Genomic DNA, 72,089 nt, shown 5'->3' on the forward strand with positions numbered 1-72,089 from the left:
CTGCGACTTGGCCAAGATAAAGCAATAGCACAAACAACACAGTTACACATAGGATAAACAAACGTATGGTCAATAACACAATAGAACAATCTATATACAGTGTGTGCAAATGTTGTAAGAGTAAAAGTAACCATATAAGGAAAATGCATGTATGTGTGTGTACTGTATTGTCCAAGAGCATTTACTGCATTCAAAACAAAACAATTGGAAAAACTGTCCAAAAGTTTGAGAGTACAAAATACATTTAAATATACTCAAGAGGATGAAGCTGGGAGACATGGTTTTCAAGCTGGATGCATGTCCAAGAGGCATGCCAATGAATACTTCAAATGGCAGGTTTATGTTGTCTTGACAGTTAAACAAGAAAGAGAAGGAGAAAGGAGCCATCTATATCTTAAAAAACAAGATCATGGATAAACCTCTCAAAATGTATTTACTCTAAAGTACCTACGGTATATGAAAGTGTCATAACATACAGACATACAGTGAAGTTTTATCTGGATATCCTTAATAAGATTTTAATCCAAGTTGTATTTCAGTCTTAGTCGTAAGCCCTGTTTATACCTTGTGCTAACATCAACTCAAATTTTATTTGTCACATGCTCCGAATACAACAGATACCTTACCGTTAAATGCTTACTTACAAGCCCTTAACCAACAATAAAGGTTCAAGAAAGAGTTAAGGAAATATATACTAAATAAACTAAAGTAAAAATAGTCAAATTAAAATGAAAGTAACAAAATAAAAGTAACAATGACGAGGCTATGTACAGGGGTTACCGATACCGAGTCAATGTGCGGTGGTCCAGGTTTGTCGAGTTATTTTGTACATGTAGGTAGGGGTAAAGCGATAATAAACAGTGAGTGGCAGCAGTGTCAAAACAAAGGGAGGGGTCCGGGTGGCCATATGATTAATTGTTCAGCAGTCTTATGGTTTGAGGGTAGAAGCTGTTAAAGGAGCCTGTTGGTCCTAGACTTGACACTCCGGTAAAGCTTGCCTTGCGGTAGCAGAGAGAATAGTCTATGACCTGGTTGACACGCGTCTTGTGTCCTGATCATGTCAACTTTCTGATTGTGCCCACATTTTCAGACAGGTGTAGACGATTAAAATACATATTGTGAACTGATTTTGATCAGATCTTTTAAGTGTAAACAGACAAGATCAGTATTAAGGACGCATGTTAGCGGCAAGTATAAAGAGAGCTTAAAAATCAGGGACTCAATCTAAAAATTATTTCTCTCTTTCTCTTTCTCTTTCTCTTTCTCTTTCTCTTTCTTTTCTCTCTCTTTCTCTTTCTCTTTCTCTTTCTCTTTCTCTCTCTCTGTCTCTTTCTCTCTCTTTCTCTCTCTCTGTCTCTTTCTCTCTTCTCTCTGTCTCTCTTCTCTCTCTCTCTCTCTCTCTCTCTCTCTCTTCTCTTTCTCTCTCTCTCTCTCTCTCTCTCTCTCTCTCTCTCTCTCTCTCTCTCTCTCTCTCTCTCTCTCTCTCTCTCTCTCTCTCTCGTGATTCTCATTCCATTGTTTGCAATAGCTTTTCCAAGAAGTTGTTTGTGAATTCTGCAGAGCCTTAGCTAAGGATCAGGGTTTCTTGTGTCATTGACTGGTGTGTTCTTGCAAATCTCACGGTTGCTTTATTTGAAGTCTGCTATCAATTAGTCACGACAAATAGTAGCCTGCACTCTGCTCCGAGACACTGGCACAGCTGTTGGGATGTCAGAGGTATAAATTACTGCAGTGAACCCAATGGAGGAGGAGGGAGGTTAAGAGGTTGGAGGTCTTTGTGGAGCAAGAGGCTAAAGAAGTGGAAGGAGACCTTGTTGATTTGAAGTCACAGTTCGGGCCATGCTGTTGAAATATAGGAATAGTCTTCACATGGTATTGGGATATTGTACCCTAATGCCATGCCCTGGTTAAGTTTGAATCTGTTCCGCATCTCTCTATCTTTGCATGAGCTCTAAACTTTAGGTTATCAAGAGAGATATTTCCAAGGACGGTTCCATATGTTGGTTTCAGCAGGCAGAGACTAGACACATTAACACACAAACTCAGTGCTCACACTTGCTCCTATCTAGGATCACTTTGAATGAGATTGCAGATGGATCAGAGTGCAGCAGATCCTCCTATGGTTAAGGAAGGATCCCTGGTGTTAGACAGGGTACATGGAAAGTATATTTCTAGCCAGTAAACGGTCCAGGCAGGTTGGGGGTCTGGGTCCAAGTCCATCTCCTCTCCTCCTCCCCCCACCTGCCCTGTCAGTGACTAATTAGAATTTGCTGTGCTCAGCCCCTCGTGCTCTGGGCCCAGGCCTCCCCAAATGGCTCCCCTGAGACTCCCTCCGGCAGGAAGATGTCACAGAGGCACAGGAAGAAAAAACACGCACAGCTGACCTCTTGGAACTACTCTCTGTGCGGCAGGCCTTGGGTCAGCAGCAGTCTTGACATCATCCGGCAGTGGGACCCAGATGTACGGCTCCCTGCGGTAATGCCTGAATGAACGAAAAAGTGTGTTTTCAAACCAACAAATTCTGCAGGCTTTTCCAGGGATGACAGGGAGAAATTGATGATAACAGGAGAAAAACATAAGCAGCAGAATAAGAAAGTCCACTGTGGGTGTGGTTTAATTTGTATGAAAAACGGGCAAGGATGTACCTGCCTTGGGGACCTACAGAGGAAGTTTTATATTTTATTTTGTGTTGGGGCCTCAGATACTTGTATCTCTCCACTGCCCCCCCCCCCCCAAAAAAAAGATTTCCTACAGGAAGACTTTCAGCAGGGGTGAAATGGAGCTAGACAGCACTTCCACCTCCTCTCACTTTGACAACTGAGATGAAAAATGGCCTGCATATGTGTTCTATTGTTTGTGAAGGAGAGGGGAAAAAACTGTAGAAAAGCACTCAGTCACTTTCAGCAACATCTTTTTCAGTGATTTTACTGTAAGAAATGATTCTTTTTGCAGTTGATTTGTATAGATATAACTTATGTCAACTCAAACACTTTACTCATCATGCATAACTACAGTGGAATCTCCACAAAAGCAAGGGGCACAGAAAACTTGACTAAAACCAGACACAGCTTTCTCCTATTGGTGTAGCTTGGGTTCAAGCGTGTCATATGATCGTCAGTTAATCAACCTTTCTATGAAAGTTAATATGGCAGCAGTTTAGTGAAAAGGGACAGAATTGTATGGTTGGCACACATCATAGGGCTGGAATGGAGAGCTTTTACCTAACACTTATGAAGAGAGCAATTTTCATCATACTTCTGAACTAGGACTGAAGGACTGAAGGAGAATTGAGGAGGACATCGGAATACAGAGCATGCAATCAGCTACTATTATCATAAGGATGCACAATCAGGTGGATAAAGAGAGTTACCCCCCAAACAATGGTGTGTTATCAGTTCTCGTGAATACCATAATCCAGATGTAGGATCTTAATTTGAGCCAGTTTGCTACAGCAGTAAAATAATCCTGTAGCAACAGGAAATGTGAATTATTATGTGGATTATAATTCATGGTAATTTTTTTGTAAGGGTTGATACATTTTACGTTAAAGCAAATCAAGTCTGACATGGAAATTATGAAGTTTAGAAGGCTTTTTAAAGGCTTCTAAAACTTTACCTTGAATACACAAACATTTGCATTTCCTGCTAATCAGGAAAATTCTCAGCAACATCAGAGTGATCAAATTAAGATCTGTAGGAGTCCAGTATATTAAAAACAAAAATAACTTTTTGTGTATGGACCACTTTGATATATAATCATCTCCCCCACAAGAAAAACGAAAACATTTGATCCAGAAAAGGGTAGGAAGTGCAGGGTTATTTCAACACCATAAGGGAGCTTTGCCCCAATTCCCTGCCATGTGCTTACCTCCAGACATGTGTAATCCAGAGGGCCTTGCTAAAGAGCTCTAGCTGAATAAACAGTGAGCAGAGCTAATATTTTAATCACATCCTTTCCAAGCAGGCCCGCAGTGTGAAATAAACACTATTTCACAATATTTAAAATACCCATTGACAGGGGAGATGTCCCTTTGCTCAACCTGCATGTCAGAGATATTCATGGCTGTCAGACATGCGTTTTGGCTCTCCCATTCAGAGATTTGGATGTACCCCCTTCACTTCTAATCTTTCACGACAAACTTTTCCGGAGAAGAAGGAGGAATTCTGTCTGACCATGCAGATGAGGTTTTGCAGGAGATGGGCTGCCTGAATAACAGGTCATGTCTGTAGCAGTACCCTCCCATGAGCATATTTACACAGGAATCATTGTTTTCATTTGCTGCTGAGCTTGGCAGGTGGGGTTGTAGTGTGTGTGTGTGTGTGTGTGTGTGTGTGTGTGTGTGTGTGTGTGTGTGTGTGTGTGTGTGTGTGTGTGTGTGTGTGTGTGTGTGTGTGTGTGTGTGTGTGTGTGTGTGTGTGTGTGTGTGTGTGTGTGTGTGTGTGTGTGTGTGTGTGTGTGTGTGTGTGTGCGTGCGTGTGTGTGTGTGTGTGTTGAGGGGGTGGAGGGGAAAAGCAGAGGAATTCCCAGAGAAGGTTATTGCGGAACAATACAGGCTATCCTAGTGTTGCTTTACTCTGGCACGGGTTGCTGTGACCCACCCTCTGTATCCAGGCCCAGAGGCAGAGGTGAGAAGTTGGCAACAGCCACTCCAAGACAATGCTTTCTTGTAAAAACAATCATGCAATGTGAGACAGGCTTGTGTGTGCTCACACTGACCTGTTCAAAATATGAAGCAATTTAATCCTCATCAAATGAAATGATGAACTATTATGAAAGAGGCTGTTTCTTTTCCATGTCAGCGAAATGATGAGTCGGTGAGTTGGGAGTAGAACTTGGCTTAGACCAAGATGATGATGTCATACTGTCTGCCACGCAAGTAACATGGTTGGAGTATTTCATGAAACAATTTGTATCTTCTAATGTGAAAATGTAGTAAAAGTTTTGTATGAGCTGCAAGAAATGTGTGTCAGACAATGTTTACATGTCTTGTGAGACCAGGATGGTGTGTGTGTGTGTCACATGGGAAAGTGTCCCAGCTGTGTTAGGTGCTAGGCCTGCTGGAGACCTAGAGAGGAACCATTGGCTTATTTCATTGCAGCACAAAGGCAAACACTCAGAGGATATCCTCAATCAGGGGCCAGAGAGTGAGCAATGAACAACCTCGTTGACAGAAACATGGAGCCCTACACTTGCAGCTGGGCACCCTAACAACCTTGGGGATTAACTGTAGTTTGCAACACTCTGGAAGTAGTACAGTACAGAATATGGAGGATCAGGTTAAAACTTTCCACCCCCAAAAAAACACAGACACAGTCACTCCTTCTGGAAATTTAGCAATGACTGTTTTTAGACTACAGTATATGCAATTTACTACATCGATATTTTAAAAATCTTTGGGAATTCTCCTTTGCAGCAGTTGAGAGGATGTCCTCTGTTTTGCACACACTGAAATATTGTATCAGTTGCAGCACATTCCACAGCACTTGAATAAGATGCTTCCTACTGACCATAACATCAGAACACCTGGACGTTGGCATGGTCCAACGAGGGAAAGATTATTTTGACAGTGTTACTAGCCTCATCATCAAAATAATTGGGAACATATTTGTTAGACCAAGTGGATTGGAATATTCCTTTCTACTTTATAGCAGTACATCTTCTCAAGGCATTGAGCAATATGAAAGCAATTATAATATGACATAACTTTTAAATGACTTAAATCACAAAGAGCCCAATTCTGAATCAGGAAATGATGCCTTTCTTATGCACGCCTTTCCTACGCACTTCTCGGTAGTTGGTATTCATACTTACCTTATGAAGGTGCGTAAAGGGCTTTGCAGGTACGGTTCCCTTGTGCACGCCTTTCCTACGCACTTCTCAGTAGTTGGTATTCAGACTTACCTTATGAAGGTGCGTAAAGGGCTTTGCAGGTACGGTTCCCTTGTGCACGCTGAATATGTCATTGTAATGTAATTCAACCTCTGAAATCCCTCCCACTTCCTGGCCATGAGACTCATAAAGTTTTCATTCAATAGGGTTTTCAATACATTTATCTTAAGTCAATATGTTGTACCTTTAAGTTTTAGAATTTTGTTGACAGACTCAATATAATTTATTGAGAGAACGGGTTCAGAATATTAGGTATCAATGAAAGAAATCCATCTAAATATATGCATATTGTCTCTGTTTAAGCACCAATTGGTAGGTTAATGTAATGAGTATGATGGGAGACAGAGTGCTGGTTTCAAGCGCAGGGTGCAACAGGTGTTTATTTAGTGAAGGACCACAGGAGAAGGCAGGTAGCAGGGTCCAGGGATAGGCAGAAGGTCATACACAGGGAATCCAAAAAGGTAACAGTACTGTCAGGATTTGGCCAGGGTTGTTCCGGTTTTTGGTCACTAGATGCCCCCATTGTGCCTTTTGACCTTTTCTTTTCCCTTGATCCCCATTATTATTTGCACCTGTGCCTCGTTTCCCCTGATTGTATTTAAACCCTTTGTTTTCCTCAGTTCTTTGCTCTGTGTTTGTATGTTAGCACCCAGCCCTAGTACTCTGTGAACTCTTGTTGATCCCGGTGGACTCTCTTGTGGAATTCTGTTTTTTTGTTCTTGTTTGTTTGTTTTTGAGTATCTTTTGAGGCTTTTTGTGCTTTACCTTCCACCTTGTGGATTTACCTTTTTGTCTTGGAGGATTACCTTTGTTCTTGTGGAATTCCTTTTGAGGTTGTGGAGTTACATGTTTTCCTGAAGAACTTCACTTTTTACTTCATTAAATACACCGTCTCAAGTACTGCCGTGTCTGCCTCATCTTCTGGGTTCTGCCGACTATTCGTGGCTCAGTTGGTTAAGTGACTGTTTCTCACTCCGGAGACCCGGGTTCGTAACCGGGTCCTGACAAGTACAGGCAGGGAAAAAGCTAATAACGTAGTCTGGGAGATCAGGCAAGGGGTTAATGACAGGAAATCTGATAGGCAAAAGTACAGTCAGGGAATAGGTTAAAAAAACATTGTTAGTGTGAACAGCCAAAAACTATGATACACAGGAGGTCTAATATGGAAATGAATAGCAGTTAGGGTTAGGATGGTATTCATGAATCATCATTCTGAAAATTGCCACATTCAGTTCTTTAACCCATGGTAATGTTGGAAGATTAGTGTATTTACATTTATAATAGGGAGAATAGTTTACAATAGTAGGCTATACCCATGTCTATTTCCCGTACTAACCATAGAACTGTGTGATGACACAACCAAGTATTGCGGCATGTGTCGGGTTCAAATTGTTACAGATTACTAATTTACCTACTTCTTATCAATAACTCTTACCAAGTGGTAAATTACAGTGCATGGAGAATAGAAAATGTGATGTGATGTGTATAGAAAAATAATAAGTACATACTTTTTCCACTTGGAACCGGAAGGTTCGCTACACCTTATTAATGGTTTCCTCGCATGTAAAGGTGGTGGAATTATTAGGGAAATAAGTAATGGTCAGAATACGGTGTATCAGTAGACACACCTCCTCCACACCTTCATTTATTCCATCTCCACCTATAACGAATTGTGGGTGAATAGCATGCTATTCTCATGCTTAAATTCAAGGTCAGAATATGCATAAAGAGAAAAGTTTACATTCCTTTTACACATGCTGATGTCTAGTAGGAATGAGCCTAAAAATCCAAATGAACCTATCCAGCATTAAGCAATTATCTCCAAGATCACCACTTCTTACAAATGTATAAACACTCACAGCTGCCATGACCAGCTTTCAATAGGAAGCGGCCAAGCTTCCGTTGATCTTATTTGGTCCTCAGCAGCAGCTTGCTACACCTCCCTCCCTCCCTGTTGCTCATTGTGTCAGCATCTCCTGAAGAAGGCATTGTTTAATCCAGATGGTTGGAATCCAAAGACCTCACTCTTCCCTTTTCCATAAAGTCAGTTGCCTAATAATAACTCATATATCTCACTACCTCTTTCATCAACAAGAGTGACACATACCAAAAAGGAGAGACAATGGGGAGGTCCTCTGGATGAAAACAACAGGATGAGACAGTCTCTTACTGTATGTGTTTGAAGTGAGCCTGTTGACTGCTCTGTATCATGATAACTCCTGAGTGGAGGGAGTTGGGTTGCTTAGCTTTCTTTCTTGCTGGTTTATCAAAGCAAGTAATAAATCCATAGTCTGTATTTTAACTATTGTAAAAAGGATTTAATTGAATCAAACACCATTTACACATAACTGCCACATGATGGCATGATATAGCCACTTTTCTCTTTGGCTCTGTCTTTGCGTGTTTTTGTGTTTTTGTGTGTGTGTGTGTGTGTGTGTGTGTGTGTGTGTGTGTGTGTGTGTGTGTGTGTGTGTGTGTGTGTGTGTGTGTGTGTGTGTGTGTGTGTGTGTGTGTGTGTGTGTGTGTGTGTGTGTGTGTGTGTGTGTGTGTGTGTGTGTGCGCATGTATGGGCATCTGTGACATTTTAGAGAAGAGGAAGCTATTCTTTCGATTTAAACAGCTCTTTGGAAAAAAAAATATATAGGCCTAACCTTAGCCTACCTCTCACAACTTCCCACTAACTTTTTGCAATTGTATGATTACCTGCTACTGTAGAGCAGGTCTTCAAATCATAACTTCTACTGAAGATGCATAAGAGATATCACTATGCTGATTTGGGTTGGGGTAAGTGTGAATTTGCTACATTATTATCATATCGATGGTTTTGACAATGCCCTCATTAAACGCAGGCCTAGATGGTTGGAAGGTTATTTGTGTCAGAATGTACAAATAAATAGAATTTTCACGTGGGACATAATTGTGAAATAAAAATGTTACAGTTCAAAACAAACTCACTTGCTTCTCACTCGGATTTAAAAGTTGTCTTCTATGTGTTTTTTATTTGATTTGTTTGTTACAGCAGTGTATGTGATGGCCAGTTTAGCCCTATCCGATAGTCTACTAATAATCCAAGCAGAATGCAATGAAGATGTCTCTATGAAGTGTGAAGCTGTCCAGGATAAGAGCTACCGATCTGTTACATGGTATAAGGTAGGCTACAGTATTCCATGATAGGTACTGTATTATTAGCTTATCATCAGTGAATATCTCTATTTCAGAGACATTCATTTGGGTATTCATTGATGATGTGAGCAGGTTATTAGTTCATCTTTTAAATAAAAACATGTATACAATTTTGTACTGTAATGGCAAATATTATTTTTGTATTCGTTTTGACATATTACATATTAAATACAGTATTGTTATTAGGTTAGAGCATTTATATTCAGTGAGAGAAGGCTTAAACAACTCCCTCCTGTATGAGACATTAAATCTACCCATTGGTCACAGATGTCAGTTCCACTTTTAGTTTTGATTTACACTTGGTTGAGCTGTCAACTAACATGAATTCAACTTGAAATCAATAAAAAATGTGTTGAAATGACGTGGAAACAACGTTGATTGAACCAGTTTTTGCCCCGTGGGTAATTTGGATCCATTCCTCTGATACAATAACAGAATAGATCAATATAAATACATTATTTTTTTTCTCTATATTTAGCTGAACAACCAGACTGGTATTATCAGAAGAAGTAACGGTGAGAAGCCATATCCCTTTAGATTTCCCCGACCTGCTGGGTTTGGACCAATGGACAGTCTAGTTCTTCCCAGAGTCAGGCCGAGGATGCAGGGACATATCAGTGTCTCCTCAGGGCCAACATAGGACAGACTAACAGAGATTCAAAGGTCACCCTCAATGTATCTACAGGTAAACTGTTACTCACTATTTTGGTTTGACATAGAGTAGAATATGGAAATTGATAGTACTATAACCTAGGTTACAATGAGGGTTGATTCATTGATTGTTTGGATACATTGCTTTAATCACCATAAAAGCCACTGGGCCAGGCAAAAATCCAGGTTGCATGGGACAGTACAGGCCAGAGAATAACTTATGAAAGTGAGCATACTGTATATTTCCTGGTCTTCTTAACTCTTATCATATATCCACAGATTGTGTGATCCATACTACAGTGGCAGTGACAGCATGGCAGAACGTGACATACACTACCCCAATGTGTCCCATACAATTGGTTGAGGTCTCTGTCATATGGACTTCATGTGGATTCTTGATTCTGGGCCTTGTCAAAATCGCTCTGTGTCTCATCTCTATGGGGGTAAATCAATATTCTTCACATCCAAATATATTTTCTGTATAGGCTATTTGGTTTCATGGTAGTAGAATATATACAGTGGGGCAAAAAAGTATTTAGTCAGCCACTAATTGTGCAAGTTCTCCCACTTAAAAAGATGAGAGAGGCCTGTAATTTTCATCATAGGTACACTTCAACTATGACAGACAAAATGAGAAAACAAATCCAGAAAATCACATTGTAGGATTTTTAATGAATTTATTTGCAAATTATGGTGGAAAATAAGTATTGGGTCTTTGGGTCTTTAATATTGTAGGTGAGATGATTCAATCGACAGGAGATCCACTCTGTGAGGTGACATTTACTCTCAAAGCGGGACCTCTCAGCAGCTGCCACCACATCCTCTTGTTTTTTCTCCAAAGTGCGAACATTGTATTCACATATTTTTTTTCTCAACAGGTTGTTCGAAACATCAAGAGGAGTCATAGCAGGAGAAAAAAACAACAACAGTGGTAAAGAAAAGCTTGTCACAAACCCACGTTCTGAGCGCAGCGGTCTCAAGAACTGCTGGATTGTTAGGTCTCTGGACACATTTGTTAAGCTGCGTTAACACATGCAGACCAATTCTGATTTTTTTCCCCGATCACATCAGATCTTTTCACATCAGATATTTTTCAGCACTGATTGAATTGGTCAAAAATATCAGAATTGGGCTACCTGTGTAAACACAGCCCTAGAGAGTTCACTATGTCACCTGGATAAAATTTTACATTTGTGACAGATGTAATCACTTAAAGTAAAACCAAACAATGTAATGAAAGGTGTAAATATCTGCTTCAAATATATTTCTGCTTTGTTTTGCTAAAATCTTGCAGTAATACCCTGAGCAGCTTTCCAGCAAATGCAGTTCTGTATACTTATTGTAGACCCTACTTATCACAGACTACCGTATCGATTTTATTCTGCCAATACCAGAGTTGATGAGTGAAGATGCATTGTTTTGATTTTCCTTCCAACCACTTTGTGAAAACTTTGATGCTGATGAGGTATGATTCATGTCCAGAATAGCCAGTAGCCCCTGCTGATTGTGCCTTATTGAGTAAACTCAACGCTGTTCAAACAGCAGGATGCTGTGAGGACAACTTAGGGCAGGGGTTCTCAAACTTCTTTAGCCCACAACCTAATTTTCATATCTGAAAATTCTTGCAACCCCAATCATGTGAAAAAATATGTAAAATTATGTAATTAACAGCCAATGTTTACTTTTTGACTTTTTGACTTTGCTCTGGCAGTCAATTGAATAACATTCTAACAGTATTTGTCACGCCTTGGTCTTAGTATTTTGTGTTTTCTTTAATTATTTGTTCAGGCCAGGGTGTGACATGGGGTTATTGTATTGTCTTATTGGGGTGCTTTGTAGGCATTGGGATTGTGGTTGATTAGGGGTGTGTCTAGTTTAGGCTTGGCTGCCTGAGGCGGTTCTCAATCAGAGTCAGGTGATTCTTGTTGTCTCTGATGGGGAACCGTATTTAGGTAGCCTGGGTTTCACTGTGTATTTCGTGGGTGATTGTTCCTGTCTCTGTGTAGTTTCACCAGATAGGCTGTAATAGGTTTCACGTTCCGTTTGTTGTTTTTGTATATGTATGAGTTATTTCATGTATCACGATCTTTGTTCATTAAAGACATGAGTAACCACTACGCTGCATTTCGGTCTGAATCTCATTCTACAAACGAAGAACGCCGTTACAGTATTTCTGATTGTCTTCTCAACTCACCATCACATACTTTTAATGTGGGGCTAATGACAGTCAATTGCAAGTTAGTCTGACATAATGTATCTTATCTCACCACCACTAATGAGATGGATGTGTTTGATGCATGTCGAGTCGGAGCTTCTCAAAGTCAGGGGACGTGGTCAACAGCGTACACCTCATCTCTGCTGTCACATCCAACCTGGATCAATATTTGGTTTTAATGCAGGCGAGAGCACTGAAACCAGCTTCACACACATATTAGGTGGCGAAGAGTAGCCTACCATGAGTTTTATGGTGCTTTCAAGACAACTGGGAACTCAGAAAAGTACGAGGTCAAATCATGACGTCAGTGATTGTTAGGTCGGAAAGTTGGAGTTCTAGAAAATTGGAATTCCCCGTTGGAGCACTTTTCTTTCCAAGTTCCTAGTTGTCTTCAACGCACTGAAGTCTGAGATTTCCGAGTTCCCAGTTCCTAGTTCCCAGTTGTTTTGAACTTGACCATTAATGCTCAGAGGGAGACGGCAGGGAAATTCCCTTTGAGTCAGGAACCAAAACTCCTCTGTAGTGAACTTGAATGCATTGTCTTCAGCATTCGGTCACATGACAGTTCATCAGCGGTTCAATTTCACTTACCAGCATGACAACTGAGCCAGGGTCACAGTCAAACGAATTGGGAAATACAGTAGGTCCCAAAGTGCTCTTCAAAGCGTTGGAGGTAAGCAGTCATCACTCGTATGGGACACTTACTGATGCTGTTTTCTGTTATTTTCTTTTAATTACACAGAAAGTCAACCAAGTCTGTATTCTTTAGATCCATTGTGAATGACAGTACCTCTCTTAATATGATTTTTTTTCTCCAAAATTCCCCCTCAATAACCACCAAGCCTCGGTACACCAAGCCTCGGAACATTGTCATGCTCTGATCCAATAACTTCATGTAGTTTTGCGAACAGGTGTACAAGTACAAGGATCTGGTTTGATGTAGTTTACAATCAAAGTTACCTGCTGCAGTAAATTCTGTGCTCAGCTCTTTTGCCGCCAGTTGCTCTCAGTGTATCATACAATGGTCCATATGGCAGAGGGAGATCCATTCATAACTAGAGTTTAGAGGCCTGCATGCCGTCCCAACGTAGATGGAGCCCCATCTTTGCAAAAGCCCACCATTCAATCCCATATGGAATCTGTTTTCATCAATACAGCCATGCAGAACACTGAACATCCTCTATTCCATTTCATGCTCTGGAATCGTGAGAAAGAACAATATGTCCTCGTGAATAGCATCCCCCGAAATGTATAGCGAACAAAAGTCAATGCGTGGGCAACTCAGCCCTCACAGTTCAGTCAGAGTTTCCTCTTGATTGCTAGCAATAGCATAACTTCTTAATTTAACAGTGTTATCTTTGACAATGGTATTGATGTGTGTTTCTGTGCCTCTGCCTCTGCCTCCCCACACATTGTTTTCACCATATTCATTGCAGCCGGTAATATCAAAGTCTCTGCTATAGTGTGTGGTTTCACAGCATAGTGGGCCTAGCCATTCACCTTTGGAATTATTCAAGTGTGGCCTTTCCCATGGTCTAAGGGCACTCTCTGGCTCAATTTGATCGTTAGAATTGAATAATTTTAATTTAGGTTTTTAAGGTTAAGCACATTTCAATGATTTTGTGATACAAAGAAGATATTATAATATACACTATATACACAAAAGTATGTGGACACCCCTTCAAATTAGTGGATTTGGTTATTTCAGCCACCCCCGTTGCTGACAGGTGTATAAAATCGAGCACACAGCCATGCAATTTCATAGACAAAAATTGGCAATTGGCCTTACTGAAGAGCTCAGTGACATTCAACGTGCCAACGTTATAGGATTTCACCTCTCCAACAAGTCAGTTTGTCTAATTTCTGCGCTGCTAGAGCTGCCCCGGCCAACTGTAAGTGCTGTTACTGTGAAGTGGAAAGGTCTTGGAGCTACAAAAGCTCACCCATGAAGTGGTAGGCCACACAAGCTCACAGAACGGGACCGCCGAGTGCTGAAGCGCGTATTGCGTAAAAATCGTCTGTCCTTGGTTCTAATACTAACTACCGTGTTCCAAACTGCCTCTGGAAGCAATGTCAGCGCAAGAACTGTTCTTCGGGAGCTTTAAGAACGGGGTTTCCATGGCCGAGCAACCGCACACAAGCCTAAGATCACCATGCGCAATGCAAAAAGTTGGCTGGAGTGGTGTAAAGCTCTCATAGGACTCTGGAGCAGTGGAAATGCATTATCTGGAGTTATGAATCACGCTTCACCATCTGCCAGTCTTACAGACAAATCTGGGTTTGGTGGATGCCAGGAGAGCTCTACCTGCCCGAATGCATAGTGCCAACTGTAAAGTTTTGTGGAGGAGGAATAATAGTCTGGGGCTGTTTTCATTGTTCTGGCTAGGCCCCTTAGTTCCAGTGAAGGGAAATCTTAATGATACAGCATACAATGACACTCTTGATGATTCTGTGCTTCCAAATTTATGGCAACAGTTTGGGGAATGCCCATTCCTGTTTCAGCATGACATTGCCCCTGTGCACAAAGTGAGGTCTATACAGAAATGGTTTGTGCGCGTCAATGAGCGTCTGCGTAGAAAAATAGAAGTCATTTCTATTTCTGACGCAGATTGCGCTGCCAGTCCTGCCTCTCCCATCTACTCATTGGTTTATAGGAGCAGGTACCCACGTGCAATCTCTTCATTGGTTATACCCACGTGGGTGATTGAAAGATGAACTTTGTTGCTGGTCGTCGTGGTAATACTATGAAAGTTTAGATGCCAATCACCATATAAGTTCAAAGATGAAAAAGCCTGGAAGGAGGAGAGATAACTAGAAACAATTCGGTTGACCGTTTTGTGTGGATTAATTGTCGGTGTAGAGGACCTTGTGCATTTCAGGTAAAATAACAACTCATTGTTTATATTCCAGGACAAATTAGCTAGCAACAGCAAGCTAGCCAAATAGGACAAATTAGCTAGCAAGTGCAAGCTAGCTAGCTAAATTGCCATATGTGTTTAATGCTTTTCGACCTGTCCCCAAATTAATGTAATTGGTTCAGAGTTTGTTTTGATATTTTAACCTGCGTGTCGTGATCGCGTTTAGTGTGGGGGGACAAAATACATTTAAGCACGATGGCGCACGATGGTGCACGCGCGCAGCCGGTTTGGGTTCTGTGTTAGGGTCAGGCAGTGGGGATTTCTATTGTTATTGTACTTTCATGTTATTAACTATGTAGGCCAGAATATTAAATTCTTAGAAGGCTAAGGTGTTTTCTGTATTCAATTGTATTGTGCCTTGTGTTTTGTTGTTGTTTTTAATCTAATTCTCATTTTAGTATCTAGGCTTATTCAGGTAGTGAAGGGATTTTACCAGTTTGCACTTTTGTTCGCACAAGAAACACCTACAAATTTGTTCAATGTATTACCGTCCCCATTAACATCAAATCTACTCAATTGGTCACATGCACACGATACAGTGAAATGCTTGCTTGCTAACTCAACTCAACAATGCAGTACAATAACAATGTTAATCAAGAATCAATAACAATGTTAATCAAGAATCAAATGCCAAATACAAAAGTCCCAAAATAACAAGTAGTAATAAAAAGTAGAATAAAAAAATCTAGATCGTAACTGAGTGAACAGTCTGTGGCTCGGTTGCCTGGAGTCTGTGATGATCATCCAGGCCTTCCTCAGACACCGGCAGAGGTTGTTATGCTGGCACCACTCTGCCAGGGCTCCAACCTCCTCCCTGAAGGCTGTCTTGTCGCTGTCGGGGATCAGGCCTACCAGTATCGTGTCGTCAGCAAACGTAATTATGGTGTTGGAGTTGTGCGTGACCACGCAGTAATGGGTGAACAGAGAATACAGGAGGGTACTGAGCACACACCCCTGGGGGGCCCCCGCGTTGAGAGTCAGTGTGGCAGAGGTGTGGTCGCCTACCCTGTCAGGAAATCCAGGATTCAGTTGCAGAGGGAGGTGTTCACACCCAGTGATTGAGATGACTCAGAAAAGCTACATTTTTAATATATAGCACTGTTAATATAACCTATGTTAGTGAATTTATGTAACACCTGCGTTGGAGGAAAATTCTTAGCAACAACAGAGTGATCAGCTTGCATTTAAACCTCTGTCGTATCTCTGTCTGTCTGTTTGTCTGTGCTATGTTTCCCTGTTTAAAAACAACCCATCAAGAATGTATGTGTAACCAACAACTAAGAAAATGATTCTTTGTTTCATCATTGATAATCCTCCTACTGCCCATAAAAGGTTGTTGCTGTTTCAGTTCCTGTCCCTGCTTTCTTACCTAAAAATTAAAGGCAAAATTAAAGAGCTATAAATCACCCTCTCCTTATTGTTCTCCAGCCTGTATTGGCCTTAACCTGTGTGTGTGTGTTTGTGGGGGTGGGGTGGGGGGGGGGGGTGTCCTGCTAGGTGCATTGGCTGACAACATCTACTGAGTAGACAGAGGCTAACCCTGATTTGGCGTAAAGGGATTACACTGTCTGGTAGAATCAGATTAACGGAACATACTCTATGGATCACATACATATCATTGAAATGTACAGAGGTGTGTCTTCTCATTCAAATCAAAATCAAATCAAATCAAATTTTATTTGTCACATACACATGGTTAGCAGATGTTAATGCGAGTGTAGCGAAATGCTTGTGCTTCTAGTTCCGACAATGCAGTGATAACCAACAAGTAATCTAACTAACAATTCCAAAAAAAACTACTGTCTTATACACAGTGTAAGGGGATAAGGAACATGTACATAAGGATATATGAATGAGTGATGGTACAGAGCAGCATACAGTAGATGGTATCGAGTACAGTATATACATATGAGATGAGTGTGTAGACAAAGTAAACAAAGTGGCATAGTTAAAGTGGCTAGTGATACATGTGTTACATAAGGATGCAGTCGATGTTGTAGAGTACAGTATATACATATGCATATGAGATGAATAATGTAGGGTAAGTAACATTATATAAGGTAGCATTGTTTAAAGTGGCTAGTGATATATTTACATCATTTCCATCAATTCCCATTATTAAAATGGCTGGAGTTGGGTCAGTGTCAATGACAGTGTGTTGGCAGCAGCCACTCAATGTTAGTGGTGGCTATTTAACAGTCTGATGGCCTTGAGATAGAAGCTGTTTTTCAGTCTCTCGGTCCCAGCTTTGATGCACCTGTACTGACCTCGCCTTCTGGATGATAGCGGGGTGAACAGGCAGTGGTTCGGGTGGTTGATGTCCTTGATGATCTTTATGGCCTTCCTGTAACAACGGGTGGTGTAGGTGTCCTGGAGGGCAGGTAGTTTGCCCCCGGTGATGCGTTGTGCAGTCCTCACTACCCTCTGGAGTGCCTTACGGTTGAGGGCGGAGCAGTTGCCGTACCAGGCGGTGATACAGCCCGCCAGGATGCTCTCGATTGTGCATCTGTAGAAGTTTGTGAGTGCTTCATTGAGGGTCGATTGAATTAGACTAGGCACATAGACTACACAAATAAATAGACTGTGAAAAAATGAGTACTCCACCTGTTGGTGATTTTTTTTTCAACAACCAGAGCTGTGACGCAAACCATTTGGATATCACATTTTATATATATATATATATATATATATGAATCTCATTGCATGTATTTAAGAAAAAGTGATTCATAAAGGCTCAACATGATTTTTCACATGATAAATATTTATCATGTGAAAAATCATATAGGTTCATAGTACTATTCGTTGGTAGATGGCAAATCGTGCAGTGCACACACATGTTGAGCTTTTATGAATCCCTTTTTCTTAAATACATGCAATGAGATTCATTATCCCTGACTTGATACAGACAGGCTACAGCAGACCAGATTATATACAGCTCAGTGCTAAAGTATTCAGACCCCTTGGATTTCTTCACATTTTATTGTGTTACAAAGTGGGATTTAAATGGATTTAATTGTAATTTTCTGTCAACAATCTACACAAAATATTCTGTAATGTCAAAGTGGAGATAAAAAAAAATTTCATTGCATAAGTATTCAGCCCCTTTGTTTAGGCCGGCCTAAATGAGTTCAGGAGTCAAATGTAGCTTAACAAATCACATTATAAATGACATAGGACTCCCTCTGTGTTACAGAATAGGCGTTGACATGATTTTTGAATGACTAACCCTTCCTATGTCACACATACAAACAACATCTGTAAGACCCCTTAGTCAGGTATTGAATTTCAAGCACAGACTCAACTACAAAGACTAAGTAGCTTTTCGAAAGCCTCTTAAAGAAGGGTAGTGATATGTAGATGAGTAACAATAACAAATCAGACATTGAAAATGTCTTTATGTATGGGCAAGTTAATAATTATGCTGTGGATTATATATTAAACCACCCTGACACATCAAAGGTACAGTCCTCCTTCTGAACTGAGCTGCAGAACAGCTCAGGGATGTAACCATGAGGCCATTGGTGATTTTAAAACAGCTACAGAGTTCAATGTCTGTGATGGCAGAAAACTGAGGATGGATCAACAACACTGTAGTGACTCCACAATAATGACCTAAATGACAGGGTGAAAAGAAGAATACAAATATTCCACAACTTGCATCTTGTATGCAATAAGACACTATACTTCAACAAAACACAGCAAAAGAATACACTTTTTGGCCTAAATGCAAAGCCTTATGTTTAGGGAAAATCCAACACAACACATTGCTGAGTAACTGCCTCCTTATTTTCAAGCATGGAAGTAGCTGCATCATGGTATGGGTATGCTTGAAATAGGCAATTACTATGAAGTTTTTCACAATAAAAATAAACAGGATGGATCTAAGCACAGACAAAATCCTAGAGGAAAACCAGTTGATTTACACGAGAGACTGGGAGAGGAATTCACCTTTCAGCTGGATAATAACCTACAACATGAGTCCAAATCTACTCTGGAGTTGCTTACCAAGAAGACAGTGAATGTTACTGAGTGGCCAAGTTACAGTTTTTACTCAAATCTACTTGAAAATCTATAGTAATACTTGAAAATTGCTGTCTAGCAGCCAACATTCCCGACATCTTGACAGAGCTTGAAGAATGTTTTAAAGAATAATGGGCAAATGTTGCACAATCCAGGTGTGCAAAGCTGTTAGAGACTTACCCAGAAAGACTCACAGCTGTAATTAATGACTAAAGTGTTTCTAACATGTATTGATTGACTCAGGGAGCTGAATACATATGCAATGAAAAAATTAGATTTGTTTAATTTTTATGAATCTTTTAAAAATGTCTTTGACTTTGACATTACAAGAGCATTTTGTGTAGATTGTAAAAAAATGTTAACAATGAAATCCATTTTAATCCCACTTTGTAACACAATAGAATGTGAAGAAATCCAGGGGGAATGAATACTTTTGCAAGGCACTGTAAATCACCCTATTGTTTGTTTATTGATGTTTTTTATTAATCTATCTATATTCACATTCTGCTAATGTGTCTTCCTTGCAGTCAAGGTAAGAATATGAATATTTCTAATTCATAAAATTAGTCACTCATGGTCACTTTTAATCTTTCAATTTTTACTGTTTGCTTCTCACATTTTCACAAACACTATGTACACATGAAAACATCTTCCCAATAGCAAAGCCACTAAGCCAAACCTGCATGTCACAACAATGTCCATATACACAGTGTCCATATAACAATGTCCATATACACAGTGTCCATATAACAATGTCCATATACACAGTATCCATATAACAATGTCCATATACACAGTGTCCATATAACAATGTCCATATACACAGTGTCCATATAACAATGTCCATATACACAGTGTCCATATAACAATGTCCATATACACAGTGTCCATATAACAATGTCCATATATATAACAATGTCCATATACACAGTGTCCATATAACAATGTCCATATACACAGTGTCCATATAACAATGTCCATATACACAGTGTCCATATAACAATGTCCATATACACAGTGTCCATATAACAATGTCCATATACACAGTGTCCATATAACAATGTCCATATACACAGTGTCCATATAACAATGTCCATATACACAGTGTCCATATAACAATGTCCATATACACAGTGTCCATATAACAATGTCCATATACACAGTGTCCATATAACAATGTCCATATACACAGTGTCCATATAACAATGTCCATATACACAGTGTCCATATAACAATGTCCATATACACAGTGTCCATATAACAATGTCCATATACACAGTGTCCATATAACAATGTCCATATACACAGTGTCCATATAACAATGTCCATATACACAGTGTCCAATGTCCATATACACAGTGTCCATATAACAATGTCCATATACACAGTGTCCATATAACAATGTCCATATACACAGTGTCCATATAACAATGTCCATATACACAGTGTCCATATAACAATGTCCATATACACAGTGTCCATATAACAATGTCCATATACACAGTGTCCATATAACAATGTCCATATACACAGTGTCCATATAACAATGTCCATATACACAGTGTCCATATAACAATGTCCATATACACAGTGTCCATATAACAATGTCCATATACACAGTGTCCATATAACAATGTCCATATACACAGTGTCCACAGTGTCCATATAACAATGTCCATATACACAGTGTCCATATAACAATGTCCATATACACAGTGTCCATATAACAATGTCCATATACACAGTGTCCATATAACAATGTCCATATACACAGTGTCCATATAACAATGTCCATATACACAGTGTCCATATAACAATGTCCATATACACAGTGTCCATATAACAATGTCCATATACACAGTGTCCATATAACAATATCCATAAACACAGTATCCATATACACAGCGCATTGAACAACCACATTGAAAGCCTTTTCTGTGCCTTTTTAAAAATGACCAACAACTACAACACTTCAGTATTTACAGTGGAAAATACTACAAGTGCCACTGAAACAACAGAGGATCTCCTTGAAGGTTTTGCGCATCTCGAGACTGCGGAAGGCATAGATAACGGGGTCTATGACAGAGTTACACATGATGAGCACCAGGTAGGTGGTAAAGTGGGACATGTAGCAGACACAGAGCTGGTTCTTGGGACAGGTGATGAGGAGGATGAGGTGAAGGAAGAAAGGTGCCCAGCAGCATACGAACACCCCTAGGAGGATGGTGATGGTGATGGCTCCCTTCATGCAGGTCCTCTGGGGCACCACACCCTCCGCGGGAAGAACAGCGATGCGCTTGATGTGAAGCCTCGCCAGCAGGAACATGTGAACATACAGAGTGGCCATGAGCACCAGCATGGTGAAGAAGATGATGATCAGACACACAACGACTGCCTTGCTCTCTGAGTAGACGATGAAGACTATCCCACAGAACACACATGTCAGCCAGATGCCACCGATGGCCAGGACAGCCCGCCGCATCGTCACGATGCTGTGGTAGCGTAGGGCGTAGAAGATGGTCACGTAACGGTCAATGGTGATAGCTAAAAGGTTACAGATTGAGGCCACCAGGGAGATACAGATGATGGAGTCAAAGAAGTTGTCCATGAGTTGAATAAAGTGGTCATCTGCCACAATCAACCGACTGTTCAGCGCAGCGATAACCACCGTCTCTAGTGAGTTGGAGACACTCACAAGCATGTCAGCAGCAGCAAGACTACACAGGAGTACGTACATGGGTGAGTGGAGGTTCTTGTTCTTCACCACTGCCAAGATCACCAAGATATTCTCCAGAAGGCTGACGATCCCCAGTGTCAGGAACACCTCAGCTTGGATGTGGACTGCCTCACACAGACCAGGCTCGATGCCGGTCAGGTTCCCCTGTTCGTCCTCCCCAGCCAGAGACTCCCTGGTGGTTTCATTGAGCTGAAGGTCCAGCGGCAGCAGATGGCTATAAGTGTTGTTCATCAGGTGGGAATTTGGACAACAGTTCAATGGGGGAGATGCAGGAATGCAGGGATACAAGGTAGTGAGTGAGCCACCTGCCCCTTAAGAGCCTCTTCTGGAGCCCTGCTGCTGAACGTTTTTACTCCTCCTCTGAGATCAGAGCTAGAGAGAACTGTGGTTATCTGCTTTGCTCCTGAGCTCTGAGAGCACTGTAAGCCCCCCCCCCCCCCCCGGTCCAATTCAATGAACACACAGACAGCCTGAACATGGGTGTTTGTTTATACACACACATACACATAAGGACACTTGTGCGCAAACACACATTCAGTAGTTTGACATAGACTAAGTTGTTTCACGTTACGCAATTTTCACTTGACCTGATAATACTTAATCGATGACAGTAGCCCTTTCCTGCAGTCAAATGACCTAGTGGCCTCAGGGGTGGAATGTTATTAATATTTTCTTATGTACATGTCAAAACTAGTCATAAAATAATGCAATATATGTCACAACAGGTGTAAATATATGGGTCATGACAGTGTTACGAGATATTATGACAGGTTATGACAAGTTATGTCAGTTGTTATAAAATTTTATGACATGGTTATGACTGTGTCATAAAGTGTTATGACAATGGCTGTCAAGTAAAGTGTTAGCAATATTTTTCTAAATGTCATAATTAATAAACATTATTTCAATTTTGTTATATTTCAGTCTTTTGTGATGTATGTAAAGTGTAATATTGGAATGCAAACTCAAAATTGAATACATTTCAACTCAATATCTAACATGGTCCAGGAGTCTTCTTTATTGTAAGTCCCTTACCATGTGTGTGAGGTGTATACTTTTGTTTCAAAGTAGATTTGTTTAAAACTACCAAGAAACTAGCCCACTGCAGTAAAAGGTTCATTCTATTTGACTGCCTTCTTGAAAGTAAAAATAACCTAGCTAATTGAGAAACTTACAGTTCATTCAACTGACAAGACCGATGGTGCATGTAAAATCTAAATCGAGAAGAATCATTGTTTCAAAAGTAGCTCTTTTGCACAAAACTATTTAAAACAAAGAGATTTGGTTGTGCACACAAAAAAATGGCATTTTAGCATTTAGTTCTTATAGTAGCTACTAGCTAGAACCTGAGACATATGTCCTTATTCTCTCTATGAGACTTGTCAGAACATATAGCATAAGAACAGGTCTAACCTTTTCTGTCTGTTTGCATTTCATCCAAGATAGCATTACACAACTGGCATGGATTAAGACTTTTCTGTTGTTGTTGTTGTTGTTGTTGTTGTTGTTGTTGTTGTTGTTGTTGTTGTTGTGATATTTACAAATGAGGTGGGAAGACAGTTGATTTGCAGTCAAGCTGGAAATGCCAATATTCAGGGTCATAGCAGGTAAAAAGTAAACAGGGCCATTTTTTTCATCTACGAGCATAGTTGCTTAGTTGTACTGTTTGCTAAGCGTAAACCACAACGTCATGTCCTAATCTGGTTCAATAGACAAAGTTAGTCTGGGGATGAGGTTATTGTTATGACTCATGGCTTTCATAACCAATTCTTTATAACAATTCAATAATGATGAGATGGGAGACGGGAATCAGTTAAGCTATTGGCATCTCAACATATACAACTCCCATGAAGCTCTACGGCAAAACCCCAATACACAACAGTTATGGTTAGTCCATTGCCTGTAGCTATGGCTGACTGTCTGTCTTTAACCTTCTCCTCACCTAAACTGCATGCACCCTGTTATTCTGATTATGTTATTTAGCAGGAAGAATACCAAATAATATATTTATATGATTAAAACGTCACTTGTGCAGATCACAAACTCGTTATTACCGTTGCTGGGGGGTCTTTCTTCATTTAAGAAACTTTAATATTAATAGGTTTACACACATACTGTATTTTTCACACATACCACAAACCAGTTTGTATGTATGACACAAGTTATGACACTAGAGGGCACCTCTGCATCACAGATAATAGTTCAACTGTGGAAAGTATTGCTTATTCCTGTGACCAAGAGCAATGGAGGGTTGGCTCTGACCTCTAAGAGGCCACCAGAGTCGTGCCAGCAGTGAAGAGACTGTTTCTGGCCAGGGTAGTCATAAATGGCTTTAGAAAGCTGAATAGAGAGGCAGCTACTCCTGTGGGAGAGAAACAAACCTGCCATTGCCTTCTATTGAGTATTGCCAGATCAGACAGTTGGCTACCAAGTTTTTATCCTGCTTTTAACACCAAAGTCTTTTAAAGTAGCCTATGTCCTCACTTCACATTTGTAGATGGAGAATTTATGATTAGGCCTATTGCTTAAAGGAACATCTGCAATGGCGGGAGCCACCATTGAAATCACCAGTGAACTGAAGTCACCTTTTTATTAAACCAGCCACTAAAACAATATAATGTATCTATCAATTATCTACCAAAAACAACCTAAGGACTGCATTTACACAGGCTGCCCAATTCTTATATTTTTTGCAGTTATTGGTCTTTTGACCAATCAAATCAGCTCGGAATAAGAGCTGATGTGAAAATATCTGATATGATTGGTCAAAAGACCAATTAGTGAGAAAAATAACAGAATTGGGCTTCCAGATGTAAATGCTGCCTATTTAAACTGTGTATAGTCACGTGTTACAGATTACCATTGTAATCTCCATGTATTTTGTCTTCATTTGTTTCCAAACATATGACTTCTTCTAAATTTGGACCTTTATGGCACATGTCTGTGGTTCAAGTCCCTATCCTCTTAAAATGAAGTTTACATGGTTTACCTATGTGGCCCCCTGTGTGATCAACCATGGATGATGATGGAAGCAGTTTTTGATGACTGTTGACATGGCTTGCATCCATTTTTGCAGGGAGGAACCAGAAAGACAAGACTACTGGAATTGTTAACATGTTGGTTATTATCAGTAAAACACAAGAAATCACATACCAATTGTGCAACCACAGAGCAAGCTCAGCTTGCGCGCGCATCCCTAATAACTTGAACAATGCGTTATGAGTTAACCTGTAAACCAATAGTTAATCTTCTCCAAGAGTGCAAAAACAACGGAGTCAAAGTGATAAAACTGAGGCTTCAAAATTCCGCACTCCGGCATCACATACCAAGCGTTGGTGCACTTCAATAAAATAATATTCGGCATGGAAATGGAAAGAATATCAACGTTCGCTAAGAAGCTTTGGTGCGTCAAGAAACAACTTATTCTAGTCCTCACTCCGCTTATTCTCCTCCCGTTAATTTTTGGTCTACCGGAAAAGGTAAGTGGTTATTGGAAGAAACACAAATCTTGCTACACTAACCATTTATTTATCTAACTCACAAGAAAAACTAGTTTTATAACTGTATATAACTAAGCCAAATTGCTGAACTACATCAAATTGTCATGACCTACTACTGAAAGTCAGGCAATGGTTAAATATAGTATTGCCACATAGCCTAAAACTGATATGATTAATAATATCCACACCTGCCTTTAAATCTGAACACCCATTAAACCAATATCTGTTGGAATAAGACTTCACTGAAATTAGAATCAGGATCATTAAACATGCCATTAGAACAGGACATGGTCCCGCTTCATCACCGAGCTGACAAGGTACAAATCTGTCGTTCTGCCCCTGAACAGGCAGTTAACCCACTGTTCCTAGGCCGTCATTGAAAATAAGAATTTGTTCTTAACTGACTTGCCTAGTAAAATAAAGGTTAAAATATATATATATATATATATATAAATATAGCTAAAACATCAATCCTCACATTAATAACTTGACCCTAACTCCATTCACCCCTCTTAATCATAGCCATAACCCAATTGGAGACCTAACCAACCAATCTGAGACCTAACACAGCTATTAATAACTTCATGGGCTTATTTATTTACAATTCCCCCCTAATTTTGCAATTCCAGCCACAGAAAAAAGTACATTCCTTATACATTTGTCTTTCCACAGCGTGATACAAACATTAATGAAATAGATCACCTTTGGCATTTACTCTTAATGTTCACCAACATGTTTCTGTTATGTTTTGCAGGAGGGGAAATGCCTGTACGTGGTGCTGCTAATGGCTGTGTTCTGGTGCACAGAGGCTCTTCCCTTAGCTGTCACTGCCATGCTACCTGTTTGCCTCTTTCCAACCATGGGAATTCTTCCATCCAAAAAAGTCTGCCCTCAGTACTTCCTCGATACAAATTTTCTCTTTCTCAGTGGTCTTGTGATGGCGTCAGCTATCGAGGAATGGGGTCTGCATCGCAGAATAGCTCTGAAAGTTCTTAAGATTGTTGGAGTCAAACCAGCCTGGTGAGAAGTCTATATCGCCATATATACAACAGTAATACATTTATCAGAATTTATATTTTGGGATTATTTTCCATTATCTAATATGAATCCACTACATATGGCAAAACATAGATAATCATGTTATTTTATTTAAATGTACATTTTTATTGAACCTTTATTTAACTAGGCAAGTCAGTTAAGAACAAATTCTTATTTAATGACGGCCTACCAAAAGGCAAAATGTGTCCTGCAGGGACGGGGGACTGGGATTAAAAATGTAAAATAAATACGATATAAATATAGGACTTAACACACATCACAACAAGAGAGACAACACTACATAAAGAGAGACCTAAGACGACAACATAGCAAGGCAGCAACACAGCATGGTAGCAACACAACATAACATCGTAGCAGCACAAAACATGGCAAAAATTATTGGGCACAGACAACAGCAAGAAGGTAGAGATAACAAAATGACACAAAGCAGCCACAACTGTCAGTAAGAGTGTCCATGATTGAGTCTTTGAATGAAGATATTGAGATAAAACTGTCCAGTTTGAGTGTTTGTTGCAGCTCGTTCCAGTCGCTAGCTGCAGTGAACTGAAAAGAGAAGCGACCCAGGGATGTGTGTGCTTTGGGGACCTTTAACAGAATGTGACTGGCAGAACGGGTATTGTATGTGGAGGATGAGGGCTGCAGTAGATATCTCAGATAGGGGGGAGTGAGGCCTAAGAGGGTTTTATAAATAAGCATTGCAAATGGTATACAGAGATGACCAGTTTACAGAGGAGTAAAGAGTGTAGTGATGTGTCCTAACACATGGGGGGGGGGTATGCGAGAGGTCCCGGGTTCAAATCCCGGATGAGCCCCCATTATGTTACGCACGCCTCTATGAAGAGGGAACGCAACACCCTGCTACAACTAAACTCTCCGTGAAGTGAAAAAGGTATGGACTGTAGGTGCGAGTAAGGATGACAACAGACAGAATGTGGTACCGTTTACAAGGACTTTATTCCTTTACACGGTAATATGGGGAAAAGGGGCTGGACGGAACCAAAGCAAAGAAAGTAAATCTCAAAGCAACCCCCCTCTCCTATCTTACCTGCCTACCCACTACTTACCTAATTTAGCACCACCTGGTGCCCTAACCAAAATACAGGGGGTGGTCCGCCCAGGTCTTACCTAGTGTGCCTAGACAGCGAATATGCTACGGGTATATGTATGCCCGCGGGCCTCTTGCCTAAGTACTCCCTAGGTGCCTTCCCCTTCCCCCCTGGGAACAAATGAAACAGAATATTAAACAATTTCACAAACAAAGGACATCAAATAAGCTCTATCTGAGCAACAAACTCACAAAACATACCATCACTCAGCAATGAACTCCCAGCAAAATCTCTAGCAAAAACTCTAGCAAAATCTCTTTCCTACAAAATTCTCTAGCAAATCTACCTCTAACAAATCTACCTCCAGCAAAATCTCTCTAGCAAATCTACTTCCAGCAAAATTCTCTCCTCCTGCACAGAACACTGGCTTTTATATAGCTTCTGGTATAGGTAATTGGAGACAGCTGCGTCTTACATTTACATTTACATTTAAGTCATTTAGCAGACGCTCTTATCCTGACGAGGGGGCGGGGTCAGCTCTCCAATTAGCCCTGGAGTCGACCAATCAGCTGCTTGATGGATTTCAGGAAGCCATTTCCTGAAATAAACACATGCAAACATACAAACTACAACACAAGAGTCGCATTAGAAAGGGTGGGAGATGAGGAAATGTTGGATGGGCAAGCAGGCATGGCTGAGTCAAATAGGAATCCTGACTTAATGAAGTGGTGATTATAGAGCTCAGCCATGTGCTTCTTGTCAGTAACAACCACATCATCAACATTAAGGGACATGGGTAGCTGTGAGGAGGAGGGTTTATTCTCCATGTCATTAACCGTTTTCCAGAGCTTCTTGGGGTTAGACCCACAGAGAGAGAACTGCTCCTTACAGTAACTAACTTTGGCCTTCCAGACAGCCTGAGTGCACTTATTTCTCATTTTCCTGAATGACAGCCAGTCAGCCTGAGTATGCGTGTGCCGAGCCTTTCGCCAAATGCAATTCTTACGGTGGAGTAACTCGACAAGATCACGGTCGAACCAGGGGCTAAATCTGTTTTTAATTCTCATTTTCTTTATGGGGGTGTGTTTGTTAACAATCCCACTGAAAATTTCAAATAAGAAGGTCCAAGCGTCTTCGAGCTGATTCTCTACCATTTTACATAGGCCAGTTGTTATCAAAAATGTTATTGATAATCATAGTATTGATTTGTCACTCCACTTACACCTGAACCATGTGCCCATCTCTTTCCCCATACAGGTTGATTTTGGGCATGATGATCACATCTGCCTTCCTGTCCATGTGGCTCAGCAACACAGCAACAACGGCCATGATGCTTCCCATTGCTAACGCCATCCTGGAGAGCCTCTTTGGGGACCTGGCCACTCTGAAGGAGAACTGCAAGGTGAAAGATGAGACAGAGGGTGAGTTGCTGTGTAGGGTTTCTCCAACTGTCCCACATACATCTAGCGAAAATATTAAGACCTATACAGTAGCTAAGCCAGGACAAATTTAGTCTATCAACACTGAAGGGTAGAATTAATGCAAATTGTTTGTAGTGCTTACTCCAGGGTGTCAAACTCAATCCATGGAGGGACAAGTGTCTGCTGATTTAATTGTTTTCCTTTCAATTTGTATCCAGTTAAGACCTATACAAACAAGTGAGAGGAGTTCCTAACTATACTTTAATTTTCCACATTAAAACAGTTTTAATGTTTCCACATTAAAACTGTAATATGTAACTCAAGGTGTGAACTTCGTACAACTACTGTACCTTTTCTATCATATTGCCTTCAGAGCACGACATGTCAAGTTATTCAATATTAAAATGGTAATTTATTGATTATAGTAGCCACCTTTCAAGTCATTTATTAAATATCACAGAGGTCTACAGACAACCTAGTTAGAAAACTGGAACTCACAGGCTTTGATTACATATGAATTGTTAATATCTCTGTTATAGCTTGTCTCATTCATACTATAGCTATGTGTACCGTAGCATCAAACTAGTTGGTTTATGGGAAATGTATTGATTCTCCGTAGAGGCAGTTACACTTAGATAACCCCCTAATCTCCTTCAAATTGGTATTCAATATGGGATTATTATGTCTAAGCCTGTCCTTAAAAATATTTTGTCATTTGTCACTGCACAGTGAACAATGGAGAGAATAACTCTAACAACCTGTTAACTTCAACATCCATCAGGTCAATCACAAGTAAAGCTGCATTCACTGCCCTCTGAAAAACAGATCTTGTCTATAGATGGGTAAGAAAGGAAGCATAAACAAACTGAACAATTTTAGCTCTCGTGTTGGATTCATGGTTATCATGTAGCTATTTACTAGCATTGTTACAATCTGGTTACATTTCCCTATATTATATCTTAAGAACTGATGGGATGGTGCGGTCAAATGGGTGGACTGCACAGGAGATCAGGACAGAGTCTGAGTACCAGATGAAGGTGTGGAAAGGCTTCCTGATCTGTATCCCATACGCTGCCAGTATCGGAGGGACTGCCACCCTGACAGGCACGGCGCCAAACCTCATCCTCATTGGACAACTTAAGAGGTACCCAAGTTCAGGACTTGACTGATCTCTCTTTCTGCTACTGCATCTGTACATACCCTCTCATAGACCTCACAGGCCCATCAGATAGAGCAATGAAGGTATGTAAGGAGAAAAGGTATCCCTGAGAAGGTCTATGAAAGGGTTTTAACCATTATGAAAAAAGATGAGTACTGTTCTGTTTCAGACTTCAGAAGTCCCTCTGAAAGCCCCAGTGCAAAGTCCCTCTGAAAGCCCCAGTCAAAAACTTGATTTTCCTGTGCTTTATATATACACGGAGTATACCAAACATTAGGAACACCTCCCTAATATTGAGTTGCAGCCCCCTCCAAGTTGGCTGGATGTCGTTTGGGTGGTGAACCATTCTTGATACATGCGGGAAACTGTTGAGTGTGAAAAACTCAGCAGCATTGCAGTTTTAGAATAAGAGCTGTTTGAAAAGACCGCTGGAAATTTCAGCCGGTTTTGGTGGGATGGAGTTTTGGCCTGCTTGGTGACAACACCAGGCGGTAAATTAGTCAATAGACCAATAAGAAAGAGAGTTCTGAACCTCTCTGCCAACAGCTAGTTTTCAGTTTTCCCCTCCCCACTCAGACAGTCCTAGCTAAATTCTTTCTTGAGAAATTGTTCTTGCTAAGAGGCTATTTATTATTATTATTATTTTTACCATTTTAATTGAAAACAAATTACAGTAAGGTACTTAATTGTTACCCAGAAATGATATGATATTGAGGACCTTTAAAGGCATATGACACCAACCCGATAACCTGAGTTAGGATTTTACTGGCAAAATGTTACATTTTAGACCATAAAATACTACTTTTTTCATGTTTGCTGTACAGTTTTTGACAGTTGCTTATTTGTGTCCTAGTTACTTCCCAGAGTGCGACTTGATAAATTTTGGCTCTTGGTTTGCATTCGCCTTTCCTCTCATGGTGCTCTTCCTCATCTTGGCATGGCTGTGGATTTCTTTCCTCTACGGGGGCTTGAATACGCGGTATGGTGGTCAAATCAAATCTAAGTTCCTCAAACGTGTGTAATATAAAAACGTGACCATAGATGATCACATAGGCAGTCTGTGCTAGAGTTCTAGGACTTCTGCCTGTACACTTTTTAAAATAATATGAAGTAATACATTCTCCTACCTGTCAGATACATTCACACTATTTTAATACTATTTGTTGTGTTCAGGTTATGTGTGAAGAAACAGGACGAAAGAGCACAAGCAGAGAAAAAAGCAGAGGCTGTTATTGATGAAGACTACAGAAAACTAGGCCCCATAAAGTAAGGGACTCTAGCCTTATCTCTAGACTAAATCACAGGCAACATGCTCTAATCTTAAATCATGCCCTATACCAGGGTTGGCCAATTCTGGTTCAGGAGGGCCACATTGTTTGCATGCTTTAGATTGTTTATTTTAATCAGTTGGATGGAACAAAATCCTGCTAGAACCCTCCAGGACTAAGGATAACCCCTGTTCTAGACCCTCTGTACTTAGTCAGGAGTTATGTAGAATTCCTCAATGACAACAATTTCCATCTTCCATTTTAGTTTTGCAGAAGGATCCATCGCATTCTTTTTCATTTTGTTTGCCGTTCTCCTGTTCACAAGAGATCCCAAATTTGTAACTGGATGGTCCACATTTTTCAACAAAGGGTAAGACAGATAAGCTTGCTACAAGCTAACAAGGCACTGCCCGTTACCTCGGAAATGTCTGTATAATTCACCGGAGGCATGAGGAAACCAGCTGCATCATGACTTCCCCTTCTCTGATTCTCTTCCTACTGTAGGTATGTGTCAGATGCGACCACTGGAGTGATCATTGTGTCAATCCTATTTTTCTTCCCTTCCCAGAAGCCCTCTCTTAGCTGGTGGTTTGATTCTAGAGGTCAGTACTTGAAAGGACATGTCCCAAATAATAAGAAATATGTTTTCGGAATATGTAGATAAAAAATACCACTGCCTCTAGTCATATCACCTTTCTGTACTGATACAGAGGACACATGGGATGTTTTTTAATCAAAAGATTAGATGGAGTGAAGCAGCTGTATGCATATACTGTCGACCAAGGGTTTTAAACTCACATTATTTAAGCAATAAGCCCCGAAGATTGTGGTATATGGCCAATTTTCCACAGCTAAGGGCTGTTCTTATGCACAACGCAACGCAGAGTGCCTGGATACAGGCCTTAGCCGTGGTATATTGGCCATATACCACAAACCCAAGAAGGTGCCTTATTACTATTATAAACTGTTTACCAACATAATTAGAGCAGAAAAAATCAAAATCAAAATCATATCCATGGTATATGGTCTGATTTACCACGGTTGTCAGCCAATCAGCATTCAGGGCTTGAACCACCCAGTTTATAATATTAATTATACCATGGCATTGTTGAATACTTGTTCCTGATTGGCTTGAAGGGCATTCTAGAGTGTGCATTATTTCCCTATAACGCATGGTATATTTGGCTATAGTTCATTCAATGGCTATAGTTAATTATTCCATGTTCTATATTTGCTTTTGAAAACAAAAGTCAAATTGAAAACATTATTGGCATTGTTGAATTCGATTTTCATAATGGCAAGTTAGAACTCATGGTTTGATTAGCCAAACTAGCGAGCCTGTTTGGTTACCACGGCAATTACTAATGCACTTGCTAGCTACTTCCGTGGATGTTGAACACAATTCTACCAGCAAATGAACACGTCTTTAAATTATAGCCATGATATAAAAGGGATAATCAACTTAGGGCTCTATGCATTCTCTGGACAATAAAGAAACTGTCATGCAGGTGAAAGAGGACCCAAACGCGACTTAACAGAAACAGAGTTTATTAAAGTCCAAAACGGAATAACAGAAATCCTCTAGATTTGTAGAGGGGAAAACAACTGGAGAAGCGGCCACAGACTGCAGGTCGCTTCGGGTAGGCGCAGGCCGTAGTCGACTGAGACACCTGCTCACACGCAGCATCTGATGAAGGCACAAAACACGACAGGACAGGGTGATACACAATCACGGCAAAAACACGACAGGACAGGGCGAAACGCAATCACAGCATGGTGAATACAATACAAGGAACCGACGGAACAGGAACGGATCACAAAGGAATAAATAGGGACTCTAATCAGGGGAAAGGATCGGGAACAGGTGTGGGAAGACTAAATGATGATTAGGGGAATAGGAACAGCTGGGAGCAGGAACGGAACGACAGAGAGAAGAGAGAGCGAGAGAGTGAGAGAGGGAGGGGGAGAGAGAGGGATAGAACCAAACAAGACCAGCAGAGGGAAACGAATAGCATGGGGAGCACAGGGACAAGACATGACAATAAATGACAAACATGACAGTACCCCCACTCACCGAGCGCCTCCTGGCGCACTCGAGGAGGAATCCTGGCGGCAACGGAGGAAATCATCGATGAGCGAACGGTCCAGCACGTCCCGAGACGGAACCCAACTCCTCTCCTCAGGACCGTAACCCTCCCAATCCACTAGGTATTGGTGACCCCGTCCCCGAGAACGCATGTCCATAATCTTATGTACCTTGTAAATAGGTGCGCTCTCGACAAGGACGGGAGGGGGGAGGGAAGACGAACGGGGTGCGAAGAAAGGGCTTAACACAGGAGACATGGAAGACAGGATGGACGCGACGAAGATGTCGCGGAAGAAGCAGTCGCACAGCGACAGGATTGACGACCTGGGAGACACGGAACGGACCAATGAACCGCGGAGTCAACTTACGAGAAGCTGTCGTAAGAGGAAGGTTGCGAGTGGAAAGCCACACTCTCTGGCCGCAACAATACCTTGGACTCTTAATCCTGCGTTTATTGGCGGCTCTCACCGTCTGTGCCCTGTAACGGCAAAGTGCAGACCTCACCCTCCTCCAGGTGCGCTCACAACGTTGGACAAACGCTTGAGCGGAGGGAACGCTGGACTCGGCAAGCTGGGATGAGAACAGAGGAGGCTGGTAACCCAGACTACTCTGAAACGGAGATAACCCGGTAGCAGACGAAGGAAGCGAATTGTGAGCGTATTCTGCCCAGGGGAGCTGTTCTGCCCAAGACGCAGGGTTTCTGAAAGAAAGGCTGCGTAGTATGCGACCAATCGTCTGATTGGCCCTCTCTGCTTGACCGTTAGACTGGGGATGAAACCCGGAAGAGAGACTGACGGACGCACCAATCAAACGACAGAACTCCCTCCAAAACTGTGACGTGAATTGCGGGCCTCTGTCTGAAACGGCGTCTAACGGGAGGCCATGAATTCTGAATACATTCTCAATAATGATTTGTGCCGTCTCCTTAGCGGAAGGAAGTTTAGCGAGGGAATGAAATGTGCCGCCTTAGAGAACCTATCGACAACCGTCAGAATCACAGTCTTCCCCGCAGACAAAGGCAGACCGGTAATGAAGTCTAAGGCAATGTGAGACCATGGTCGAGAAGGAATGGGGAGCGGTCTGAGACGACCGGCAGGAGGAGAGTTACCCGACTTAGTCTGCGCGCAGTCCGAACAAGCAGCCACGAAACGGCGCGTGTCACGCTCCTGAGTCGGCCACCAAAAGCGCTGGCGAATAGACGCAAGAGTGCCTCGAACACCGGGATGACCAGCTAACTTGGCAGAGTGAGCCCACTGAAGAACAGCCAGACGAGTGGAAACAGGAACGAAAAGGAGGTTACTAGGACAAGCGCGCGGCGGCGCAGTGTGCGTGAGTGCTTGCTTAACCTGTCTTTCAATTCCCCAGACTGTTAACCCGACAACACGCCCATAAGGAAGAATCCCCTCGGGATCAGTAGAAGCCACAGAAGAACTAAACAGACGGGATAAGGCATCAGGCTTGGTGTTCTTGCTACCCGGACGGTAAGAAATCACAAACTCGAAACGAGCGAAAAACAACGCCCAACGAGCTTGACGGGCATTAAGTCGTTTGGCAGAACGGATGTACTCAAGGTTCTTATGGTCTGTCCAAACGACAAAAGGAACGGTCGCCCCCTCCAACCACTGTCGCCATTCGCCTAGGGCTAAGCGGATGGCGAGCAGTTCACGGTTACCCACATCGTAGTTGCGCTCAGATGGCGACAGGCGATGAGAAAAATAAGCGCAAGGATGAACCTTATCGTCAGACTGGAAGCGCTGGGATAGGATGGCTCCCACGCCTACCTCTGAAGCGTCAACCTCGACAATGAATTGTCTAGTGACGTCAGGAGTAACGAGGATAGGAGCGGACGTAAAACGTTCTTTTAGAAGATCAAAAGCTCCCTGGGCGGAACCGGACCACTTAAAACACGTCTTAACAGAAGTAAGAGCTGTGAGAGGGGCAGCAACTTGACCGAAATTACGAATGAAACGCCGATAGAAATTAGCGAAACCTAAAAAGCGCTGCAACTCGACACGTGACCTTGGAACGGGCCAATCACTGACAGCTTGGACCTTAGCGGAATCCATCTGAATGCCTTCAGCGGAAATTACGGAACCGAGAAAAGTAACGGAGGAGACATGAAAAGAGCACTTCTCAGCCTTTACGTAGAGACAATTCTCTAAAAGGCGCTGTAGAACACGTCGAACGTGCTGAACATGAATCTCGAGTGACGGAGAAAAAATCAGGATATCGTCAAGATAGACAAAAACAAAAATGTTCAGCATGTCTCTCAGAACATCATTAACTAATGCCTGAAAAACAGCTGGCGCATTGGCGAGACCGAACGGCAGAACCCGGTACTCAAAATGCCCTAACGGAGTGTTAAACGCCGTTTTCCACTCGTCCCCCTCTCTGATGCGCACGAGATGGTAAGCGTTACGAAGGTCCAACTTAGTAAAGCACCTGGCTCCCTGCAGAATCTCGAAGGCTGATGACATAAGGGGAAGCGGATAACGATTCTTAACCGTTATGTCATTCAGCCCTCGATAATCCACGCAGGGGCGCAGAGTACCGTCCTTCTTTTTAACAAAAAGAACCCCGCCCCGGCCGGAGAAGAAGAAGGCACTATGGTACCGGCGTCAAGAGACACAGACAAATAATCCTCGAGAGCCTTACGTTCGGGAGCCGACAGAGAGTATAGTCTACCTCGAGGAGGAGTGGTCCCCGGAAGGAGATCAATACTACAATCATACGACCGGTGAGGAGGAAGGGAGTTGGCTCGGGACCGACTGAAGACCGTGCGCAGATCATGATATTCCTCCGGCACTCCTGTCAAATCGCCAGGTTCCTCCTGAGAAGTAGGAACAGAAGAAACGGGAGGGATGGCAGACATTAAACACTTCACATGACAAGAAACGTTCCAGGATAGGATAGAATTACTAGACCAATTAATAGAAGGATTATGACATACTAGCCAGGGATGACCCAAAACAACAGGTGTAAACGGTGAACGGAAAATCAAAAAGAAATAGTCTCACTGTGGTTACCAGATACTGTGAGAGTTAAAGGTAGTGTCTCAAATTTGATACTGGGAAGATGACTACCATCTAAGGCAAACATGGGCGTAGGCCTGTCTAACGGTCTGAAAGGAATGTTATGTTTCCGAACCCATGCTTCGTCCATGAAACAACCCTCAGCCCCAGAGTCAATCAAAGCACTGCATGTAGCACCCGAACCGGTCCAGCGTAGATGGACCGACATAGTAGTACAAGATCTAGATGAAGGGACCTGAGTAGTAGCGCTCACCAGTAGCCCTCCGCTTACTGATGGACTCTGGCCTCTTACTGGACATGAATTAACAAAATGTCCAGCAACTCCGCAATAGAGGCACAGGCGGTTGGTGATCCTCCGTTCCCTCTCCTTATTCGAGATGCGAATCCCTCCCAGCTGCATGGGCTCAGTCTCAAAGCCAGAGGAGGGAGATGGTTGCGATGCGGAGCAGGGAAACACCGTTGATGCGAGCTCTCTTCCACGAGCCCGGTGACGAAGATCTACCCGTCGTTCTATGCGGATGGCGAGAGCAATCAAAGAATCCACATCTGATGGAACCTCCCGGGAGAGAATCTCATCCTTAACCACTGCGTGGAGTCCCTCCAGAAAACGAGCGAGCAGCGCCGGCTCGTTCCACTCACTAGAGGCAGCAAGAGTGCGAAACTCAATGGAATAATCCGTTATGGACCGTTCACCTTGGCATAAGGAAGCCAGGGCCCTAGAAGCCTCCTCACCAAAAACTGAACGGTCAAAAACCCGAATCATCTCCTCTTTAAAGTTATGGAATCTGTTAGAGCAATCAGCCCTTGCCTCCCAGATAGCTGTGCCCCATTCTCGAGCCCGGCCAGTAAGGAGTGAAATGACGTAAGCAACCCGAGCTCTCTCTCTAGAGTATGTGTGGGGTTGGAGAGAGAACACAATCTCACACTGCGTGAGAAAGGAGCGGCACTCAGTGGGCTGCCCGGAGTAGCAAGGTGGGTTATTAACCCTGGGTTCTGGAGGCTCGGCAGGCCAGGGAGTAACAGGTGGCACGAGACGTAGACTCTGGAACTGTCCAGAGAGGTCGGAAACCTGAGCGGCCAGGTTCTCCACGGCATGGCGAGCAGCAGACAATTCCTGCTCGTGTCTGCCGAGCATGGCACCTTGGATCTCGACGGCAGTGTAACGAGCGTCTGAAGTCGCTGGGTCCATTCCTTGGTCGGTTCCTTCTGTCATGCAGGTGAAAGAGGACCCAAACGCGACTTAACAGAAACAGAGTTTATTAAAGTCCAAAACGGAATAACAGAAATCCTCTAGATTTGTAGAGGGGAAAACAACTGGAGAAGCGGCCACAGACTGCAGGTCGCTTCGGGTAGGCGCAGGCCGTAGTCGACTGAGACACCTGCTCACACGCAGCATCTGATGAAGGCACAAAACACGACAGGACAGGGTGATACACAATCACGGCAAAAACACGACAGGACAGGGCGAAACGCAATCACAGCATGGTGAATACAATACAAGGAACCGACGGAACAGGAACGGATCACAAAGGAATAAATAGGGACTCTAATCAGGGGAAAGGATCGGGAACAGGTGTGGGAAGACTAAATGATGATTAGGGGAATAGGAACAGCTGGGAGCAGGAACGGAACGACAGAGAGAAGAGAGAGCGAGAGAGTGAGAGAGGGAGGGGGAGAGAGAGGGATAGAACCAAACAAGACCAGCAGAGGGAAACGAATAGCATGGGGAGCACAGGGACAAGACATGACAATAAATGACAAACATGACAGAAACTCCTTGGAAGGTCAGTTCCACTCTGCCAGCACGTTGTTGAACACAACTTCTGCATCGTTCATTCATTTCCATAGAATGTAGAGGCCTTTGTTGATTATCCCTTACATCATGCCTCACCAGAAATAAATTACAGTACAGATGCCGGATCTTAATTTGATCACGCTGTTGTCACAGGAATTTTCCTGCACAGCAGGAAATTCTAACTTGTAGTGTATTCAAGGTTTAAAAAGGCTTTTAAAGTTTGTAATTTATACTTTAAAATGTCAGACTTGATTTGCCATAATGAAAAATGTATCAACCTCTACAAAAAATGACAATTAATCATAATCCATATATTAACTCACATTTCCTGTTGCTGCAGGATTATTCTACTGCTGTAGCAAACTGGCTCCAATTAAGATCCTATATCTGTATCATTGACTACTATCAAAGTAGAATATTCTTTCTTTCTTTCATTAGTCCATTTCTGTAGTGCAAAACTTGTATTGGCTCTGTTGTTAGGTACTGTAAATCACCTGAGGAATGTTAATGATGCAGATTAGTCTGAGCAGCATTCTGTTGTGAGGTAAGACTGTAGCCCCTTTGTTTGTGTGATTATTATTAATCTCTCAAAAGTGTGTCGCCACACTTTGGTTTGCTCTGTTTACTCTGCTCTACAGTTGAAGTCGGAAGTTTACATACACCTTAGCCAAAGACATTTAAACTCAGTTTTTCACAATTCCTGACAATTAATCCTAGTAAAAATTCCCTGTTTTAAGTCAGTTAGGATCACCACTTTATTTTAAGAATGTGAAATGTCAGAATAATAGCAGAGAGAATGATTTATTTCAGCTTTTATTTATTTCATCACATTCCCAGTGGGTCAGACGTTTACATACACTCAATTAGTATTTGGTAGCATTGCCTTTAAATTGTTTAACTTGGGTCAAACGTTTCGGGTAGCCTTCCACAAGCTTCCCACAATAAGTTGGCCTATTCCTCCTGACAAAGCTGGTGTAACTGAGTCAGGTTTGTAGGCCTCCTTGCTCACACACGCTTTTTCAGTTCTCGCCACAAATTTTCTATGGGATTTAAATATTTCTGGCACAGCGGTATCTGAGAGAAAAACAAAATACCAGCCATGGCCATATTTTGACCCATAACCCTTATTTTAACCCCTAACCCCTACCTTCAGCCTTTTCTTTATTACTCCTTTTCAAGGCCCCTTGCAGGTTAGATATTCTGATATTTCGGTGGTTGACCTGGATTTGGCTGGTGGGCCGAGGTTGATTGTATACCTTGTCATGTTTTCCACAGCATCAAATACTCCATATGTTCCTCTCCTATCATGGAAGAAAGCACAGGAATGTGTCCCGTGGAATATCATTCTGTTGCTGGGTGGAGGCTTTGCCATGGCCAAGGGATGTGAGGTAAACCATAGAATTTACATATAGAATCAATTTGCCCTATGGATAAAACCTGTTGATGTTTAATGATGCACAAAGATATGAAATCCCTTTAACTCACATTCAAATATCTATTGTGTGGTGATATATATACTTTTGACCTATTTCTGCTACTACTGAGATGGGGGCTGTCTGTTGATGCTCTGTCCCTGTTGTATAATATAGGAGTCAGGACTGGCGGCGTGGATAGGAGCCTACCTCCAGCCTATTGCCCAGGTCCCCCCTGCTGTGGCCGTCATGTTCATCACAGCTTTCCTGGCCTGTTTCACAGAGTTTGCCAGCAACACCGCCACCATTATCATATTCCTGCCCGTCATCGCTGAACTGGTGAGCTGTCATCTATGACATGACCACAACATTCAACGTTTAGTTCGATGTTTCCATTATTGAGATTGACGTGCCCTGTGGGTATGAAAAGGACAGGCCTACTGTAGTAGGCAATCATTTTGAAGGAAGGCATGTATTTTGTGTCTAGTATTTGAATATCCCTTGTTATCTACCAAAAAGCCTTGAACTACATTGGATTACTAATTCATGGATTAGTGTTCCCCATGGGAAAAGATGATGGGGAGGAGCTCTCTTCTCTAATCTCCCACAGCAATTTACCTTTTTAGTGTTTTCCATGGGGTTAACAGATCTGTCAGTGTAGCACCATGGCTGTTGGGTCTATTTGTATGTCTGTTGGACATTAACTACAGTTATCAGTAGCCAGTTGTCTTTGGCGGGAAGTGACAATGTCCTGCAGTATCATTCAATCGAAGCAATAGTATCACCCACCCAGTATCATCCAGTATCACCACGACAAGTGCGCAATACTTACTTTTACTTATCTTCAGTAAAATTCCCAAGCCAAATAAATTACTACGAACAATTTGGAATATTGTTGCCAGTTATTGAATGAGAGATGGATTCACTCACTCCTTACTAACGTGTATGCTCCTTGTGTTTGTCTGAAGAAAAGTGTTTAAAAGTGTTATTATTTTTGCAGTAATACAATTTTGTCAAAAGAATAGCAACAAATGTGTTTGTCTCCTCTTGACAGGCTATGTTTGTCAAGGTGAACCCTCTTTACTTTATGATACCTGCGACAACAGGATGTTCATTTGCCTTCATGTTGCCAGTCTCCACCCCTCCCAACTCCATTGCCTTTGCATCTGGCCATCTTTTGGTGAAGGACATGGTAAGATCCTTACGCCGATATACTGTATGACCATATGTCAGACTGTTCCAAAACTTAAAGGTACTGTATTCTATCCAAGACGTCTGTTTGGTTTCTCTATTTACAGGTGAAAACAGGCTTTGTGATGAACATTTTGGGCATTTTATCGGTTTCTCTGGCCATGAACACTTGGGGTCGTGCCATGTTCAGTTTGGAGACTTATCCAGACTGGGCTCGTCCAGTCAACATGTCCAGTACTGTCACAGATATACAGTTCCCCTCCGACTCACCTTTCAACCTTACTAGTTTACCGTAGATCTGAAGCTTATCCAGTTTAATTATTATACTGCATTATATAGTAAATACTGGATCATAATTTCTGAATATGTACAAAGTCAATAACTATAGACTTGGAGAGAATTAGCTGTTACTTTAAGTAATTTAGCCTATGGTGTGATGGCTATACCATGTTGCTAAGGTACTGTCCTTTTTCAATCAGTCTACTGTATATGAGTTTTGATTTAACTGTTTATATTTTGTTCAGGCTCTCATTGTGATCTACGTACTCTGTCATGTAGATTATACCAAGTTTTATCAGCTCATTTTCTTGTTTGTCACGAACCCCTGCTCTCCCCAGATGTGTCCTGTGTTTTGCCTTGATTTGTTTTAGATCACTATGACATGTTTCCATTGGAAGATAATTTGTTTGGGCAGGGCGGGGGGGCGACAGAATAGACAGTGGTTGGTCTGTCTGTTGTTGCGTTCTCTTCCACAGTTATACAACAAGTCATGTCGGACATAGTTTTTGTCCAGACACCGGTGATGTCTTGTCTCATCTCTCGCTATGCTTGCTGAAATGAATTGCATCTTAGTGACATCTGCTGGTCATTGTGCCACATTGCACTGTTCACTGTGAGCGTCTCATACTGTACCTCATTGTAATATTCCCTGGATAGTGTTTGTGATGGTAATCCTAATTAATTAGGGTGTTAGCAGTCTGCTTGATGATTATAAACCCAATCCATTTCATGACAATCCTCCAAGTCCTCCACCAACTGGTAAATGACACTTGAACTCAATCCTCCATTGATCTTTAGCTGTGTAAACTGTGACTGTCTTGACACATAACAGGAGTTTGTGAATTATTCCTAAAACATACTTACCTAGGCCATGGGGGTCACTGGCTGCATGTGTTTAAACATATTTTTGTAAGTTACACACAGAAGGTCAGTTTTACTTTTCATCGTGTCTTTTAAATCGTGATTTTCTCATCTTATTTTATTTGAAATAATCATTAGAAATGTGGTGTGTGGAAATCGAAAGAACTATTTTCTACCATAGCTTTTATTTAGTGTAATACGTTTAGCTTTATCAATGCACATTTTGTAGATTTGTTATTTTCTTATTACTTCTCGTTACCAAATAAAACTGAATGGCAAATGAGTTAGTGTCTTTTTTCGTCAATACATGGAATGTATATATTTAGCTGATGTCAGTGAGCAGGCACCAACAGACATGCAACACAGTACTATATATAACACAACAACTTAAAACCATGGGTTAATATTCAGAAGGGTGTCAAGCCTATAGTAATTTTAATCATTGACCCAAGTGACACAGCATAATATGTAGTAAGGAGAATAGACAGTGCAATCAGGTCTTATTTAACAGCTGTGTGTCTGACAGCACCAAACAAGATACTCAACAAGCCAAATGAGGCTAACAACATTTGAAAGAACGTTGCATTGAAATGTGGTTTGAACACAATTTTTACATATGCGTCTTAAACCAAGCAGACATACAGTATTTTGCCCCCTATTTCTCTCAAGAATAGTGCAAGGCTGTAAATTCCTTATAATGTCTGTTTGGTGTTGTAAAGTGTCTGCAATCAAGGTTTGGCACATGGTTAACTCTGCAGAACCCAAAGGTAGTTAGTTACTCAGTGTGAGAGAGGGGTCATTGGGGGAGGCCCCAGTAAACAAGACAAACTACAACAGAACACAAGAAACGCAGCAGCACAGGACACACATTAAATAGAAGAACTTACTACGAAATGTTGGAAAAGGAAGTTTGACAAGTAGTACCATACATGAAATTACTAGACCTTGATGCTCAACCAATCAAATATACAGTAAATTATTTCAACTAGCTGAAGATTTAGTTTTGGAAGACTCTGACACATACAATTGATTAGGGGTTGATTAGATCCTTTCCTTTTTCAACTTGTCGAAGGTTCTCTACATGCTCATTGATTCCCAGATAATAAAAATACTTCCTCCTATTAGTCAGTAGAAGTATATATGACTTCCCACAGGGTTATGTTTAGATCTATAAATAGGACACAGATATAGGATCTTCATTAAAGCCAGTTTGCTATAGCAGGAAAATAATCTTGCCGCAACAGGAAATGTGAATTATTATGTGGATTATAATTAATGGAATAATTTAGTAGGGGTTGATATATTTTTTGTTGCAAATCAAGTCTGACATTTCAAAGTGGAAATTACAAACTTTAGAAGCCTTTTAAATACTCAAATACACTACAAGTTGGCATTTCCTGCTTAGCAGGAAAATTCTCAGCAACAAAGGAGTGATCCAATTAGGATCTTACATCTGTACCACACTGCTCATATCCTGTAGTACCTTTCAAATCTCCAATACTTCCCTAAATTATTATTCACCAAGTATTGCATTTTAACAACTTTTATCATTTTCAGCTCACACTTTTCTCCAATAACTTGATTCATGGGTTGATTTGTCACTCCTGTCCATGTGAGTGAATGTTAATGCTCATGCTCACAACTTTCATAATTTTCAGCTCACACTTTTCCCCAATAACTTGATTCATCCCCTTTGAGAACAATCTTACACATATCTATGTGACATTGACTGTGAATAAGCTCCTTTTTCAAAAGTTCAAATCAAATCAAATGTTATTTGTCACATACACATGGTTAGCAGATGTTAATGCGAGTGTAGCGAAATGCTTGTGCTTCTAGTTCCGACAATGCAGTAATAACCAACAAGTAATCTAACTAACAATTCCAAAACTACTGTCTCATACACAGTGTAAGGGGATAAAGAATATGTACATAAGGATATATGAATGAGTGATGGTACAGAGCAGCATAGGCAAGATACAGTAGATGGTATCGAGTATAGTATATACATATGAGATGAGTATGTAAACAAAGTGGCATAGTTAAAGTGGCTAGTGATACATGTATTACATAAGGATGCAGTCGATGATATAGAGTACAGTATATACGTATGCATATGAGATGAATAATGTAGGGTAAGTAACATTATATAAGGTAGCATTGTTTAAAGTGGCTAGTGATATATTTACATAATTTCCCATCAATTCCCATTACTAAAGTGGCTGGAGTTGAGTCAGTGTCAGTGTGTTGGCAGCAGCCACTCAATGTTAGTGGTGGCTGTTTAACAGTCTGATGGCCTTGAGATAGAAGCTGTTTTTCAGTCTCTCGGTCCCAGCTTTGATGCATCTGTACTGACCTCGCCTTCTGGATGATAGCGGGGTGAACAGGCAGTGACTCGGGAGGTTGATGTCCTTGATGATCTTTATGGCCTTCCTGTAACATCGGGTGGTGTAGGTGTCCTGGAGGGCAGGTAGTTTGCCCCCGGTGATGCGTTGTGCAGACCTCACTACCCTCTGGAGAGCCTTACGGTTGAGGGCGGAGCAGTTGCCGTACCAGGCGGTGATACAGCCCGCCAGGATGCTCTCGATTGTGCATCTGTAGAAGTTTGTGAGTGCTTTTGGTGACAAGCCGAATTTCTTCAGCCTCCTGAGGTTGAAGAGGCGCTGCTGCACTTCTTCACGATGCTGTCTGTGTGAGTGGACCAATTCAGTTTGTCTGTGATGTGTATGCCGAGGAACTTAAAACTTGCTACCCTCTCCACTACTGTTCCATTGATGTGGATAGGGGGGTGCTCCCTCTGCTGTTTCCTGAAGTCCACAATCATCTCCTTAGTTTTGTTGACGTTGAGTGTGAGGTTATTTTCCTGACACCACACTCCGAGGGCCCTCACCTCCTCCCTGTAGGCCGTCTCGTCGTTGTTGGTAATCAAGCCTACCACTGTTGTGTCGTCCGTTGATGATTGAGTTGGAGGCGTGCGTGGCCACGCAGTCGTGGGTGAACAGGGAGTACAGGAGAGGGCTCAGAACGCACCCTTGTGGGGCCCCAGTGTTGAGGATCAGCGGAGAGGAGATGTTGTTGCCTACCCTCACCACCTGGGGGCGGCCCGTCAGGAAGTCCAGTACCCAGTTGCACAGGGCGGGGTCGAGACCCAGGATCTCGAGCTTGATGACGAGCTTGGAGGGTACTATGGTGTTGAATGCCGAGCTGTAGTCGATGAACAGCATTCTCACATAGGTATTCCTCTTGTCCAGATGGGTTAGGGCAGTGTGCAGTGTGGTTCAGATTGCATCGTCTGTGGATCTATTTGGGCGGTAAGCAAATTGGAGTGGGTCTAGGTTGTCAGGTAGGGTGGAGGTGATATGGTCCTTGACTAGTCTCTCAAAGCACTTCATGATGACGGAAGTGAGTGCTACGGGGAGGTAGTCGTTTAGCTCAGTTACCTTAGCTTTCTTGGGAACAGGAACAATGGTGGCCCTCTTGAAGCATGTAGGAACAGCAGACTGGTATAGGGATTGATTGAATATGTCCATAAACACACCAGCCAGCTGGTCTGCGCATGCTCTGAGGGCGCGGCTGGGGATGCCGTCTGGGCCTGCAGCCTTGCGAGGGTTAACACGTTTAAATGTCTTACTCACCTCGGCTGCAGTGAAGGAGAGGCCGCATGTTTCCGTTGCAGGCCGTGGCAGTGGCACTGTATTGTCCTCAAAGCGGGCAAAAAAGCTATTTAGTCTGCCTGGGAGCAAGACATTACCCATGTACTGGGAAAGGGAAAGTGCAACTGAAGATTTTGCATGCTCTTTTTTAAACTCATCTGAGCTTTTTCAAGAAGCAAAGCGAGATCTCGTTAGATGAGCTATCAAAGTAAAACAGGAAGAACTGAATATTGTTACCAGACAGAGAAAATGTGATCAATTTACTTACATTGACTTGTCAGAGATCAAAAAGAGGTGTATTACAGTACGCAAGCAGATTGAGAGTGACTTTTTAAATGTCAAGAAACTGCTAGAGGAGTATACACTTCTGTCAAACAGAATTCTGGCAGCTAACTTTGCAATATATCTGATTGCTGAATCAGCCTGATACCTGAAGTCACATGTCATTTCAGTTAAGTTTGACAATATTTACATCACAAGACAGTTGTTGCAAAAGTCATCTGATGATGGAATCCAAATTAAACCAACTAACCTGAAAAATATGGTTAGTTCCACAAGTTGTAAAATAACAAAACAGGAATTTACCAGATGTCTTGCTCCAATAGTACACTCTTAGAAAAAAGGGTTCTAAAACGGTTATTTGGTTGGCCCCATTGGAGAACCCTTTTAGGTTCCAGGTAGAACACTTTTGGATTCCTTGTAGAACCCTCTGTGAACAGGGTTCTACATGGAACCCAAAAGGATTCTACCTGGAACCAAAAGGGTTCTACCTGGAAACCAAAATCATTTTTGTTCAAATAGTTCTCCGATGGGGACAGCCAAAGACCCCTTTTAGGTTCTAGATAGCACTTTTTTTCTAAGAGTGTATTGGTGACTTTGTATTTCATTGTTATTTTTGTGTACCACCTAGTTACAGTGAATGGGCCTTGGCTGTTGGATGTTCCAGCTGCATCTATCAGCATAGCTGTGAAAATATAAGGTAAGCCAATATTGATACTTTTCAAAATGCTATCAGGCACATCCCAGAACATAATGTGACATTACATAATGTGTAGCCTTGAGATCAATAATAATATGAAATTGAATAACACATTGGACAAATGGTGACTGGATTCTCTTTTCTTTGACAGGTTTGGCTACGCTTCCCAGGCCTACAGTATGTATTATCCCAGCTATTTGTGGGATACAGAACTGGCAAACCTCCACAAGCAGTATGACTGGACATTCAGCCCAGAGGCATCACGCTGTGATGTAGAGCCATCTGCACCAGACCTGAGAGTGAGGGTCTTATTGGCGCTACTGTGTCTGGTGGGATACATCATGGTGTTTCTGGAGATCTACACCAGGAGCATCCTCAGGAAAGTGTCTGCAACCTTCAAAAATCAGTAGGAAAAGATAATGAATTTCTTATTGAAGAATACAGGTGAAACAGGACTAAAATTTCAACAACACTTTTTAATTTATGCTTTCTATGGACAACGGACCCACTCCAACTCGCATACCACACCAACAGATCCACAGATGACGCAATCTCCATTGCACTCCACACTGCAGTCTACCACCTGGACGAGAGGAACACCTATGTGAGAATGCGGTTTATCAACTACAGCTCAGTGTTCAACACCATGGTGCCCTCCAAGCTCATCACTAAACTCAGGACCCTGAGACTGAACACCCTCTGCAACTGAACCCTGGACTTTCTAATGGGCCGCTCCCAGGTGATGAGGACAGGCAACAACAAAACCGCCACGCTGACCCTCAACACGGGTGCCCTTTGTCCCCTCCTGTACTCTCTGTTTACCCACGACTGCATATGACTCCAACATCATTAAGTTTGCTGACAACACAACAGTGGCAGGCCTGATCACCAACAACGATGAGACAGCCTATAGGGAGTAGATCAATTGCCTGGCAGCGGTGCCAGGACAACAACCTCTCCCTCAACGTCAGCAAGAGAAAGGAGCTGATTGTGGACTTCAGGAAACGGAAGGCCGAGCACACCCCCATCCACATTGGCGGGGGTGATGTGGAACGGGTAGAGAGCTTCAAGTTTCTCTGTGTCCAGATCACTAAGGAATTAACATGGTCCACACACATCAACACAGTCATGAAGAAGGCACGACAATGCCCCTTCCCCCTCAGAAGGCTGAAAAGATTTGGCATGGGCCCTCAGATCTTCAAAAAGTTATACAGCTGCACTATTGAGAGCATCTTGACTGGCTGCATCACCTCTTCGTATGGTAACTGATTGGCATCCGACTAGAGGGAAGTACGTACGACCTAGTAGATCACTGGGGCTGAGCTTCCTGCCATCCAGGACTTCTATACCAGGCGGTGTCAAACAATTGACTAAGACTCCAGCCATCCAAGTCATAGACTGTTCTCTCTGCTACTGCACAGCAAGCGGTAACGATGCACCAAGTGTGGAACCAACAGGACCCTTTAGAGCTTCTACCCCCGAGCCATAAGACTGCTAAACAGTTAACCGAGTAGCTATCCGTACTATCTGCATTGAACCTTTTTGGACATACTCTTTTGACTCATCACGTATGCTACTGTTTATTATCTATCCTGTTACCTCAATCACTTTACCCCTACCTATATGTACATATATACCTCAATTACCTCCTACCCCTGCACATCGACTCCTTACTGGTAACCCGTGTATATAGCCAAGTTATTGTTACTCATTGTGTACTAATTCCTTGTGTCATTATATTGTTTCTATTATTTGTCTCTCTAGATTGTTGGCAAGGGCCCGTAAGTAAGCATTTCACCGTTAGTCTACACTGATTACTTGCGAAGCATGTGTGTAAAATGTGATTAATTTGATTTGAAGCTTGACTTACTGTTATTATTTGTAGTTTAGGGAGACCTCTGCTGTAGAACTAAAGAACTGCTTTTAATGCTTTTCCCTGCTCCTGTTTTAATTTCTTGCCATTATAATAGTTGTGAATTATTTTAGAATCTAAAAAAAACTTCTGAGTCTCCACAACTGTCAGCTGAGAGAATTTGTCAATTACATTTTTCAATATTTCCAAATTCAACTGATTCTGTAATATACAAAATAGATTGGAAAAAACATGAACTCCAAAATGACACAAGCAGCTATCCCAGGGACAGCTGTCTGTCGTTGTCTCTGATTGAGAACCATACTTAGGTAGCTCTTGCCCATATGGGTTTTGTGGGTAGTTGCTTTCTGTTTTTGTGTCTGCGCCAGACAGAACTGTTTCGGTTGTTCTCTTTGTCATTCAGTGTTCTGTTCTATTAAATAATGATGAGCACGCTGCACCTTGGTCCTTACCTTCTTCCACCAACAGCCGTTACACCTGTTGAGGACAGGGCATCCTGTTATTGAGTCACAGTAATATGACCTTTCTCCTGGTTGTGGAGCACCACTTTATGCCCAGACTGCCTCCTCTCAACAATACACTCATGTGACCATGTTTCTAGACTAAATAAATACCATATCACATACAACCCCAAGTGTTTTCACTCAATCTTTTATATTGTAAAAGGTTGACGCTTTAAAGAATAGGACCATTTATGACTTTATTTCTTACTGCAAGGAAGAACTCCACAATCCACAGACGACAGTTGGTTTGATGTCTACAGAGCCTCACTAGGTGTCACTAAGTGCATTTGAGATGCTTTTATGGCACAAGTAGGCTATGAAAAACACTCATTATACTGTTTACATGATCATAAAACTCAATGAAAATCTTTGTCAATAAACCATTTTTACAATTACATTTATTAAACTCAGATTCATGTTCAGAGGGAAAATATTTTGGCACAGTCTTACAGTATGACATTTCATGTGCACAAATGAATAAATCAAATAATGCTTTAAAATCCACATATAACAAGCATGATTATTGTTTTAGTGATTTGGTATTACTGTTTATTATTTCTGGTCCATAATGGTTTAGATTGTGTAAAACTTATTTTCATATGACACATAAAACTAATTTAAAGTCTCTCTGTGAGCAAAAACTGTTTCTGTAACTTTTGAATTTATGTTGGAATACAAGAACTGTTTTAATTTGTCATATATTAAAAAGGCTTCTGCATTTTTATCAGCACATTACTTTCAACTCCCAGACGGCATCAGAAGGCTATTTTAGCCAGTGTATTAATATAATGCCTGTTCATCTATTTTTAATCCAGCCATTTTGTCCCTTTTCATTTTTTGTCATGTTTACCCCATCAAGACTTTGTCAAGATAATATGCTTTGTTGCTGTGAGGCCTGGAAAAAACTTATAATTTCTATAATTTCTCTTGTCATAAATCGTTGGGTCTGTACGAAAATAAAGTGAATCAATTGTATAATATCTTGCCTGTAACTTTATCTATTGATTCTAATCCAAGCTAGCATACAAGAAAAATGGCACTAATTAAGCATCAGGGAAATGTAAAATGAGCTTTGTCAAATGGGGTGATTTTGAGAGACCCATGGTCAAAAGTGATCTGCCTGAGCAGTGTATTTGTACATTACATAGCTTAATTTAACAATACAGGGACGCAACAATCTTTGACTGAAAGAAAGCAACCAATCAGAATTAGCTATAGCATGGACAGCTCTGTCCACCCACTGACAGAGTAGGGCTGGACTAGCCTACTCTCTTATGTGTTGTCTTTGTTTGAGAGAAAACCAGACGAGGTCTGCTAGATGAAGAGGTTGGCTGAGTGCTGAGGGGCTTCAACTAGTAAGATATGTTGTGTTTCAAATGCTATTAATTTGTGGATGTCCATCATCCATTTAATTTGTTATGAATTATCATGGCCTCTAAACCTTCAAGCTGCATACTGGACCCTATTCCAACTAAACTACTGAAAGAGTTGCTTCCTGTGCTTGGCCCTCCTATGTTGAACATAATAAACGGGTCTCTATCCACCGGATGTGGACCAAACTCACTAAAAGTGGCAGTAATAAAGCCTCTCTTGAAAAGGCCAAACCTTGACCCAGAAAATATAAAAAACTATCGGCCTAAATCAAATCTTCCATTCCTCTCACAAACTTTAGAAAAGGCTGTTGCGCAGCAACTCACTGCCTTCCTGAAGACAAACAATGTATACTAAATGCTTCAGTCTAGTTTTAGACCCCATCATTGCACTGAGACTGCAATTGTGAAGGTGGTAAATGACCTTTTAATGGCATCAGACCGAGGCTCTGCATCTGTCCTCGTGCTCCTAGACCTTAGTGCTGCTTTTGATACCATCGTTCACCACATTCTTTTGGAGAGATTGGAAACCCAAATTGGTCTACACAGACAAGTTCTGGCCTGGTTTAGATCTTATCTGTCGGAAAGACATCAGTTTGTCTCTGTGAATGGTTTGTCCTCTGACAAATCAACTGTAAATTTTGGTGTTCCTCAAGGTTCTGTTTTAGGACCACTATTGTTTTCACTATATATTTTACCTCTTGGGGATGTCATTCGAAAACATAATGTTAACTTTCACTGCTATGCGGATGACACACAGCTGTACATTTCAATGAAACATGGTGAAGCCCCAAAATTGCCCTCGCTAAAGCCTGTGTTCCAGACATAAGGAAGTGGATGGCTGCAAACTTTCTACTTTTAAAATCGGACAAAACAGAAATGCTTGTTCTAGGTCCCAAGAAACAAAGAGATCTTCTGTTGAATCTGACAATTCATCTTAATGGTTGTACAGTTGTCTCAAATAAAACTGTGAAAGACCTCGGCGTTACTCTGGACCCTGATCTCTCTTTTGACGAACATATCAAGACTCTTTCAAGGACAGCCTTTTTCCATCTACGTAACATTGCAAAAATCTGAAACTTTCTGTCCAAAAATGATGCGGAAAAATTCATCCATTCTTTTGTTACTTCTAGGTTAGACTACTGCATTGCTCTACTTTTCGGCTACCCTGATAAAGCACTAAATAAACTTCAGTTAGTGCTAAATACGGCTGCTAGAATCCTGACTAGAACCAAAAAAATGTATCATATTACTCCAGTGCTAGCCTCCCTACATTAGCTTTCTGTCAAGGCAAGTGCCTTTAACAAATCAAAAACTGAAAAATTGGGCGTGCAAAATTATTCAGCCCCCTTAAGTTAATACTTTGTAGCGCCACCTTTTGCTGCCCAATTTTTCAGTTTTTGATTTGTTAAAAAAGTTTGAAATATCCAATAAATGTCATTCCACTTCATGATTGTGTCCCACTTGTTGTTGATTCTTCATAAAAAAATACAGTTTTATATCTTTATGTTTGAAGCCTGAAATGTGGCAAAAGGTCGCAAAGTTCAAGGGGGCCGAATACTTTCGCAAGACACTGTACCTACATGTACGCTACTGTCACAAGACCCAGGCCTCCTAATTGTCCCTAGAATTTCTAAGCAAACAGCTGGAGGCAGGGCTTTCTCCTATAGAGCTCCATTTTTATGGAATGGTCTGCCTACCCGTGTGAGAGACGCAAACTCGGTCTTAACCTTTAAGTCTTTACCGAAGACTCATCTCTTCAGTGGGTCATATGATTGAGTGTAGTCTGGCCCAGGAGTGTGAAGGTGAACAGAAAGTCTCTGGAGCAACGAACCGCCCTTGCTGTCTCTGCCTGGCCGGTTCCCCTCTTTCCGCTGGGATTCTCTGCCTCTAACCCTATTACAGGGGCTGAGTCACTGGCTTACTGGTGCTCTTTCATAGAGTCCCTAGGAGGGGTGCGTCCCTTGAGTGGGTTGAGTCACTGATGTGATCTTCCTGTCTGGGTTATCGCCCCCCCCCCCCCCTTGGGTTGTGCCATGGCGGAGATCTTTGTGGGCTATACTCGGCCTTGTCTCAGGATGGTAAGTTGGTGGTTGAAGATATCCCTCTAGTGGTGTGGGGGCTGTGCTTTGGCAAAGTGGGTGGGGTTATATCCTTCCTGTTTGGTCCTGTCCGGGGGTATCATCGGATAGGGCCACAGTGTCTCCTGACCCCTCCTGTCTCAGCCTCCAGTATTTATGCTGCAGTAGTTTACGTGTCGGGGGGCTAGGGTCAGTTTGTTATGTCTGGAGTACTTCTCCTGTCTTATCCGGTGTCCTGTGTGAATTTAAGTATGCTCTCTCTAATTCTCTCTTTCTTTCTCTCTCTCGGAGGACCTGAGCCCTAGGACCATGCCTCAGGACTACCTGGCATGATGACTCCGTGCTGTCCCCAGTCCACCTGGCCGTGCTGCTGCTCCAGTTTCAACTGTTCTGCCTGTGGCTATGGAATCATGACCTGTTCACCGGACGTGCTACCTGTCCCAGACCTATTATTTGACCATGCTGGTCATTTATGAACATTTGAAAATCTTGGCCATGTTCTGTTATAATCTCCACCCGGCACTGCCAGAAGAGGACTGGCCACCCCTCATAGCCTGTTTCCTCTCTAGGTTTCTTCCTAGGTTTTGGCCTTTCTAGGGAGTTTTTCCTAGCCACCGTGCTTCTACACCTGCATTGCTTGCTGTTTGGGGTTTTAGGCTGGGTTTCTGTACAGCACTTTCAGATATCAGCTGATGTACGTAGGGCTATATAGATACATTTGATTTTATTTGAATTACAATTTGTATAATGTGTTAGGAATTTGCAAAATGTATGATATGTTACAAATAACTAACTTTAGCTGAGCTAGGGGTACGGGTTAGGTTAGGGTTAAGGTTAGGGTTAGGAGTTAGGGGGGGGGTGCATCATCAATATTAGCTGGTCTCAATTGCCCAAAAGAAGACATAAAAAGAACCCTGCTTATCTTCATGATAAAAACAAGGGACATAGTTCCAGCATTTACACAACCATTGTGTACACACTTCATATTTAATTTTTAATTTTATTTAACCAGGCAAGTCAGTTAAGAACAAATTCTTATTTTCAATAACAGCCTAGGAACAGTGGGTTAACTGCCTGTTCAGGGGTAGAACGGCAGATTTGTACCTTGTCGGCTCGGGGGTTTGAACTTGCAACCTTCCGGTTACTATGACCACTAGGCTACCCTGCCGCCCCATAGTTGGGTAATTAATATTATATTGTCATTGCTAGTGATAGACAGGGTTGAGTTGTAGTCTATAATTTTACTGTGGTTAACTGCTGGGTTATCATCACCTCGCACAGTCACAGTCATAGACGTTGATAACGTCCCATAGGAACAAACCTAAATCAGATGGCCCAAAGCAGCAGTAAGGACACTGCACCATTTGATGTGTGGCTGAATAATGGAGCTGGAAAGAGAGATAGAGTGATAGAGAGAGAGCGGGAGAGAGAGAGAGTGAGTGTTCAGAGATGAGGGAGTAGTACAGCATCACTGAGAGACAAAGCAGTCCTTTCCCTACTGTCTCTGTGGATATCAGCTGGACTTGGTGAGTTATGAAGCTTAGACCATTCCTAACCATGGTCGCTAAACTGCCTATTTTCAATTATTGTAATTGTTATATAGTAGCTCTTTCATTCATTTCAAATGTCTTTGTAATCTCACATGATGATTGACTGATATGTGTATCTTATTGTGAAACAAAATAATTGGTTCACTATAACTTTTTATATATTCTGGGCAATCTTGGAATCATTTGTATCTTAATTCTGTTCCACCTCAAGGCAAATTAAAGCAGAAGAAATGTGCCAAGTAAAACACCATGGAGAATACTAATAACAACTCTCAAGATGTCATCAATTTCACACAGAATGAAGTTCTGATTAATATGCCACAGAACTCCATGGAAGTACAAGTTATAACAATTGTTCTCACACTTCTAATATGCGGAGTTGGGATAGCGGGGAATATAATGGTGGTGTTGGTTGTGCTGCGCACCAAAAACATGATGACCCCTACTAACTGTTATCTTGTCAGTCTGGCTATTGCGGACCTTGTCGTCCTTTTAGCGGCAGGTTTACCTAATATTTCTGAAGTAGTCGACTCTTGGATATACGGCTATGCTGGGTGCCTTTGCATCACATACCTGCAATACCTGGGTATCAATGTATCATCCTGCTCCATCACAGCCTTCACCATTGAGCGCTACATTGCTATCTGCCACTCCATCAAGGCGCAATTTATTTGCACTGTGTCTCGGGCGAAGAGAATCATTTCTTTTGTGTGGATTTTCACCTCGCTTTACTGCATGATGTGGTTGTTTTTAGTGGACACGAACGAAACCGTCTACGCCGATGGGGTGTTGGTCAGCTGTGGCTACCGTGTCTCAAGAAACCTCTACATGCCAATTTACTTTCTAGACTTATCTTTGTTTTATGTCCTCCCTCTGATTGTGGCTGTTGTGCTGTACGGTCTCATCGCAAGGATTTTATTCATGAGCCCCTTGCCAACCAATCTCAAAGGCAATAGTGAAGGTTCTATACACCAGGGACGCTCCAGCAGCACAGTCAAGGTGTTGGGCAAGTCAAGCAAGGGTGCAGTGACGTCAAGAAAACAGGTAAGCTCATCAGATCAGGAGGATAGTAATACATGCTTCATAAAGGCTTCTAAATTGACAACAGTGTACAAAATGTGTTCACAGTAATAATTTAGGCTACAGCATTTGACAGTTTATCAATGTAGTATGGGATTACAATAATCCTAACTGGACAAATCATGTGGGCGTAATACTTGGATTGTAATTCAAGAGAGGGAGGATAGATCACAGCAGGCTCATAGTAATGGTTTCAAAGTCCATGGAAATCTGTTATTATCACCTCTGTTTACCATCATTAGACTGTTCTACACTACACCAGAAAAACACTGTTTTGTTTTTGCAATTTGATTTGCGGGCATAAAGTGCCTTTCATCAGTAAATTTTTAAAATAATAATAATAATAATTTTAAAAACGACCAGCAGCATTTGAGTCAATTATCGCACCGTGCATTTTTCAATTTGTTTGCCCTGTGCCCCATAATTTAGGTTACTAAGATGCTTGCAGTGGTGGTGATTATTTTCTCCCTGCTCTGGATGCCGTACCGGACGCTGGTGGTGGTAAACTCTTTCATGGACCCACCCTACCTAAACACATGGTTCCTGCTCTTCTGTCGCTTATGCATCTACACCAACAGTGCCATCAACCCTATCATTTACAACCTGATGTCTCAGAAGTTCCGTGCCTCCTTCAAAAAGCTTTGCAAGGGCAATGGACTAGACCCAGAGAAGGTTACCAAGTACAATGTGCCAGTGTATTACAGTGTCATGAAGGACTCTTCCCGTGAGAGCCCTGAGCAGACAGAGCAGGAGGATGTCAGCAGCTATGGGGACACTGGTGGAAAGAGGATCAACTTCACAGATAAGTGTGGGAACACCGGCACTATGTTCAGCGTTGCCTGATAGACGGACAAAATAGAAATAGGTTATTTGTGTAAAGTGAGGTTTTATAAAGTGAATGTGATGTAAATATTTTGCCTATTTTGCCATGTGTCAAAAGTCAGTAGGCTACTACCACTTTTTCTTTTTACATATACTGATTTGTAGTTTACTTGTATTTACTGTTGGAATATATTGTGCAATCTTATAGCACAGCCCAAACCTCAGAATCTCCAATTAAAAACCCTGCTTGTTAAAAGACATTAAGTCACCCAAACAATGTAAATGATTGGCTGTAGAACTCCTTGATTGTTCCTTGGAGACTATCCTGGGTTTAATCTTTGCATTTATCAGAAACACTTCAATACTACATTGTTTCAACTCATTCTTACTCAGTAACTGCTTCCGCAAACAATTTATTTTTGTTTACTCAACTTTTACTATTTAAAAATGTGTTGACCCAAACTTAGCTCCAACTTGAGAAAACGTAGGCAAAAATTCTGTCAACTAGAAATGATTGTTAGGTCATCTTACCTAAAAGAAATGCTGTGGAACTAGTTGTGACAAACAAACAGAGCTTTTAACATACAATGTTTTCAACTAGCATATTTTACATTGTGATATACATGATTACATTGTGCATGTTCATTTATGCTGTAATTTATATTCAACATGGGATTTGAACTCATAACATCTTGCTTCACAGCATTCTTATCTTCCTGCTATGTAGTCACAACCATGTCTGTGTCAATGACTGATTTCACCTCTATTGCTACACTTTGCAATTCAAAGTAAATCTGAATTCTGTGTACTTTTAAGTACACTCAAGGAAAACTATTGTATTTATCATAGTGATTAAGGAGTAGCATTAAAACAGAGTAATATCCCTCACCAGCATAAGACAACTATACAGAAGAAAAAAAATTGCTGAAATAAGTCAATCAAACCAACGATGAGAGAATAGTCAGATAAACTGATCATTTGCACAGACTTCGTGGTATAAGAGGAAGATCGGAATGCCATGAACCAAGAGTTTGCTTGTGAGTTCAAATCCCAGGTGAGGACATGTTGAATAAGAATTACTGTATCAATGAACATGCACAATGACATCATGTATGTCAAAGTGTATCAAATATGTAAGTTGAAAACATTGTATGTTAAATGCACTGTGTGTGTGTAACTAGTTCACAGTCATTTTTAGGTAAGGCGATACGGTCCGGTACGGCGTCTCCGCTGAATAAATAGTGGAGGCACACCTTACTGGTAAAATATGTGCCTATCACAATAATTAAAACAAAATGTAAAGAAAACTGTAAGCTATTACACCATTATTTTTCATTACCACATGTCAGAGGCATGACAAATAAGCGAATGGACTTGAAAACTGGTGTTATAGCAGCCTGCACTCGAAAATGTGATGTGAATAATGAGCGAATGGACTTGAAAACTGGTGGTATAGCATCCTGCACTCGAAAATGTGATGTGAATAATAAGCGAATGGACTTGATAACTGGTGGTTTAGAAGAAGCATGCACTCCAAATTGCGTTGAGTAGAGTGGCCGAAACTGAGACCTGCGCAGACAGCAGTGGCACATCAATTCTGGCCTAATGACAATCGCCAAATGTCATCACACTTTTTGGTGTTTGGTCTCTTTCTATTCACCACTGTTTGGAGGCTGGAAATATGGTGCGAGTGGATGAACGTGCACTGGTAGCCTAGCAAAGGAGCCGTTTGCAGTGACTGTTTGAGAATCAGAGGAAAACATTATGACTGGTTGTATTAATGCCTTTAATAAAAGGTCATACATAAAAAAATGATACATCTTTATTTCTAGGCCCACACAGAGCCTATTGAATTAATAGGGATTCTAATAGTGTCATCAGAAAGTACAAATACCCCCTGATTTATTCCACATGTTGTGTTACATACAGACTGAATTGAAAATGTATTAAATTGTTGATTTTGTTTCGCTCACCCATATACACAAATACCCCATAATTACAAAGTGAAAACATGTTTTTAGAGATTGTTGCACATTCCTTGAAAATGAAATACAGAAATCTCTCATTTCCATAAGCATTCACACCCCTGAGTCAATACATGTTAGAATCACCTTATGCAGTGAGTACAGCTGTGAGTCTTTATGGGTAAGTCTAAGAGCTTTGCACACGTGGATTGGACAATATTTGCACATTATTCTTAAAATAATTCTTCAAGCTCTGTGAAGGTGGTTGTTGATCATTGCTAGACAGCCATTTACAAGTCTTCCAATGGATTTTCAATCCAATTTAAGTCAAAACTGTAACTAGGCCACTCAGGAACATTCAGTGTCATCTTGGTAAGCAACTCCATTTTATATTTGGCCTTGTGTTTTAGGTTATTGTCCTGCTGAAAGGTGAATTTGTCTACTAGTGTCTGTTGGAAAGCAGACTGAACCAGGTTTTCCTCTAGGATTTTACCTGTGCTTACTGTAGCTCTACTCCATTTTTTTTATCCTAATAAACTCCGTAGTCCTTGTCGATGACAAGCATGCCCATAACATGATGCAGCCACACTGAAAATGCTTGAAAATATGATGAGTAGTACTCAGTGATGTGTTGGATTTTCCCAAAACATAATGCTCTGTATTTAGGACAAAAAGTTCATTTCTTTGCCACATTTTTCCAGTATTACTTTTGTGCCTTATTGCAAACAGGATGCATGTTTGGGAATATTTGTTTCTGTACAGTCTTCCTTCTTTTCACTCTGCCATTTAGGTTAGTATTGTGGAGTAACTACAATGTTGTTGATCCATCCTCAGTTTTCTCCTATCATAGCCATTAAACTCTAACTGTTTTAAAGTCACCATCGGCCTCATAGTGAAATCCCTGAGCGGTTTCCTTCATCCCTGGCAACTGAGTTAGGAAGGACTCCTGTATCTTTGTAGTGACTGTGTGTTTTGATACACCATCCAAAGTGTAATTAATAACTTCACAATGCTCCTTACCCATCTACCAAGGTAGGTGCTCATCTTTGCGAAGCATTGGAAAACCTCCCTAATATTTGTGATTGAATTTGTACTTGAAATTCACTGCTTGACTGAGGGACCTTACAGATAATTGTCTGTGTGGGGTACAGAGATGAGGTAGTCATAAAACAAGCATGTTAAACACTATTATTTTACACAGAATTAGTCCATGCAATTTATTATGTGACATGTTAAGCAAATGTTTTACTCCTGAACTTATTTAGGCTTGCCATAACAAAGGGGTTGAATACTTATTGACTCAAGACATTTCAGCTTTTAATTTTTCATTCATTTGTAAACATTTCTAAAAACATAATTCCACTTTGACATTATTGGGTATTGTGTGTAGGTCAGTGAATATTTCTGAAGGCACTGTATATGTAATTCTATGATTAGGCCCATCCATTTATTTTGATGTGTGCACACATAGGAGGTCCCGTACCAGGAATAAATTAAATATATTTACACCCCTGCATATGAGACAAGTTGAGCAAACAAATCAGTATTAGAATGACAGAATTGTTGCCTACGTTTTCTCAAGTTGGAGCTAAGTTTGGGCCAAGTACTTTTTTTCTGTTCAGGTAACACTTGGAATAGTTGAGTAAGTTGAGTAACCCCCCAAAATGAAACCAGTTACTTAATAACAATTGGTTGAAGCAACTATATTTTTTTACAGTGTAAGAACAGCAGGTGGATGGACTGGTTAGTCAAACAATAACAATAATTGATCAATTAAGAACTAAGGAGAAACACTAGAGACTGCGGTCTCTGTGTTATGGACTGCTATTATAGAGTAATTTCTGAAAATAATAGACTTGAATGCCAGGTTGAATGTCACATGACTTATATTGTCATAAAACAATGTAAATTGCGGGTCCGTTTGATATGGGCTTGTTGGCCACTTGACACCACTGAAACTATTGTGCTCATCACACTGTACAGTATCTGTTTAGGTCTGTATATGATAAAGCATGTAAATCTATGTGTAAAATGTGAAAGTGTTTATGATGCAATGTATTGTAAATATACTCCATATAACCTTTTAGCATTTTCAAATACTGCATTTTCTCATACTGTGTGTAACAATGTTTAGAAATGTCATAACAATCATAGCTCTTTGGGGACTTGATTTTTGTGATTAATTATAGTAATTAACTGAATTAAAGGTGACCAACCAACATGATTTTGTCCAATATTTATTGTAGAAAAACAACAACAACAAGTTAGTGTTGGCTGGGTATGGTGTTAGAAAATAATACATTAATCAGAGAAACATTCCCTTTTAGTTTGCATTGTGATGCCCCACCTTCCCTTCATCAGAGTCTGTTAGTTTGACAGTAATGCTGTGCTTGGTAAATAGTGGAGCTGTCAAATCGCATATTTATACCGTCAGCTCTGCTGCGCTCCCAACAGTGCTCCAGATGCTTGCCAGCCAATGAGGTGACAGGTCCAACTACAAGCACACCGTCTTCTCACATGGCATCAGTGATGATCATAGTGATTCATAAACAATGGAGGTGTATCCACACTACAACAAACATTCATTTACATTGTGTTCTGCTGAATCTAATGAATATTTGTTACAGTACATCCACTCTATCCTGTTTTCTAAAAATAAAATACAAATCTGCCTTTAGATATTTTTTCATAGGATTCTGGATTAGGGGCTGAAGAGATTTCTTCCAATCTCCCATATAATATCTTCCTTCTTCTTTCTCATCAAGCTTTACATTTAGAGCCAGAGAGCGTTCATTTCTACTGTTCATTATCTCTTTTAATCCCCCTGGTGCTATGAGCTGCTTTCTTAGAAACCAAGATGCCTACCTCAAGGTTTTAAATAAAATACAATTTTATTGGTCACATACACATAGTTAGCAGATGTTATTGCTGTCACACCTTGGTCTTAGTATTTTGTGTTTTCGTTATTTATTTGGTCAGGCCAGGGTGTGACATGGGTTTATTTTGTGGTGTGTTTTTGTATTGGGGTTTAGTAGGTATTGGGATTGTGGTTGGGTAGGGTTGTCGAGCATAGTCTATGGCTGCCTGAGGCAGTTCTCAATCAGAGTCAGGTGATTCTCGTTGTCTCTGATCGGTAGCCTGGGTTTCACTGTGTGTTTGTGGGTGATTGTTCCTGTCTCTGTGTTTGTTGTCACAAGATAGGCTGTATAGGTTTTCTCGTTTCGTTTGTTGTTTTGTATATTTAGTTATTTCATGTATCGTTCATTTTTCATTAAAGAACATGAGTAACCACCACGCCGCATTTTGGTCCGACTCCCTTTCAACAGACGAACGCCGTTACTGAATCATCCACCACACCCGGACCAAGCGGCGTGTCAACAGGCAGCGACAGCAGAAGCAGTGAAAGGAGGAATGGACATGGGAAGACGTTTTGGAAGGCAAGGGTTGTTACACTTGGGAGGAGATACTGGCTGGAAGAGATCGCCTCCCATGGGAACAGGTGGAGGCACTTAGGAGAGCAGAGGCAGCCGGAGAGAGGAGCCGATGATACGAGGGAACACTCTTCCAGATCTGCCAGTCAGCCATGATCTTCCAGATCTGCCAGTCAGCCATGATCTTCCAGATCTGCCAGTCAGCCAGACTCTTCCAGATCTGCCAGTCAGCCAGACTCTTCCAGATCTGCCAGTCAGCCAGACTCTTCCAGATCTGCCAGTCAGCCAGACTCTTCTAGATCCGCCAGTCAGCCAGGATCTGCCGGATCCAACTACCTGCCTGAGCTTCCTCTCAGTACTGGGCTTCCTCTCAGTGCCGGGCTTCCCCTCAGTGCCGGGCTTCCCCTCAGTGCCGGGCTTCCCCTCAGTGCCGGGCTTCCCCTCAGTGCCGAGCTTCCCCTCAGTGCCAAGCTTCCACCTCAGTGCAGAGCTTCCACCTCAGTGCAGAGCTTCCACCTCAGTGCAGAGCTTCCACCTCAGTGCCGAGCTTCCCCTCAGTGCCGAGCTGCCCCTCAGTCCAGTGGGTCCTTGGTGAGGGTTATTAGGCCAAGGTCGGCGGCGAGGGTCGCCAATCAAAGGACGCGTTACAGGGGGACTAAGACTTGGTTGGAGTGGGGTCCACGTCCCGAGCTGGAGCCGCCACCGTGGACAGACGCCCACCCGGACCCTCCCCTATGGGTTTAGGTGTGCGGCCGGGAGTCCGCACCTTGGGGGGGGGGGGGTTCTGTCACGCCTTGGTCTTAGTATTTTGTGTTTTCGTTATTTATTTGGTCAGGCCAGGGTGTGACATGGGTTTATTTTGTGGTGTGTTTTTGTATTGGGGTTTAGTAGGTATTGGGATTGTGGTTGGGTAGGGTTGTCGAGCATAGTCTATGGCTGCCTGAGGCAGTTCTCAATCAGAGTCAGGTGATTCTCGTTGTCTCTGATCGGGAACCATATTTAGGTAGCCTGGGTTTCACTGTGTGTTTGTGGGTGATTGTTCCTGTCTCTGTGTTTGTTGTCACAAGATAACCTATACAGCCTTTCTCGTTTCGTTTGTTGTTTTGTATATTTAGTTATTTCATGTATCATTCATTTTTCATTAAAGAACATGAGTAACCACCACGCCGCATTTTGGTCCGACTCTCTTTCAACAGACGAACGCCGTTACAATTGCGAGTATAGCAACATGCTTGTGCTTCTAGTTCCGACAGTGCAGCAGTATCTAACAAGTAATATCTAACACTTGCACAACAAATACCAAATGCAGACAAATCTAAGTAAAGGAATGGAATAAGAATATCTAAATATAAATATATGGATGAGCAATGTCAGAGCGGCATAGGCTAAGATGCAATAGACAGTATAGAATACAGTACTTTTATTTACAAAGCCATTTTGGGTTTACTACCTTTTTATTTGGCCATTTTTATTGTTCAGAAATGTGGTGGACTTCGCTGGACTTTATTCTGCTATCTGTTCCAAATGTCCCAACTGAATTTGGTAAAAGGGCTTTTATGAAATCTGCGCCATCGTCTTGGAAGGCCTTACAAAATACTTTTAAACTGGAAGAACTTGTATCGATTGGTATTTTTAAATCACTGATGAATGATCTTGAGACTGCTTCCCTGACCTGTCAATGTTTTTAATTAGCTGTTTTTGATTTTGTTATACTCTTGTGAATTCTATGGTTTTTACTAGATTACTTGCAGTTTTTCATGTTGTTTCTCTGTAATTTTTGTAATAACTTGGTGCTGCCTATCTTGGCCAGGACGCTCTTGAAAAAGAGATTTTTAAATCTCAATGAGCCCTTCCTGGTTTAAAAAACAACAACAAAAAAACAGTTTATACAGTTGATAGTCGGAAGTTTATACATACACCTTAGACAAATACAGATTATTCACAATTCCTCACATTTAATACTTGTAAAAATTCCCTGTCTTCAGTCAGTTAGGATCACCACTTTATTTTAAGAATGTGAAATGTCAGAATAATAGTAGAGAGAATGATTTATTTCAGCTTTTATTTCTTTCATCACATTCCCAGTGGGTCAGAAGTTTACATACACTCAATTAGTATTTGGTAGCATTGCCCTCAAATTGTTTAACGTGGATCAAATGTTTCGGGTAGCCTTCCACAAGCTTCCCACAATAAGTTGGGTGGTGTACTCCTCAATGCCATTGAGGAGGAACAAACAGTGATTACTTGCCTAAGTCAATAGATATTGGCCAAGTTGGCCAAATCAAACCGTTATATATTGAATAATAGAATGGGTTTTCAGACAAGGCTGGCTCAGAGACCAGGACAGGTAACCTATTCAAGCCCAGAGCAGTTGATGCAGAATGACAAATCATTGGATCATGAATAGGATACTTTAAAAAAAAAAAATATATATATATATATATATATATTTTTTTTTTTACCCCTTTTTTGTGGTATCCAATTGTTTAGTAGCTATTGTCTTGTCTCATCGCTACAACTCCCGTACGGGCTCGGGAGAGACGAAGGTTGAAAGTCAGGCATCCTCCGATACACAACCCAACCAAGCCGCACTGCTTCTTAACACAGCGCATCCAACCCGGAAGCCAGCTGCACCAATGTGAAGGCAGAAACACTGTGCACCTGGCAACCTTGGTTAGCGCGCACTGTGCCCGGCCCTCCACAGGAGTTGCTGGTGCGTGATGAGTTATTTGAAAGCATCAACAAGCACAATCAAGTTGAAAAGGTAGACACACAGTGTAGTATGCTTTGGTATGATATCATGGCCAATGGTGTGAGTGTAACAAGCTGTAGCATTTATAATTAAGCTCTGTAGAAACAGTGTTTTACTTCTCCAGTGTCTCAAGGTTGATATATTTCTATTACCAACCCTATTTTCTAGGGTTTATTAGCATTACAGTGCTTATTTGATGTGGGAGTAAAACGAGTTGTTATGAGACAGCCTGATATTGACAGTGCTGGGCCTCTTCTTTTATCCTGCTACCCAGTAAAGTAACTGTGCGTGTGGCTTGGGTGATCTGCCTACCGTTCCACCCTTTCTCCCTAAGCATATGGATCAGAGGTTGCCTCTTTCTATCAATCGACAGAGAAAATCTTATACCAATTCTGGACGAAAATGGTTGTCATCCAACTTATTAATATTTCAATCCTGTGTTATCATTGCAACCCAGATTTATTGAACACCAGTCACATTTTGTCACTGCCAGTGTCGGGGTGGATGTTTGACCATATTAATCTAGACCACAAGCTTCAGGCTGTGCTCAGCCTCTTGGGAGTTGAAAATATTTCAGAAGCATAACACGCTCCAAGCTGGAATGCCTTTTCCAGATCCAGATACTTCCTCTTGATCTCAGAAAGTGACAAGCCTTTTTCTAGGAAAGAAGGCCTACTCAATCAGCAATGGATCAAGACGTCATCTAAAACATCTTTCATAGCAGCACATCAAACAGGAACAATTCATAAAATGTTGGGGTTAGTGTTAATTTTGTTGCATGATATTTGTATGTTTTTCCTTTGTTATTACAATGTATAATATAGCTATTACAAGTAAACATACAATGTGTAAACTAACCAAGGCATGTTTGGTGCCTGCGGACTGCAAACTTAAATGTGTTCACAGATTCAACTTCAAGTGTCTTGTAAAAGACCACCAGCACCAGGAATATTGCAGTGAAGTGCTGTTGAACTATACCATCTGGGATTGGAGCCTCAAAGAAAGTCTCCCGCAAAAAAACAATTTCCTGTGGACTTCTATTTTTATATGACTGCCTTGTAAACTACAGTACACATACTAGTACACATACTAGCCTTTTGCTGCACAGTTCTTGTTTTAAGCTTGGTCTAGTAGATGCTTTGTTACCTTTAAGTGTGACTGGGGGGGATGGTGTGACACCTGTCAGAGGAAGCAAAAACAATAAACAATTATCATTTTGGAGTTAACACAATTATTGATTTGTTAATCAATCAGTGGCTATGGTTGTTTTTAGAGGTGGATGACTATGTTTTCCTTTGTCAGCATTCACATTACGTAAACCCCAGTTAAGCCAATTATAGACACCGTCAGTCACAATGTGGAGATGGAATAAAAACATGAGTCATCCTTTAATACGTCCATTTGCACAAGAGCAAATGCCATAACGGCTGTCTGATTCTTCAACTCAAAGTCATAAACCTATAGCAAATATTGACAATCGATTTGTGGCCATCACAAGGTACCCTGACCTTTCCATAGGGTTACATGTTTGGTTTTGTTGTTAGTGATGTTAGTCATGTTCTTTCGAACGGTAGATGCTCTGTCTATTTCTATGATTCATCTCCTATAATGATCCATCCTTCTATCTGTCTATTTCACAAAATAATCCATCAGTTCCATCAGTTCTGTGGATTTCAATGGATTTCAAGCAATTTCCAGACTGATATTTCTAACTTTCTACCTCTGGAAATCAGACACTCGTCTGAGGCTCTGAAGTCTTGTCAGCCAAGGCTTACAAAAATTCCTTAGAAGTTGTACTGTATGCCTGGAATTTGCACTTATATTTTGAAATCCTCAGGGACAAAATTAAGATAGATGTCTTCAGACTGAGGTGACTACTTTAATGGATTGCACAGTCCCATTGCCTTGTATCGATAAATATTGTTAGTGATCAACCACAGTGATATGCATAGGTGATATAAAAGTTATACACTGCTATATAAATATGTTATGACAAAATGTCCTAAATACAATGTTACACTATTCTTTATTCTAGCACTAACACTTATCACAGCCAAAGTGTCATGTTTGTCATTTATTATCATGTCTTGTCCCTGTGCTCCCCATTCTATTCGTTTCCCTCTGCTGGTCTTATTAGGTTCTTTCCCTCTTTCTATCCCTCTCTCTCCCCCTCCCTCTCTCACTCTCTCGCTCTCTCTTCTCTCTATCGTTCCGTTCCTGCTCCCAGCTGTTCCTATTCCCCTAATCATCATTTAGTCTTCCCACACCTGTTCCCGATCCTTTCCCCTGATTAGAGTCCCTATTTCTTCCTTTGTGTTCCGTTCCTGTCCTGTCGGTTCCTTGTTTAGAATTCACCGTGCTGTGATTGTGTATCGCCCTGTCCTGTCGTGTTTTTGCCTTCATCAGATGCTGCGTGTGAGCAGGTGTCTCTGTCAGCTACGGCCTGCGCCTACCCGAAGCGACCTGCAGTCTGTGGCCGCTTCTCCTGTTATTCCCCTCTACAGACTAGAGGATTTCTGTTATTCCCTGTTTGGACATTTCCTGTTAAGGATTCAGGATTTGTCGTTTTCTGTTTGGACTTGAATAAACTCTGTTTCTGTTAAGTCGCTTTTGGGTCCTCTTTCACCTGCATGACAGAAGGAACCGACCAAGGAATGGACCCAGCGACTTCAGACGCTCGTTACACTGCCGTCGAGATCCAAGGAGCCATGCTCGGCAGACACGAGCAGGAATTGTCTGCTGCTCGCCATGCCGTGGAGAACCTGGCCGCTCAGGTTTCCGACCTCTCTGGACAGTTCCAGAGTCTACGTCTCGTGCCACCTGTTACTTCCTGGCCTGCCGAGCCTCCAGAACCTAGGGTTAATAACCCACCTTGCTACTCCGGGCAGCCCACTGAGTGCCGCTCCTTTCTCACGCAGTGTGAGATTGTGTTCTCTCTCCAACCCAACACATACTCTAGAGAGAGAGCTCGGGTTGCTTACGTCATTTCACTCCTTACTGGCCGGGCTCGAGAATGGGGCACAGCTATCTGGGAGGCAAGGGCTGATTGCTCTAACAAGTTCCAGAACTTTAAAGAGGAGATGATTCGGGTTTTTGACCGTTCAGTTTTTGGTGGGGAGGCTTCTAGGGCCCTGGCTTCCTTATGCCAAGGTGAACGGTCCATAACGGATTATTCTATTGAGTTTCGCACTCTTGCTGCCTCTAGTGAGTGGAACGAGCCGGCGCTGCTCGCTCGTTTTCTGGAGGGACTCCACGCAGTGGTTAAGGATGAGATTCTCTCCCGGGAGGTTCCTTCAGATGTGGACTCTTTGATTGCTCTCGCCATCCGCATAGAACGACGGGTAGATCTTCGTCACCGGGCTCGTGGAAGAGAGTTCGCATCAACGGTGTTTCCCTGCTCCGCATCGCAACCATCTCCCTCCTCTGGCTTTGAGACTGAGCCCATGCAGCTGGGAGGGATTCGCATCTCGACTGAGGAGAGGGAACGGAGGATCACCAACCGCCTGTGCCTCTATTGCGGAGTAGCTGGACATTTTGTTAATTCATGTCCAGTAAAAGCCAGAGCTCATCTGTAAGCGGAGGGCTACAGGTGAGCGCAACTACTCAAGTCTCTCCATCAAAATCCTGTACTACTTTGTCGGTCCATCTACGCTGGACCGGTTCGGGTGCTACATGTAGTGCCTTGATAGACTCTGGGGCTGAGGGTTGTTTCATGGACGAAGCATGGGTTCGGAAACATGACATTCCTTTCAGAGAGTTAGAGAAGCCTACGCCCATGTTCGCCTTAGATGGTAGTCATCTTCCCAGTATCAGATTTGAGACACTACCTTTAACCCTCACAGTATCTGGTAACCACAGTGAGACTATTTCTTTTTTGATTTTCCGTTCACCGTTTACACCTGTTGTTTTGGGTCATCCCTGGCTAGTATGTCATAATCCTTCTATTAATTGGTCTAGTAATTCTATCCTATCCTGGAACGTTTCTTGTCATGTGAAGTGTTTAATGTCTGCCATCCCTCCCGTTTCTTCTGTCCCTACTTCTCAGGAGGAACCTGGCGATTTGACAGGAGTGCCGGAGGAATATCATGATCTGCGCACGGTCTTCAGTCGGTCCCGAGCCAACTCCCTTCCTCCTCACCGGTCGTATGATTGTAGTATTGATCTCCTTCCGGGGACCACTCCTCCTCGAGGTAGACTATACTCTCTGTCGGCTCCCGAACGTAAGGCTCTCGAGGATTATTTGTCTGTGTCTCTTGACGCCGGTACCATAGTGCCTTCTTCCTCTCCGGCCGGGGCGGGGTTCTTTTTGTTAAGAAGAAGGAGGGTACTCTGCGCCCCTGCGTGGATTATCGAGGGCTGAATGACATAACGGTTAAGAATCGTTATCCGCTTCCCCTTATGTCATCAGCCTTCGAGATTCTGCAGGGAGCCAGGTGCTTTACTAAGTTGGACCTTCGTAACGCTTACCATCTCGTGCGCATCAGAGAGGGGGACGAGTGGAAAACGGCGTTTAACACTCCGTTAGGGCATTTTGAGTACCGGGTTCTGCCGTTCGGTCTCGCCAATGCGCCAGCTGTTTTTCAGGCATTAGTTAATGATGTTCTGAGAGACATGCTGAACATCTTTGTTTTTGTCTATCTTGACGATATCCTGATTTTTTCTCCGTCACTCGAGATTCATGTTCAGCACGTTCGACGTGTTCTACAGCGCCTTTTAGAGAATTGTCTCTACGTAAAGGCTGAGAAGTGCTCTTTTCATGTCTCCTCCGTTACTTTTCTCGGTTCCGTTATTTCCGCTGAAGGCATTCAGATGGATTCCGCTAAGGTCCAAGCTGTCAGTGATTGGCCCGTTCCAAGGTCACGTGTCGAGTTGCAGCGCTTTTTAGGTTTCGCTAATTTCTATCGGCGTTTCATTCGTAATTTCGGTCAAGTTGCTGCCCCTCTCACAGCTCTTACTTCTGTCAAGACGTGTTTTAAGTGGTCCGGTTCCGCCCAGGGAGCTTTTGATCTTCTAAAAGAACGTTTTACGTCCGCTCCTATCCTCGTTACTCCTGACGTCACTAGACAATTCATTGTCGAGGTTGACGCTTCAGAGGTAGGCGTGGGAGCCATTCTATCCCAGCGCTTCCAGTCTGACGATAAGGTTCATCCTTGCGCTTATTTTTCTCATCGCCTGTCGCCATCTGAGCGCAACTATGATGTGGGTAACCGTGAACTGCTCGCCATCCGCTTAGCCCTAGGCGAATGGCGACAGTGGTTGGAGGGGGCGACCGTTCCTTTTGTCGTTTGGACAGACCATAAGAACCTTGAGTACATCCGTTCTGCCAAACGACTTAATGCCCGTCAAGCTCGTTGGGCGTTGTTTTTCGCTCGTTTCGAGTTTGTGATTTCTTACCGTCCGGGTAGCAAGAACACCAAGCCTGATGCCTTATCCCGTCTGTTTAGTTCTTCTGTGGCTTCTACTGATCCCGAGGGGATTCTTCCTTATGGGCGTGTTGTCGGGTTAACAGTCTGGGGAATTGAAAGACAGGTTAAGCAAGCACTCACGCACACTGCGTCGCCGCGCGCTTGTCCTAGTAACCTCCTTTTCGTTCCTGTTTCCACTCGTCTGGCTGTTCTTCAGTGGGCTCACTCTGCCAAGTTAGCTGGTCATCCCGGTGTTCGAGGCACTCTTGCGTCTATTCGCCAGCGCTTTTGGTGGCCGACTCAGGAGCGTGACACGCGCCGTTTCGTGGCTGCTTGTTCGGACTGCGCGCAGACTAAGTCGGGTAACTCTCCTCCTGCCGGTCGTCTCAGACCGCTCCCCCATTCCTTCTCGACCATGGTCTCACATCGCCTTAGACTTCATTACCGGTCTGCCTTTGTCTGCGGGGAAGACTGTGATTCTTACGGTTGTCGATAGGTTCTCTAAGGCGGCACATTTCATTCCCCTCGCTAAACTTCCTTCCGCTAAGGAGACGGCACAAATCATTATTGAGAATGTATTCAGAATTCATGGCCTCCCGTTAGACGCCGTTTCAGACAGAGGCCCGCAATTCACGTCACAGTTTTGGAGGGAGTTCTGTCGTTTGATTGGTGCGTCCGTCAGTCTCTCTTCCGGGTTTCATCCCCAGTCTAACGGTCAAGCAGAGAGGGCCAATCAGACGATTGGTCGCATACTACGCAGCCTTTCTTTCAGAAACCCTGCGTCTTGGGCAGAACAGCTCCCCTGGGCAGAATACGCTCACAATTCGCTTCCTTCGTCTGCTACCGGGTTATCTCCGTTTCAGAGTAGTCTGGGTTACCAGCCTCCTCTGTTCTCATCCCAGCTTGCCGAGTCCAGCGTTCCCTCCGCTCAAGCGTTTGTCCAACGTTGTGAGCGCACCTGGAGGAGGGTGAGGTCTGCACTTTGCCGTTACAGGGCACAGACGGTGAGAGCCGCCAATAAACGCAGGATTAAGAGTCCAAGGTATTGTTGCGGCCAGAGAGTGTGGCTTTCCACTCGCAACCTTCCTCTTACGACAGCTTCTCGTAAGTTGACTCCGCGGTTCATTGGTCCGTTCCGTGTCTCCCAGGTCGTCAATCCTGTCGCTGTGCGACTGCTTCTTCCGCGACATCTTCGTCGCGTCCATCCTGTCTTCCATGTCTCCTGTGTTAAGCCCTTTCTTCGCACCCCGTTCGTCTTCCCTCCCCCCTCCCGTCCTTGTCGAGAGCGCACCTATTTACAAGGTACATAAGATCATGGACATGCGTTCTCGGGACGGGGTCACCAATACTTAGTGGATTGGGAGGGTTACGGTCCTGAGGAGAGGAGTTGGGTTCCGTCTCGGGACGTGCTGGACCGTTCACTCATCGATGATTTCCTCCGTTGCCGCCAGGATTCCTCCTCGAGTGCGCCAGGAGGCGCTCGGTGAGTGGGGGGTACTGTCATGTTTGTCATTTATTATCATGTCTTGTCCCTGTGCTCCCCATTCTATTCGTTTCCCTCTGCTGGTCTTATTAGGTTCTTTCCCTCTTTCTATCCCTCTCTCTCCCCCTCCCTCTCTCACTCTCTCGCTCTCTCTTCTCTCTATCGTTCCGTTCCTGCTCCCAGCTGTTCCTATTCCCCTAATCATCATTTAGTCTTCCCACACCTGTTCCCGATCCTTTCCCCTGATTAGAGTCCCTATTTCTTCCTTTGTGTTCCGTTCCTGTCCTGTCGGTTCCTTGTTTAGAATTCACCGTGCTGTGATTGTGTATCGCCCTGTCCTGTCGTGTTTTTGCCTTCATCAGATGCTGCGTGTGAGCAGGTGTCTCTGTCAGCTACGGCCTGCGCCTACCCGAAGCGACCTGCAGTCTGTGGCCGCTTCTCCTGTTATTCCCCTCTACAGACTAGAGGATTTCTGTTATTCCCTGTTTGGACATTTCCTGTTAAGGATTCAGGATTTGTCGTTTTCTGTTTGGACTTGAATAAACTCTGTTTCTGTTAAGTCGCTTTTGGGTCCTCTTTCACCTGCATGACACAAAGAGCCTGAAGGCAAAGGAATGTGTAAGTGGGTACAACAAAGTCATTTACAATACAGCTAAATCAGTCATGCCCGCATTTCTGTCCAAAGTGGTCATGTATTTTCTTTCCCTTCCTGATTAGTAACCTGACCACACATCGGTGCTACACAATAAATAGCTGTATTTACCTGGGAGAAAAGTCTGACTGGTGATTTCCATTTTGTGATTCTTTCCACATTAAAGTCTTATCAAAACATCACTGGCTACAAATGAATGTTCTGGATGTATAGGTCAACTGTGAAATGTGATCTCATAAATACAGATGCATACATCTACCCTTTTCTTGGATACTTAACAGAGAGTTTGAATGGCTTATGACTACAAAATATTCAAGACATAAGAAGCAAAATCATGGAACCAATACAATTCATAGCAACACTGTCCAGATGGCAAAATGTATATATTGTGCCTTCATACAGTTTTCACACCTGTCACGTCTGCTCCCACTCCTCCTCTCTGGCGCTCGAGGGCGCCAGGCGTCTCATCATTACTCACACCTGTCACGTCTGCTCCCGCTCCTCCTCTCTGGCACACGAGGGGCGCCAGGCGACTCATCATTACTCACACCTGTCACGTCTGCTCCCGCTCCTCCTCTCTGGCGCTCGAGGGCACCAGGCATCTCATCATTACTCACACCTGTCACGTCTGCTCCCGCTCCTCCTCTCTGGCACACAAGGGCGCCAGGCGACTCATCATTACTCACACCTGTCACGTCTGCTCCCGCTCCTCCTCTCTGGCACTCGAGGGCGCCAGGCGACTCATCATTACTCACACATGTCACGTCTG

At 42.2% G+C, this 72,089-nt stretch overlaps 4 protein-coding genes across 7 annotated transcripts; 3 read left to right on the forward strand and 1 right to left on the reverse strand.

Moving 5' to 3' along the window:
* Positions 1-8,467: 8,467 nt before the first annotated feature.
* LOC124032144 lies at positions 8,468-11,584 on the forward strand. Of its 3 annotated transcripts, none has more exons than XM_046344284.1 (5): positions 8,468-8,673; positions 8,912-9,039; positions 9,610-9,757; positions 10,003-10,166; positions 10,602-11,584. In XM_046344284.1, the coding sequence occupies exons 1-5, from the start codon at positions 8,637-8,639 to the stop codon at positions 10,656-10,658; spliced, it is 534 nt and encodes a 177-aa protein (XP_046200240.1). In that variant the 5' UTR covers positions 8,468-8,636; the 3' UTR covers positions 10,659-11,584. The 3 variants fall into 3 exon arrangements, 2 of the variants coding, with proteins under 2 accessions (XP_046200240.1, XP_046200239.1); XM_046344283.1 differs by having other exon boundaries at positions 8,469-8,673; positions 8,909-9,039; XR_006838216.1 differs by lacking the exon at positions 8,468-8,673 and having other exon boundaries at positions 9,551-9,757.
* Positions 11,585-20,848: 9,264 nt separating this feature from the next.
* LOC124017814 (melanocortin receptor 3-like) lies at positions 20,849-21,928 on the reverse strand. Its single transcript, XM_046333030.1, has one exon. The coding sequence runs from the start codon at positions 21,842-21,844 to the stop codon at positions 20,849-20,851; it is 996 nt and encodes a 331-aa protein (XP_046188986.1). The 5' UTR covers positions 21,845-21,928.
* A 2,880-nt stretch (positions 21,929-24,808) lies between these two features.
* On the forward strand, positions 24,809-42,005 carry LOC124032143 (solute carrier family 13 member 3-like). 2 transcript variants are annotated; one of them, XM_046344281.1, is made up of 13 exons: positions 24,809-25,092; positions 25,868-26,133; positions 28,476-28,639; positions 29,421-29,481; positions 29,604-29,783; positions 30,652-30,777; positions 30,972-31,064; positions 31,332-31,436; positions 31,571-31,668; positions 39,255-39,367; positions 39,569-39,730; positions 40,446-40,583; positions 40,690-42,005. In XM_046344281.1, exons 1-13 carry the CDS (start codon positions 24,976-24,978, stop codon positions 40,876-40,878), a joined length of 1,812 nt encoding a protein of 603 aa, XP_046200237.1. In that variant the 5' UTR covers positions 24,809-24,975; the 3' UTR covers positions 40,879-42,005. The 2 variants fall into 2 exon arrangements, with proteins under 2 accessions (XP_046200237.1, XP_046200238.1); XM_046344282.1 differs by lacking the exons at positions 24,809-25,092; positions 25,868-26,133 and adding an exon at positions 27,763-27,946.
* An 11,975-nt stretch (positions 42,006-53,980) lies between these two features.
* Positions 53,981-55,654, forward strand: LOC124022770 (thyrotropin-releasing hormone receptor-like). The gene is made up of 2 exons (XM_046337458.1): positions 53,981-54,775; positions 55,241-55,654. Exons 1-2 carry the CDS (start codon positions 53,981-53,983, stop codon positions 55,652-55,654), a joined length of 1,209 nt encoding a protein of 402 aa, XP_046193414.1.
* Positions 55,655-72,089: the final 16,435 nt, after the last annotated feature.

This window comes from Oncorhynchus gorbuscha, linkage group LG03 (assembly GCF_021184085.1).
Source record: "Oncorhynchus gorbuscha isolate QuinsamMale2020 ecotype Even-year linkage group LG03, OgorEven_v1.0, whole genome shotgun sequence".
Lineage (NCBI taxonomy): Eukaryota > Metazoa > Chordata > Actinopteri > Salmoniformes > Salmonidae > Oncorhynchus > Oncorhynchus gorbuscha.

Excerpts from the sequence above, each read along its gene's own strand:
- LOC124032144 (XM_046344283.1), top strand. The coding sequence starts at position 8,637 with ATGCATAAGAGATATCACTATGCTGATTTGGGTTGGG. Across the intron at positions 8,674-8,908 it reads CTATGCTGATTTGGGTTGGG|CAGTGTATGTGATGGCCAGT; the intron begins GTAAGTGTGAAT and ends TGTTTGTTACAG. Across the intron at positions 9,040-9,609 it reads GATCTGTTACATGGTATAAG|ATTTCCCCGACCTGCTGGGT; the intron begins GTAGGCTACAGT and ends ATATCCCTTTAG.
- LOC124022770 (XM_046337458.1), top strand. The coding sequence starts at position 53,981 with ATGGAGAATACTAATAACAACTCTCAAGATGTCATCAATTTCACACAG. Across the intron at positions 54,776-55,240 it reads CAGTGACGTCAAGAAAACAG|GTTACTAAGATGCTTGCAGT; the intron begins GTAAGCTCATCA and ends CCCATAATTTAG.
- LOC124032143 (XM_046344281.1), top strand. The coding sequence starts at position 24,976 with ATGGAAATGGAAAGAATATCAACGTTCGCTAAGAAGCTTTGGTGCGTC. Across the intron at positions 25,093-25,867 it reads TTTTTGGTCTACCGGAAAAG|GAGGGGAAATGCCTGTACGT; the intron begins GTAAGTGGTTAT and ends TATGTTTTGCAG. Across the intron at positions 31,437-31,570 it reads TCCACATTTTTCAACAAAGG|GTATGTGTCAGATGCGACCA; the intron begins GTAAGACAGATA and ends TTCCTACTGTAG.
- LOC124017814 (XM_046333030.1), bottom strand. The coding sequence starts at position 21,844 with ATGAACAACACTTATAGCCATCTGCTGCCGCTGGACCTTCAGCTCAAT.